This window comes from Mytilus edulis, chromosome 11 (genome assembly GCF_963676685.1).
Source record: "Mytilus edulis chromosome 11, xbMytEdul2.2, whole genome shotgun sequence".
Taxonomy (NCBI): domain Eukaryota; kingdom Metazoa; phylum Mollusca; class Bivalvia; order Mytilida; family Mytilidae; genus Mytilus; species Mytilus edulis.
The window spans coordinates 66,125,331-66,197,419 of NC_092354.1; the positions used below are offsets into that span (position 1 = coordinate 66,125,331).

General features: G+C 32.0%; 3 protein-coding genes across 5 annotated transcripts; 2 read left to right on the top strand and 1 right to left on the bottom strand.

The window, feature by feature from the left end:
• Positions 1 to 8,756: 8,756 nt before the first annotated feature.
• LOC139496091 (uncharacterized) lies at positions 8,757 to 14,966 on the top strand. Its single transcript, XM_071284549.1, has 3 exons — positions 8,757 to 9,868; positions 10,640 to 10,810; positions 12,433 to 14,966. The coding sequence occupies exons 1-3, from the start codon at positions 8,770 to 8,772 to the stop codon at positions 13,311 to 13,313; spliced, it is 2,151 nt and encodes a 716-aa protein (XP_071140650.1). The 5' UTR covers positions 8,757 to 8,769; the 3' UTR covers positions 13,314 to 14,966.
• Positions 14,967 to 27,949: 12,983 nt separating this feature from the next.
• LOC139494956 (perlwapin-like protein) lies at positions 27,950 to 30,731 on the top strand. Its single transcript, XM_071283080.1, has 4 exons — positions 27,950 to 28,181; positions 29,106 to 29,214; positions 29,811 to 29,879; positions 30,471 to 30,731. Exons 1-4 carry the CDS (start codon positions 28,131 to 28,133, stop codon positions 30,620 to 30,622), a joined length of 381 nt encoding a protein of 126 aa, XP_071139181.1. The 5' UTR covers positions 27,950 to 28,130; the 3' UTR covers positions 30,623 to 30,731.
• A 4,460-nt stretch (positions 30,732 to 35,191) lies between these two features.
• LOC139496093 (uncharacterized) lies at positions 35,192 to 55,744 on the bottom strand. 3 transcript variants are annotated; one of them, XM_071284552.1, is made up of 7 exons: positions 55,657 to 55,744; positions 46,790 to 47,167; positions 38,245 to 38,454; positions 37,734 to 37,808; positions 36,682 to 36,762; positions 35,959 to 36,075; positions 35,192 to 35,405 (listed from the first exon to the last, which is right to left on the bottom strand). In XM_071284552.1, exons 2-7 carry the CDS (start codon positions 47,086 to 47,088, stop codon positions 35,375 to 35,377), a joined length of 813 nt encoding a protein of 270 aa, XP_071140653.1. In that variant the 5' UTR covers positions 47,089 to 47,167; positions 55,657 to 55,744; the 3' UTR covers positions 35,192 to 35,374. The 3 variants fall into 3 exon arrangements, with proteins under 3 accessions (XP_071140653.1, XP_071140652.1, XP_071140654.1); XM_071284551.1 differs by lacking the exon at positions 55,657 to 55,744 and adding an exon at positions 54,491 to 54,637; XM_071284553.1 differs by lacking the exon at positions 55,657 to 55,744 and adding an exon at positions 49,134 to 49,181.
• Positions 55,745 to 72,089: the final 16,345 nt, after the last annotated feature.

The following is a 72,089-nucleotide window of genomic DNA, read 5'->3' on the forward strand; positions in this document are numbered from 1 at the left end:
AGATCAAGCTACGGGGTTAATGTAAAAGAGGGGTAAAAGAAACCAAATAGAGTCATTGCAACCCAAATGTCAAAGGTTAACCAATCAAATGTCACCCTTTTATCTGTTGAACAACTTTGAGGGGCCGTGTAACCTCAAGGTTTTAAAATATTATTAGAAACACCAATTTAGAAAGAAAAAGTAGATGGTTCTCCGAAGCACGGAATATATATTTTGAACAGAGCCTTTGAATTATATAAATCTAGCAATAACCAGTCAAATAACCTATTGTATTCTAATATAGAATCTGCAAATAACTTAGTAAAACAAATTATTAACTTGTATTATCTCCAAAAGAATTTTCTTAAGACATGGCTCGACATAAACAAAAATAGCTATTTTAAAGATACTGGAATATATAGCAAAAATCTTAGATTTAAATTTGCTTTCAACTACATGTTACTTGACTGTATATAAAAAATATCAACAGAAGAACATTAACAAAAACTAGACTGAGAAACCACAGTTTGGGAACGAAAACTAAATGTTATTTCAGGAAAACATGAAATTTTGTCAAGATTTGAAAGACTCTGTCAACACCGTTCACTTAATGTTATAGAAAATGAGCTTCACTTGGTTGTAGAGTGGCCTCTATGTAGATTAGAATTCTCTCAAAATGTATTTAATAAATTTCCAAATCTGAAAACCATAAATTAAGAAAATCTCTTTATCTGGATAATGACACATGAAGATTTCGATTTTAATACAGATTTTAGTTTTACCTAAATAAAAATTTCTAGATCAGACAAGAAAAAACAGACAAGATAAAGAAGTAGAGTTATTCCTCTTTGGACTGGTGTGTATATTGTATGAACTTTGTGATTTATCTAGATTTGTATGCTCTTAGTTGACCTTTTGATTAAAAATAAAGATATTTTAATTTTGGATGTGACGTACTATAATGTGGTTTTACTGCAATAAAATTAACGGTACCAATGTTCTTGCACAAGATGCGCATTTCGACAATACATGTCTCTTCAGTGATGCTCGTGGCCAAAATATTTGAAATCCAAAGCTTATATAAAAGATGAAGAGCTATAATCCAAAAGGTCCAAAAAGTATAGCCAAATCCGTGAAAGGAATCAGAGCTTTGCATGAGGGAGATACATTCCTTAATTTATAATAATTTCAAATATTTTGAAACAGCAAATTTTAATAACACAAAAAATCCGTATTTTCATGCCACTTAAGAAGACTTTTGTTGAATAATCTAAATGCATTTTTTTTTATACCGTACTGGTTATTTCAAGTATAACAATATTAAACAGAACTTTCAATACATTTGACTAATCAAATACAAGTGCCAAAGTATCTCCACTACTAACCGTGTATTGAAAAATCCCCACTTCCCTACTTACCTAATATGGAATATACACGGTCTCCACGAGGCCGCTTTTAACCAATCAAATTCCTATAAATGTATAGGAGGTAAGATAATTTTGATGATCAGTTTGATAGTATGAGAAATGTCTAGTATATTGTAAGACGACAGCTACACGTATAGTGATTCGAGTAAAATTTCTTCAAATATCGAAATCAAGCCGCATAATATAGAATATAGTGCTGATCATCAAATGAACAAATATATATTATCTGCCTACGTACAGTTGAATTTGATACAAAAGATCACTCTATAATGATAACCTATGATGAGTTTATTTGCAACCACTGGGTCGATGCCACTGCTGGTGGAGATTTCTTTTCCCGAGGGTATCACTAGCCCAGTAGTCAGCACTTCTGTGTTGACTGGAGTTATCATTGATATGTTCATAATTATAAATTAACTGTTTACAAAACTTTGAATTTTTTAAAACTAAGGCTTTTCTACCTCAGGAATAGATTACCTTAGCTGTATTTGGCAAAACTTTTAGGAATTTTTGGTCCTTAATGCTCTCCAACTTCGTACTTTATTTGGCCTTCTAAACATGTTTTGATTCGAGCGTCACTTAAGAGTCTTTTGTAGTCGAAACGCGCGTCTGGCGTAATTATAAAATTTTAATCCTGGTATCTATGATGAGTTCATTTCCACTAATGAATCTCTGTCTTCATTATAAGATTTCCTCTCGTTCATTTAAACCTCTTATTTCCTTACAGCCAAAAACTCCCTCCGTGTGAAACAGTATCTTTATAAATATTTTGTAGTTTCTTCCGACCGAATGAAATTACCTTTTCTAACCCATTAAAAATTTGTGAAATAACAGCCCTAACACCGACATTGGAAGCACCAGTTTCCAGTGTATTGTACTCGTATCGGGGTAGGGGAATGGGAGTAAGCCAGTTTTGGCGCAAGGCATGATACTGACCTCAGTGTATCGAAAGAAGTCTGATAATACGAGTCCTACTCAAATTATCACAAACTACATGTCCTTATCATAAAATCTCTCTTGTAAAAAGATCACATTTCGATGGTTTCGACTTAAACCTAGCTTTTGACAGTCTACCCAAAACTTCATCAAGTTTTTCAATATAGTGTACCAAATCTGACGAAAAGATAGTTATACCATAAATATAAATAAGAAGGCTTTTCCATTGGAGTCCTCTAATTGTCGTTTTTATGCATCGTTAAAATATACTAGGAGCGTTACACAACCAAAAGGCATTATATTCAAATAGTCCATATTTAGTTGTAAATGCAACATTTTCTCTATCAGCCTCTTCGATGTCCACTTGCCGATAACCACTTTGAAGTTCTATGACAGAAAATATTGACGCCAACGCCAGACAGTCAAAACACAAGGCAGGGCAAAGAGTAGCTTCTGTGATGCGTACGTCATTGACCTGTTTAAAATCTATGCACCCGGGTACTGGGTTTTTTCCAGACCAAAATCACTGGGTGCCCAATTAGATTTAAAAGGGGTAATTACGCAAACCTCGAGTTGGTACTCAAGGTATTTCTCTTCCTCTCCCACGTGCACGTGCCTAGTTTAGTCTTGTTATTTTACTGTTGATTTTTATTTGCCTTAGGACTTCAGCTAATATTTGTTTTAAGATCTCGTCTTTAATTTCTCAAAACTCCCTTTATAGACCATTAGGGTGATCTGGTAGCTTTGGAATTCTAACATTATTCTCCAGGCTAATGACAAAGTGCATTTGCTCTAAATAGAATTTCTTCCTCTGTTTTCCAAATCTGCCACCCTTACTAGGATTTTTTCATTAAAGGGACCAGAAAGACACCAGACAATCGAAATGTCATTTCATTGCATGGCTCCAAACCTGCGTATCTAGTGTCAACATTTCAGATTGGTGACATTAACCCGCAAATATTACATAATTGTTTGTAGGAATTATTATTGAATCGCTTACACAAATTACACAAATTATTCAGAAAATATCATACCTGCGTTAAACTCCACAATCGACTCATGTACCCCGATCTTTATAACCCGTCTCATATTGATGGCAATATCAAATTCGTCAATGATATCACATCCTAATAAATCATCATCTCTTATTTGGGCTATGTTAATATAAATTACGATATCTACGACAACAACCCCTTTGGTTTTCATTTTCTTTCCTTCTTCGGCAACAACTTCAACTCCTTTGTGATGGTTTTGACCCTTTCGGGAAACCATCCAGAAATGACTCATTGATAACAGTTACGTCTGCCCCTATATCTATACCAGCTAGAGGCTTAATTGTAACTGCACTTATCCTATCAATAACTACCTCAAACTCTGTGTCTTCGTCATAGCCATTGACAAGTTCTATACTAATTGTGTCTGATTCTTAAATATATTCATTATTATTAGACAAGGTGTGGGTTTCTACAATTTGAATTTCTTTACATTCTTTTCTTTCCCTTGATTGTTGTCCCCTTTTATCTATTAAATATTTAAAAAAAAAAACAAAAAAACAGACCCAGCCCACTGCAGTTTACCTTATTTGTTTGATTTTTTTAATAGCTAATTATGGCTGATACGTATTTTCCAATTTTGTATCCCTATCTCTTTTGAATGGACAGTATCTGCTTACATGTTTAAATGACATGTTCTTGGTGACAGGAAAAGCAAGTAACTGGGTTATTATTTGCTGGTGTTTTGCCAATTTTTTATTCTTGTACTCCACCCCGTTGTTACCTGCTGGCTAGAAAGGGCCCCTGTCGTGTACGCTTGATGTTAATATTTGACAGGTATTGATGGCAAGAATTTCATCACCGAAAAGAGTTTTTTTTCGAGGAAGTTTACCAGTAGATGTTATGCTGATACTTCCTAACCAACCAATTTAGCATCACTTCATTCCATTACCGTTGTTTCTGTTTCTTACTCAATAATTTTTGCATTGCTGTCTGCTGAATCATGACCATTCAATTCAATTCACTATCAGTTTCAGTGTTTGTTTCAGTAATTATGTCTCTGATATTAGGTCAGTTTCAGGGGAAAAAATCAAATGAGTTTATACAATAGTTTAACATACCTAATTATATTTGATTAACTAATACAATTGATTTTCGACTGATAAGCATCACTGTATAAAATCACTATCCTATATCTGGTTCACTGAACAAACATGTGTTGGTTTAAACTGGAAAAAACAATATATTTGATTGCGAAAAATCAGTTGTAATAGTTTGAATTGGAAATTATTGATGTGATTGAACAAAAATTGAAATTATTTTGTAATATACTTTTAGATTATAAAAAAGGATAAAGCACATGTGGTGAGTACTAATATATTACGAAGCATGATATATGTGTTAATTTACTAATGTACCTAATATGCACAGACATAGATTCAAATATTGATTACAATAAAAATATTGATTTTCTTTCTAATAGAATACATGTAACATATTTTTCACTACTTTATTCACAGGATACAGTAAGATAATTATATATGGAATCGAACACACCTTTCGTTTAGAACAGTAGAACTAAGTAAATCTTCCTATATTTTCCCGAACAAGAGTTTATTTATTACGTATTTTCCAAATAGTCCATTTAAAATAAAGTATTATTGCAAAGTTTGGAAAATATAATAATTTTATAATCGCAATTCGGCAGTGTATGAGGGTGCCAGTTTCGAATATTTTGTCGTTCCCCACCCTTAAATAATGTAACTCCTTGATATTGCGAATACGACAATAATTTTCATTAAATATTTCATGCAATAACGTACAAAATTCTTTTTGTATGGTCCAAAATATAACATAAAATCAGATATGATTCCGTCCTCCCCTGGGGATTTTTTTTGTTTTTATAAATTGTAGAACTTTCATTATTTCCTCCGTGGTAGTACAAAAAAATGTATCACGGTCAAGTAATTTTTTTTCGTCATCCTTTAGTTTGTTTTCGATGTGACTTGTTAAATCTTTAGCACTTTACAAATGCCATCCCTTGGAGCTAAATAAATTTGAGTAAAATTTAACTTGCTCATTTAGTATTTCGTCTATATTGTATTTATAATGCCCATTATCTGTTTGTATTCGACTCCATAATTTGTTTTTTCCGTTTTGCTTTTCGGGATACAAAAAGTAGTTTGACGATTTTTCCCCTTCTTCCGCCCATTTTACACGCGCTCTTATTTTAGACTCCTCTGATTTATGCTCAAAGAAATTTTTAATAAGTGATTCTATACAGTACTATTTAATTTGAGTTTTTCTATTTTCGTTTCAATATTAGTAATATAACTTTTTTAAGATCTTTTGTTTAAGGTTAATAATACAAAAATTCAAGAATTTTTGTTTCAGGTTTTACTTACTTCCATTTTTAACTTCTTGTTTTGGCCAATATTCAAGCAAACATGACCTGAATCATTATTTGATTCACATAGCTGTAGACTAAGAAACACAGTATGACCTGAACGACCGAATAACTTAATAAGATTTACCGGATAGTGGTTTTAAATCTTAAATAAAAGAATATGTTTGTAATAGATTGACAAAATGCATGTATTAAAGGGAACGACAATAAATGGCAATACAATAAACCAAATGTATGCAAACTGTAAACCAATCAGAGTGGTATATTTAGATATCATACATTGGTCATGGTATAATAAAAAAAAAACATTGTTAAATATGATACTCAAACCAGTTTTGTATCTTGCGATTGCAAGTTAACAATTTAAAATATTTGAGTGAACGTATTGACTTTCCGATATCCAGAAAAGAAAGATTATCGCAGTTAATATGTGTGATTTATTTGTCATGAATAGTCTTGATTTATATTGAATGCTTTGTCTTAGAAATTATTATACTACTTTAACTACAAAAATACGATAATCAAAGTAATGTTTTTACGTAAAACGTCACTATCAGACTGTGATAAACCGATTAAATAGCAATGCAAGTTATGTTTTACATGTAGGATTTGCTTTTTTGCTGTTTGACATATATATGGGACCTCAAATTATTACTTGGATATATAGGTTTCACCAGATTCAATATATAACCCCCAAAGGGTTACTAAGGAATACGAAATATGGTCACTTCGTCTTCATCCGATGGTAGTGAAACCCTTGCCAAAGTGGGGCGTCCGTTTGGCTGTGCGGGATAGAAAAGGTTTGCAGCCACGTCCGGAAAGAATTGGGACTAAATTCTGACGCCTGGTGTAAAGAGAGTGTACGCTCTTTGGATGTGTGATGAACCCTTGCAACAACTCTTTGAAGGGTCCATAGGTGGCCTGTTGCAAGGCAAAATTTCGGTCCCTGTCCAATCTACCTTCATTTTCGAGTGACAGTCTAAATTTCCCCAACCATCATCCAGGATGGCCTCTATCATTGGCCAAGTGGGCTTTTCTCATCACTTGGCGTCCGTCGTGAACTTTTACAAAAACCTTCTTATCTAAAACTAATGGGCAAAATTTAACCAGACTTAACCATAATCATCATTTTTGATATCTTGTTTAAAAAATGTGTCTGGTAACCCGGCCAACCAACCAAGATGATCGCCATGGTTAAAAATATAACATGAGGTAAAATGTAGATTTTGTCTTATATCTCTGAAACTTAATCAATTATAGCAAATCTGACAGGTGTAAAATGTTTATCAGGTCAATATCTATCTACAGTAAAATTTTCAGATGAATCAAACAACCCGTTGTTGGGTTGCTGCCCCTGAATTGATAATTTTTAGGAAATTTTGCAGTTTTTAGTTTTTATCTTGACTATTATTATAGAAAGAGATAAACATAAACAGCAATTATGTTCAGCAAAGTAAGATCTACAAATAAGTCGATATGACCAAAATGGTCAGTTAACCCCTTTAGGCATTATTGCCCTTAATAGTAAATTTTTAACAATTTTTCGTACATTTTTGTAATCTTTTAAAAAAATCTTCTCTGAAACTACTAAGACAAATGTAACCAAACTTGTCAAAATCATCATTAGAGTATATAGGTTTAGAAATGTGTCTGATGACCCTGCCCGCGAACCAAGATGGCAGTCATGGCAAAAAATTGGTCATAGGGTGAAAAGCAGTTTCTAGCTCATATCACTGGTACCAATACATAAAGAAAAAATCTGACATAGGTTAAAATTGTTCATTTGGGCCTTTATCTGTCCTGAAATATTTAGACCAATCAGGCTACCGGTTGTTGGATTTGCAGCTTTAGGTTATTATCTTGAATATTATTATAGATAGAGATAATCTGTAAACAACAATAATGTACAGCAAAGTAAGACCTACAAATAAGTCAACATGATCAAAATGGACAATTGACCCCTTATGGAGTTATTGCCTTTTATAGTCAATTTTTAACAATTTTCATAAATTTTGTAAATTTTTGTAATTTTTTATAAAATATGTTCCACTGTTACTACTGGGCCAAGTTCATTATAGATAGAGATATATTTAAGCAGCAATACTTTTTAGTAAAGTAAAATCTACAAACACACCACCAAAACACAATTTTGTCATAAATCCATCTGTGTCCTTTGTTTAATATGCACATAGACCAAGGTGAGCGACTGTATTATTTGTTTACTTTTTCTCGGCCTGGACATGCATGAAATATTTGCCACTGGACGTGAAGCAACCAACAATAAATCAATCAATTCAGATTATGTATTCATTTTAATCTGTTGCTAGTCTGTGTTGTTATTTGTTTTACTTGAATGCAAAATTAAGTTCTGCATTTTGTTGAACATTATATACATTTTCAGCCTTTCTTGTGAAATATATTGTTTAGTTATTGGCAGGACAAATCATCATGTCCATTATACTCCTGTCTTTGAATATCAAATGGTCTCTCGGAAATATAAAAAGAAATAAATACACATTGGTTAAGATTCACACTATATATAAGATGTTATAATATATCTTTGTACAAATAACAGGTATACAAATAAGTTTTTGCTTTTAAAAAGTCTCCTGTTATCCCGCTTCCATGTTGAGCAAGCGGTAACGTGGATATTTAATTTTCCGTACCAGTTCATTTTGGGGTCCTCTTCGCGGTTCGCATTTCAAATATTCCGATTTATTTGAGAATTTAGACAGTGATTCGGACTTAAATAACTGAAATTTCGAGTATGGAATAAATTTCAGGATATAAACAAAAATATATGTACATTGTCGGAAGATATAACATTTATTTGTACTCGCTTCAAAACATGAGAAAAGCCAGGCAAGCCTCGCTTTTCGTCCTGTTCCTAAAGCTCCTACAAATAAATATTATATTTTCCGACAATGTACATGCATATATTGTATATTTATCGAAAGTTGCTAATCATAAAAACCTGTACATGTATCTATATATGTTTATAAAATTGTCTTTTAAGTTAATCACAAAGATGTCGGAAAACAATGGCCATGCTTTAGTTATGGAGTTACGACAAAGGTATTTGGAATGTGGAATATGCACCGAGGTTTACGACGAGGGTGTTCATGTCCCAAAACTACTCCCATGTCTGCACACATTTTGCATAAAATGCATTCTCACTATGCACAAAGGAAATTCTTTGATGTGTCCATTATGTAATCAGATGCATAAACTTAAAAAAGGAGATCTATCAAGTTTACCAAAGGACAACACAAGACGTGATTTAACAGATTTTTTACAAAAACATAAGAAAAATGATTTAGAAAAATGTGCAATATGCAGGAAAAACAAACATTTATCTGTCACATGTGAAACATGTGTTATGCGAATTTGTTCGGATTGCTTTCAAAAGCACCAGCGCATCTACCCAATGCACGATTTCATGACAGAAATGGTTCCATTTTCTAATAAAATAAAAGAAAATGATTTGTGTGATCAAACTGGCCACGATAGAGGGCGTTTACGGTTTTTTTGTAAGGATTCAAAGTGTGAAAAACTTCTCTGTGCAACGTGTGTTATAATGGAACATAAAAATCACCCAGTAGAAGATATTGATTTAATGATTGCTGATCGAAAAAAATCTTTTCAACAGTTGCTCCAAAGTGTGAGAAATAAACATACAACTGTAAAAGATCTTGAAAATAGATCAAAAAAGAGTATTCGATTGCTGAATGATCAGGCAAAAGCTTACAGGAAACAAGTTAACGATTCGTATGCTAAAGGTGTTCAAAAGCTTCGTGAAAAAAGAGAAAAAGTTATTGACTGCTTAGAAAAGATACACGAAAGAAATGAAAAGCGTTTGACTACAACGAATGAAAAATTGACATCATTTCTTGTAAATGCAAACGAATGCTGCAAAATATCAGAAGAGCTTCTGGAAAATTCTTCTAAAAATCCATTTTTGACGCTTGAACGGACTGTGCGTGAACATCTGCGCAATTTTTTGGTTTCTGAGATAGACCAATTAGACGTTCAAGGAAACAGTCTTTCAAATGAAATAGATGAAATTTCAAATAAATTTGAAGATATCATAAATGAATTAGATAAAGTGGACGGAACAAAACAAGCAGGTAATATTGGTTAACTAAACAAATCATTGATTGGCAATTTAGTTGCTGTCTCATTGAGATGTACCAAAGAAGTCCATCTATTCATAATATATATGCATGTATATAGATGTATAAATTTTTATACAATATTTCTCTCCTTGATACAATTAAGTTGTCAGTTTACAAATGCTGGCATGACAAGGTATTTTTTTTTTACATCTACTTGTACCAAAAACTGTATTTGACGTCATAGACCCTTCCAATCACATGAAAAAATCGAAACTAATTTATGTAGGGAAAGGTGCGAAACAGGTTTCTGTAAAAAATAAACAAAAACCGGTAACGCAAATTCCTAAACATTTACATGCGTAGTACCAACATTTACATTCCCGTGTGTTTTCAAACGTACAATTTACTAATGTTATATATGCCTTGCACTTATCTCTGTGTACTGTTATGTCCACTTGGCTCATCAGTTTTCTCCACCGTGAAATGTTGTAGCGTTGTATCATTATTTTTTACTGTTTTATCGATTGTATTTTTCTTATCTTACTTTTTTACTTTCGTATTCGTAGTGTATTATTTCATTACTCAAGATATTAGAGGAGATAATTGCAAATATTTTGTTTTCTCTGTTTATACATAAGTACATGTATGCTAACATATCTACTAGAACAGGAAAATATTCTGGACTTATACCGAGCAAAATGAAAAAAATATTCTGGACCTCATTTGATAATTACTATTATGTTTGTATCTCTTTTCACTTTTTCAATTTAACATTTGTATTAGCTATAATGGAGGTGGCTAGATTTTTACTAAATGCCAGCATAGCCAATCTCCAGAAGATTGGACGATTCCTATACCAGTGTCTTAAAGTGATAACAGTTTCACTGATCATAATAGGAATAGTGGTTCCTTTCATGGCTTGGACACCAATGAATGAATTTTATCCAGGATATGGTATGTTGTATTTAATACATATAAAACATGGATAAAACACTCTTTTATACATTATAAGCGGGCTAGTGTTACAAAAATCTTTGTGAAACTTTTATCTTTAGTAGTCGTCATTAATAAACTTAGAAATAAGAATAGACTAACTAAAAATACTCAGGAATATACAAGGTCAAAAGTGCTATATATTTTGGATGGATAATATTAATGATCACTTGATATATATTTGATTATCCATACAGAGATTTATTTAAGGAGTATAATTCCAACTGCTGTATTTGACAAATATCATGCTAGCCAATGTGACAAATCACCCAATCATGAAACAAAGTCGACGATGTGAAAATTTAAGATCACAAAACGGCCCTCGGTATTCAGCAAAATCCATATCAAAGAGTAAGCCGTAGATGCTCCGAATTGAAGAATATCAAACAGACGGCTTATTGTTTACTACAAGATTGGAAAAATAACTATGACAGACGAAACTCAATGTCATTCGCTAGATGACGAGTTCCTGACTTTGAACAGGCACATAAGAATCGTTACGGTGACAACTTTATTTGAACGCTAATCGCTTCTCCTAAAATTGCGTATTAGCCATAACCTATGGACGCATGATTATCATTGGTCATAAAGATTCATAATATCTAATAATATTAGTAGATTTAGCTAACGAGTCTTTATATTTGAATAAAGTAACATACACTTTTAGTGGAAAATTCTTATAACGTAATTTATTCAGATACAATTAAAAAATGTTTGCTAGCCTCTCTCTGTGACTAATGTAAGATAACTCTGGTTAATTGTCCCAAAATTTTATCATTACGGAGAGATAATATGATGCGGTTTTTCATTTAGTCTTTTTTCAAAAAAGTTAGAATTGTTTCCAAAAGGATCCAATCAAAATGTTTCACTAAAGCATTTGGCATAAGTTTGAAGTTTCTGGAATAAACAGGTGGCTATGATGTTCCATTTTTTGTGCTTGTGATTATTTGTTCGTCGTTGTGTTTGTGTAACACTTAATTCATGCATTTGTCCTCAGGGGTCGAGTGAAATATATTTGTTTGAACTTTTTTTAAACTTACTCAGAAAATACACGAACTACTTGCTTTTCATAGATCATAATTAAAGTGTTTACTAATTGATGTTATATGGTTGTTATACAGTATATCAGTATATACCTCTAACAGTATTAGACACAATACATATCGTTTCCTCGCATCAACTTACCCAAATAAAGATTTATTTAAAGCCTGAACATTTTAACAATGTTTATTTTTATCCGTGTGTGAATTTTAATATTGTCACAATTTTCGGTTTAGATTTGACAATATACCAATATTTTTCAGGCTTTTTATAAATGTTAAGCGCCTCTGATCAATAAATAGCAAATTTAGAACAGTTTTGAATGCATGAACATTTTAGGCTTATGTGAAGTTTATCACGCGTTTTAGAAATCGAGATCTTTCTGAAATACAACTTGCATATGATTTCAATCCCTTCAATATTAATCATTGCTTTATAAAAATCTAGATGTATGCACTTACATGCTTTAACATAACTGTCGTCTATTTGTTCATGTTGATTTCATTTTTTTTTAAATTAAATTAATAAATGTACGTGGTTAGTTCCAGATTTACATTTTGATATAGAAAGGAACATTCCATATATGTTTCCATGTAACACGGCTGACAACAAAACAGTGTCGACAAGTATTAGTGAAAGCGGTATGATTTGCAGACAGTCTCAACACAGAAGTAGACGGATTTATGGAGAAAACGGCTTCAGTAGAAGAAAAGAATATCACTTGGATATTAAACTTATAATTGAAACTAGAAACAATAAAAAGAAAAAAGAAAAAAGCATTCAGTTTGAGAGAAGAGACGTAAATGATGTCATATTTGAATTTGGTATAACAACTAAAAAGGACGATAGTTCATTATACTTGTATGAGAGGAAACATGATTCATGGGGAATAACAGGATATGCATGCAAAAACGATGTGGGAATTTGTTTGCGAACTAATGAAAAACAACTATTTTCCGAAAATGCAATATTTAAGATCAGGAGAAATAAAAGCTTCATAGAAGCTTCTTTTACAGTTAAAATTGAACTACAGAAACGTAGATGTGAAATTTTGTCAAATGATGTCCCACTGCATATCTTCGAAAACGTATCCAATGAGTTTTTTGTATGGCCTGTATATGGAATATATGATGACAAGAAATATATTTCGTTTACACTTACATCTGCAGGTCAGCTGTTTGACAGGTCAACACTTTTTCCTAATGTTCCCTTATTTATATCCGGAGAAAACACAGTGTTTGCCAACCGAAATTTAACACTTGGTACAAAAACAGTACTGTTTAATGAGTTCCAAAGATTTGTTTCGATTAAACCCTTAGATAACTTTCGTCGTTATGAAAACATAATTCACATACTGGAAATAGTAATTCCCGAATTCATAAATTTACCAAATAATACGGTGCAACAAAATTGGTACCGTTGATTTTATTTTTACCAAATAATACTGTACTTCTAGAAATGGGATTCATGGTGGAGACTCCTTGCAAGGATACTGTGATCATTGATGGAAAATTTTTCCTCACAAACAGCTTCACGTATTACACAAGCTTCTCCGGTTTAAAGAAGTCAGTTGCTTACTGCATAGAAGATTCGTTATTGAAAGTATGCAGTCTTCAAGGATTGTTTTCGGGTATGCGTAAACTAAGACTAATATTTAATTTCAACACATTAAGTTCGTCTATAATATTCTCATTGTTCAATGAAATGTCTTTCAATTGCATGTTCTTATCTACAGAACCTTGGGTCACGATGCCCCGGCTTTTTATCAGAAGGAAGTGCGAAGTAAGTGAACCTGGTATTATTATTTCTATTCATGCTCCGAGCGTATTGGAACATTTCTTTTATAGTAGGATAAGTTGTAACTAATATTTATTTAGAACTTTCAATTTTTAGTCATTTTTATATAAGAAGTCAAATTAGTTCTGGAAGAAAATATTGCGACGCGCAATTATAATATTAACACTTAATTGAACACCAGGATTGAAGATGACAGGTACTAGATTAAAACAACGATCTTATTACCTTTTATGAATGTTTCATGAACACAATTATTAATAAGATTATCTTTTGATTTTCTGAATGTCACGCCGGTCAAGGCAGCTATAAATCATATAAAATGTATATAAATAGGAAAATAACCTTTCAAACAACAATATAATCAATATTGAACATGTTAACACAAAAAGCAAATATCTCGTAAGACCAAAGAAATCTTCACCAACTGATTTCATATTGATAAAATATTCTGTATTCAGACTTCAGACCTTGCATACAATATAGTTCAGTAGCCCTTATCACAAAAAATTTTAAGGTTTATGACCCCTTCTGTAAACATTTTTGTACGAACTTTTCAAACTTCAATTGTATCAAAACTACAGATATAATGAAAAATAGAGATAGGCTATTTTGTACATATACTATGGGGAAACTTGATGCAAAGCATTATTATTTACTGTTTCCATGAATTTAATAGAAAAAGAGTATTTTGTGGCGAATAAACCAAGATTTTTATAGAATATCAAGCCTTTAATACAGAGATGACTCAGTTGCTTTTCTATGATGTGCTAGTGTTTATTTTTACAAAAAGTTCTTACCAACCTGGCAATTCCAAAATACCTCGTGCTGAGTCACTAAAGTCGAGCGCACCCTAAAACATGTAAAAGGTGTATTTGATTTGGTCGATATTTTTATTTGTTTTAACCAAGAACTACATAAATAAACTTGTTTTAAGGAAATCAATGCTAGCACTGCATGCAATAATTCTTTATCTATCAGTCATCTAATTGCCAAATATAAGAATACATGGATAAAGGCTGTGGATTTTCTATAAAATTTCCATATGTTTAGCTTTGAATCAACATAAGGGTACACAATCCTTAAGTGTAAAATTAATATTAGGATAAACATATTTAGTTGAAATGTTAAGGAATATTTAAGACTTACGATAAATGTTATACTTAAGATTTTTTTGTGAAAAGGGCTACATGATATTATCTAAGTAATTATATATAAGTGGTGTGTTTACTGCAGTAATTTTAGAACATATACATGTATCAATAAATACAGCACAAATAAACTTTTGTCTTGTTCAATATTGCATCTAGCCCTTTGGATATATTTGTCAGACATTTGAAAAATATTGTTAGTTGATAAAGAATCACGCACTGCATGTAAATATTATATTTCTCCAATAATTTCAAATTAATATAAATGTTCCAATACAAAGATCAAATATATAAATAATTACCGTATCAATATTCAAATGTGGTTTAACTTAAAGGTTAATAATAAACAAAAAACATAATGAACAAAAAAAGGACTCCAAAGAAAAATCAAAACGGACACTCCGTTTACAAATAGCAATATCAAAATCTCAAACATATCAAACGTATTGAAACCAAATGTCATACTCCTGGTTTGGTACAGACAGTTCCTTGTGTAGAAAAGAGTGGATTTAATTGGGTTTTATAGCAAGCTTAATCTCTCAATTGTGTGCCAGTCTCTTAATAATGTGTGAACAAAACAAACAGACATTATTAATTTAGTCAAAATGTAAAAATTGGGATTCAGCAGTGAACATTTTATTAAATTCAAACAAACAGCTATGTCAACAAAGAAGATAAACCATTCAGACATTCTTTAGACAAAACACATACTCACAAATGATTGACAATACATTACAAAATAACCATGGCACAATTACACAATGTATAATTCCGAGCCACTCCAAAATGATATAACCAAAACAAACTGGACTTAAAAATAAAGGTTAAAAAATACCAAGACAAATAAAAAGAAAAGTTTGAGGGGCACTAGCTACGAGATATATAAGAATTCTAAAATATATTATGTTTGTGTAATCACTAATAAAAATGAAATGGTGTAATAATAATTCGCTTTAAGTAGCCAGTATGGTTCAATTTTTAAAAATACGTTAAGAAACATTGATGATGAATTATTCACTTGCAGGTGAATAATTCGACCTCATTTAACCCGTTTATAAGAACTTGAATGTAACTACTTTGCTAGAGATGGAGAACACATGCATCGTGCGTTATATGTTACTTAAAATAAAACATTGTCAACACTCAAAGTAAAACAAGGTATATCATTTGATCAACTGATTCGATCTACAAAAAATCATTCTTATACAGGTAAATACGGTGATTAACATATACATTTTAATCTATAATCTGTGATTAAATGGATATAGAAAACTCCAATTGCACGAGTTCTCTACACATGCTACATCTACTTATATTTATGTTTCGCTAATATAACCATCGCAGGTCCGCAGAGGTCAACTCGATAGTTAATCAGGTGGCGTCTTGACTTAAATACACACGAAACGAAGCTACAAATTATCGAGCCCATGCCTTTACATTGCTATAAATTAAATATGAGAATATGAGTTAAATTAGTGAACAAGAATTGGATAGCTAGTGCCCCTTTAACACACATTAAGATGATTGACAACGTTACTACGAACATCTATAATTCTATACCATGATCAAATAGAGAATGGAAATAGGGAATATGTCAAAGAAACAACAACCCTGCCACAAAGCCAATAGCAATGATGTACTGTTTGTGAGGCACCCTGTCAAAAACTTTCAGCATGGGTCCATATGTTGTCTGTTGCAAGGCAGAATGTTTCTCCCTCACCAGTAATTCCTCAATTTTCAGTGGCATTCCAAATTTCCAACCTTCATTACCTAACTAATGCGTCTAGGCAGTTGTTGATACTTTACTCTACGTGGTTTCTGCTCGTTTGAATTTTTGTCTCTCCGGACAAACTAAGACCCAGTGGCATCTTGGTTTTTCGATTTATTATCAGATATGTCTACTGACAAATGCACACCTCCTGTCTTATGTGTTATAATCCCAAGTTGTTTTTTAAATACGCTGAAGAGTTTGCCAGAAAAGCACAACAACTAACACAGTGGACCCCATTGGTGGCTGAGGTATACAAATTTAGTCATAATTTGTATTCTTTCAAATGGCAACTAAAGTGTGGCGAACGTTTGATCGTGTGCTATGATTTCAAATTAGGCAACTCTACACCACAGTACAGCTAACATGGAGGTTTACAACTATAGGTCACCGTAGAGCCCTTAACAATGATCAAATTCGATATCATGTAGTCAGTTATACAAGGCCCCGAAAGGACAAATGTAAAAAAATTCAAAACGATAAAACTGACGGTCTGATTGATAATTTCAGAATATACCTTGTTTCTATAAAGTGACATACATTATTAAGAAAGCTGTGACCATTAAAGAAATTGCAATATTGTACAAAAGAGAAATCTTTTAACTTCAAAAGAAGGGGAAGGGGTCTTAGTCCGAACATTTTTATTATGTTTTTCGACACGAACAATCAGATTATTTTTTAATGTTTAACATTATACAATTATAGTTTTGGTGGGACTTTGCATTCAAAATATGTTTTGTGTTCAACTCCTTAAGCGGCTTTTTTTTTTACATCAAGTTTATGAAATCAGGGATGAGAATATGTTTTAGACACAAAAAATCTGAGAGTTGTGATTTGGTCGTCTGAAACGTTATCCAAACGATACTTCTGAATAAGTAAAACAATATCTTCGTTGATTCATACGAGCGAGGGAAATTCCATATTTATGAAAATCATTTAGTTTCTACAGAAACCTGGAGACGTAGAGTATAAAATTCCCAGCTAACTAAATATATCGTTTTAATTTAATAAAATATTATAAATAATGTTACTAGTACATATTGTCCGGCATCTCCTCTAGCCAAGGGTTACGATCCACTTTCCTCCTATCCACCCTTGGCAGATTAAGCCAAAATTTGTGATAACAATGTTGTGCCATCTATCGGTAAATTAAAGTCACGCCCATTCCGAATACATTATTCTTGACCAATAGTAGCACTTGTCTTCTTCAACTTGGAGGTAAAAACACGGTAGCGTCTAGATTCTACACACTTGGTAAAGCAAGAAAAAGAAGTATACGTTGAAATTCATGCATTTGTGTAAGAAACATACACAGGAACTTCTATTAGTTGATTAAAAACATTCAAATTGTCACTACATATAGTCGTATGTTTAGGGACTTAAATAAACTTTCTACATTTACACGTGATTATGTTATAGGCGCTTTTTGATTGGATGCAGCGAGTTCCGACTGCAACCAATGAAAATCATTACCTTGTGTCTCCGAAATTCTGCAATCCGCCAAGGGTGGAGAGGAATGAAGTAGATCGTAACCGTTAGCTAGCGAAGATGATTGTTTAGCAGGTTGTAAGAGTGTATATATTAATCATGGATGCACATACACTTTGTAAACACATTAAGTATATTAAATCTTAATTTGGTGAATGAAAAGGTAGTTGCAAAGGTTCAATCTCATCCTGAGGTTACGAAACCTCAAGTTATCTTAATTTCAATTATCTACTAGGGTTTTTAAAAGAAAAGTCATAATTGTATTAATAGTACTTATTATAAAATAAAAATTAAATACGGTAATTGTTGTATACGGTTTTAAAATGGATTGATTGGTCTCTGCCTTAATTATGTGTGGAAATATAATTAATAAATCGGAGAAACTTAGGCTTGAATATTAGAAGGGTTTTATGCCGGGCGGAAAATACAAAAATTATCATAAATCTATTGCACATTCACCTTCGTTGAAGACAAGAAAGGTGTAAAATCTACATCTAATTATCAAACACTAGAAAGAATTGATTAGAACAATATAAGAAATTGATTGAAGAGATAAAAAATAAAATATTTTAATATGTAGGCTTAGAAAAAGTGAATAAAAATGATGTTAAGGTAGATAGGGTGTCATCCTCCATCTTGGATTTTGAAATACCAGAAAACAAGGTCTATATCTTTGATGAAATGTGCAAATTTTGATATTAGTAGGTAATTCATGTGTAAGAATTTTCATTATAATATAGAAAATGCCATGTTTTATCATATTTATGGTTGTATTTTACAAAAGAAAACGAATACTTTTGTTTGATTCAACTTTTTCCAACTTTGCCAAATAAGGGGAGGCAACTCAAATGCAAGGGCAGATAATTCAGATCGTGTTACTTTTACAATAAAATGTGTTAGGAATTTACCCATTTTGTTATGTAGCAAGAAAACGAGTCCGGGGACCCCCTTTTTTCTTTTTCTTATCTAAAAGCATAATATTGGAGCTATCTACTCATATTTTATCTCAAAATTCTATGGTGTAGTTTTCGTTTTATGGCTGAAAATGAGGTTTTCCATGCATAATCTATACAAAATCTGACAATTTTGCACGACTTTTAGTGTGAAAATAAGTCCGGTGACCCATTATTTTTATTAATGTTTTTAAACAATCAGGATATAAACTCCATTTTGGCAAATTATTAAAAAAATCTATGGATTATAATTTAGACACCTCATCTACCTTAAGTTTAGAGTAAATAACAAAAAAAAATAAAATAATAATAATAAGGTAGAATTGTTCAGAAAGTAAAAGTATAAAATAAATATATTCAGAACTGTAATCTAGGACAGGGTAGGGAAACTATTTAACGGACATACCTAATTCCTTTATCAACTCGGTTTCCCTATTCTCAGCTGCACGTATGTCTACTTCGACATTTTCCCACTGTTCAAATGTGAATTCGAATGGGGCAACACTAACAATCGCTTCACTGAACCCTGCTACTGCCAATAGTTATCAAAAGTACCAGGATTATAATTTAGTACGCCAGACGCGCGTTTCGTCTTCATAAGACTCATCAGTGACGCTCATATCAAAATATTTATAAAGCCAAACAAGTCCAACTGTCCCTTATCTTCTTGGACTGTCCACTCCATACTTATCATGGTGGTTGTTATTAGATCAAATGAAAATAAATAAAAGCATAATGAAATCCGTTTTAACTCCTCTCCTATATCCCCGTTTAGAAATTTGAATTTGCTTAGGCAAGAACAACTATATATCGATTTTTTTAATATGACTACTTATTGTATTAAATAAATAAAACAGAACATAAAATATGCACGCCTTGTTGTAATCTTTAATTTCATATTGAAACATTCATTGACCTCGCAATGTATTTATTCAAAGTAATCAAAAGTATGCATAAACAGTTTGCTCATTTATAACAAACAGAACTACCCCAGACCTACGACACTTGTTGTCAGAATCCTAGAACTGATACATATCACATGTTATTTTTTTTCATTATTTCAAAAACACTTCTTGACTCTACAGCTATCAATATTTAAGATCTAACCGGCCGATTTATACGCCAAAAACGTTCTGACCAGACCAAGATTAGTTTGAATTTGCCCTGCGTGCATTTTATTTGAGACTTCTGCAATTTAGTAATCTCAGATATATAAGAATCAAATGTACTTCGGCCAAAATACAAATATTGATATTATCCGTTTTAAAAGGCGAAGTAAATCTATCACAAAATCTATGGAAGTCTACAGGGTTATCCTCAAATTTAAGATACGCGAATTGTCTCAATAGGAAACCATAGAACTACTTCTCATAAAAACATCGAACTGAGTTTAGGACACTGAGGCACAAGATTTGTAGATGCTATATTTACAGTAAATGTGGTATACTTGCATTATTAGGTTTAAAATGAGTAACAAACAAAAAACCGAAAAAAAAAGCAAAATGTTTAAAAAATACTTAGTAATACATTTTTCTTACGATTCCTTTTTTCTTTCCAAAAAATCTGCACGGGGTCAATTCTTTAGACCTCCAAAAATTTATCCTTCTGCAGCAATCGACTATACTTCGACGATAACGTTGTCAGCAGAGATGTTTATGATATCGATGAATGTTGTATAGAGAGCAACCATGTTACTTCAAAAAGAGGGATATGGTTTTTTGTTTTAGTTTTTCAACGCTATCAATAAGATTATTTCTCTCAAAATTTATCACTATAAGGTAGGGGGAAAATCTGGTTTCTGAACCGAATTTTTTTTTTTTCATCAATTCGGGAATCAGAATATTGTTTTTGGAATAAACCAAAACACTCCACCCTCACCCTTGAAGTTTAATGGTTGCTAAAAAGCGTAGTTTTTTTTCAGATTTTCTCGGATTCCTATATTGTGGCAACTTCCAAGGAAGGACCGAAGCTCATTAATTCGGCAATCAAACGCAGGACTTCGGGAAAGTTCAGAGAGCCGACAACCTTGCTTCGGAAGTTGTTATTGTGGTATATAGCGATCAAGTTTCATTTTCATTTCTGAATTAATAGTACATTAATCATACCCGCCATTTATAGTGACGGAGGAGTCCGTCCGTATGTTGTTTCTTTTTGTATCTTCATCTGCTCATACACTGCTGGACGAAAATTTGTGAAACTTATACTAAATAGTATTGATATTATTTATGTTGTACCTATTATATCATTTTATCATTTAAATACATCCGGGGGGGGGGGGCATTTTTACACACTATAGTAAACATTTTTATCCGGTTCTCCTAACCCCCGTATCAAAACTAAATGAATTTCCAACCACATTATGTTGTTGTACACATCCTTAATGTGTTTTAGTAGTGAGGGGGAAGAAGCCTAAATTATTCTTGGAGTTTCCCTTCTTGTCATTGCTTAAATTTTGGTCTACCGATATTTTTTCATCCGTAACTCTTTTATCCTTATTACAATTTATTTAGCTTTCTCGCAATTTGTATCATATAATTCGGACCTCTTAATTTCTTATTTCATCAAAATAATTTTTAGGGTTTCTCTGTGGCCAACTGTCACTTTTGCATAGTTTGGGGTATACTTTTGTTAGCTCTGCTGATACAGTAATTTTAGTTTTTATCTAATTTGTACATAAGTCTAATACTTGTTTCTTTTCCTGAGTTCCTCCCCGTTTTTTTTTTTGTGAAGATTATTTTGTTATATCTTCGATATTCTGGTTAGTGTTTGGAATGTGGTACGTTTGTTTCCCTATCATCATTATGTCGTCAGTTTTTGGAATTTTGGATCCTGAATGCTCTTCAACTTTGTACTTGTTTGGCTTTATAAATATTTCGATATGAGCGTCACTGATGAGTCTTATGTAGACGACGAAACGCGCGTCTGACCTACTTAATTATAATCCTGGACCTTTGATAACTAAACCATATATTTCTGCTAGAGACAAAAGTACGTGGACAGAAACAACTGTAGGTCGTCATTCGGTCTTTAACAATGAGCAATTCCCTAACCGTATAGTAAGCTATTAAAGTTCCCGGTATGAAAAAAATAAATCCAATTCAAACGAAAAGATCAACGGCCTGATTTGTGCAAATAATCTCTCAATCGTACTACTTCCTGTCTTGTTTACCCTTCCTTCGATAGTTTTAAACTGGTTTTCTCGTCTAAGCTTCATAACCCCTGCAACATATTGAGCTTTCCGTCCAATAATTTCCATCTGCTCTCTTCTCTTTACTATGGCAAGCCGTTTTGCTATTTATTCTTACTTCAAGATATCTCATAAACTGTATAAGATATATATATATATATGTTCCGGACCATACGAGTATTTGGACCGTACGCGTATGGTCGGGGTAATTAACAAGTTTACAGGTACCACCTAACTTTTCACAAGGTATAACCCTTGTAGTTGTCACGTCATTAAAAAGACGATATCAAAGGTCATTTCATTATATTATATTAAAAAAATAAGCAGTTTCGAGCATTTAATTTTACTTACTATTCACTATAGTAAACACATTTTATACATATAGTCATTCCCGACTTGTTACGAGTGTACGGCATATGTCGACTGAGGAAGATATTTCCATAATTTTTTAATGACTGTTATGGAATTTCCCGAGACCTCGGTATCACTGCACGGAGCTGATAAGAAGGCTAGCTTTTCGCTCGAATGCAAATGGTGTAACTGCAAAGGATCGTGCACAATCAAGACGTGCAAATGCAGAAAAAGTTATGGTATCGTGTGGAAGTAAATGCCATCATAAGCGTAAATTTAAGATTACAATTCGCGATGAAAAATAACTGTGGCTTCAAATTTGATTTTTATATAGCCTTTGAATTATAAAAATTAAATCATTTTCATGTAAACATGATTGTTTTTTTTTTAAAGCTTTTTAATATTTGAAAAAATACCTATATGGTCCAAATACTCATATGGTCCGGCCCGTTAATAACCAAACCAGTATGTATACTCATATGGTCCTACCATACGCGTACGGTCGGACCATATGAGTATACGCATATGGTCATGACCATACGCGTATGGTCCAGAACATATATATAGTTTATAAGATATCTCATATACTTTTCTTTGTAAGATATCTTCTTAAGTTTATAAGATATCTTATAAACTATTTGAGATATCTTATTTATTATATGAGATATCTTATTAAGTATACAAGATATCTTATATAAAAAATATTTATAATATATCTTATAAACTTTAGAAGATATCTTATATAATATATGAGATATCTTATAAACATTAGAAGATATCTGCAATATTATATAAGATATCTTATAATAAACATAGTATATAAGATATCTCATTTATTATATCAGATATCATATATATTATATAAGATATCTTATATAGTTTAAAAGATATCTTATATAAGTTTATAAAATATCTTACATTGTTTATAAGATATCGCATTGACTTTATAAGATATCTCATAAATTATATAAGATATCTTTTAAACTATATGAGATATCTTTAAAACTTTTATCTTTTATACAGGAGTTATCATCGTCTTTGATAAGGTCCCTGGGGCTTTATGGCTATAGAAGATATCTTATATAAAAAATATTAAAAAAGATATTTCATATACTTTATAAGATATCTTATAAACATTAGAAGATATCTTATAAAGTTTAGAAGATATCTTAGAAACTTTATGAGATATCTTATATAATATATAAGATATCTCATATAAGATATTTTATAAAAATGAAACCATTTAAGATATCTTATATATTAAAGGAGATATATTATATATTATATGAGATATCTTGAAATTCGAATAAATAGTAAAACGGCTTGCCATACTTTACTTCCTTTTTTCCATTGTGACCTGACATGCTTTTTGTATCTTTTTTTTTATCTTGTCTATAGTTTTAAAATGCTTCTGTATATTCTTTGTAATTTGATTGGAAACTTTTTTGTGTGAACCCCCAGAGGGGTTAACGCTTATATAATGGCGAGTTTTGAATGTGACTATGGACCACTCAATATCTCTCGGCCGGACGTCAGAATAAAATTTTAGGAACGCCTCAAAATATTTCTATCATTTATACAGGAGTTATCATCGTCTTTGATAAGGTCCCAGGGGCTTTATGGCTAGGCTAAGTCATTGTAACAATCAAAGTAAACTGGAAAGTAAAATAAAAAAGACTATAAGTTGCAGTCAATAAATCGTTTAAATATAAGATATAAAACAGAAGATGTGGTATGATTGCCAATGAGACAACTGTCCACAAGAGCCAATTTGCTTTTCCACAAAACATATGTGTTTTTAATAATGTGAATGTTTATAAGCGCTTTGATTTCTACACAAGTATAATGACGACGCAATTATTTTTGATTTGAAACGACCACTGTACGCTGTGTGTACGTAGGTCAATCATAAGGAAGTATTATGCATTGTCTCGATAACATGTAAATTAATTATGTTTGAAGATTAAACCACTTGATATTTTGTATTTTCATCATAGACTTAGGAGAGAACATTCTGGCCTAAATATTTACTAGAACACACCCGCGAAATCGGGAGTATTTAGAGCTTGGTTGAAAGTATGTAAACTGTTGTAGGATGAATTCTTGTAAAAACTTTTATGTCTGGAGAATTTAAGAAAAGGTATCAAACGGAGTTATAGGCACTTGGAGACGGGGCAATTATTTTAAGCCCTTTCCCTTTTTCCAAATTCTGTTATTTTTTTGCTTTCGGTTCAAATTCCATGATTTTTGCGTTTCTGTATACTATGAACATTCATATATAATTTAAGGAGAGTATCAATTCCAAGTTTCTTCTCCACGGCGATCACTGCTACTCTCTATATATTATAGGATTATAATCATAGTATACATGCAGAATAACGCGAAAATAATTGTCCTGTCCCCGAGTAATTATGTTAAAAGAGGGGAGTGAAGGGGGTATCTGCACGGAAGAACGCGAAATAAAATTGCCATTTCATTATGAACGAACCATTCAAAAATTTCTTGCACATTGATCTTTTTATCGATTTCACGAAACACGGTCAATAGCGAACATTTTTCACGGCTGACCTTGAAATAAAAAATGGCAAAACACGTTGCACGAAAAAAAACCTTAACCCCCTCTTTTAAAGTTTAAAATCAGAAGTCTTTGTACGACTTAAAAGTCGGCCTGATGTCGGAAACAATATCCGGACACCTTTTTCTTCTTTTTTCCCAAAATAACTCAAACTGAATAATCATAAGAATGGATATAGGACACAGAGGCATGATGATTAACTTATTGGGAAAGGAAGAGAATCGACACACAAAATGAGGTCTTCTCGTTTAATAGTATAGATATGACTTGTATAGACTTTAAAGGGAGATAAGCTACAATTTTGACAAAAAGTTAAAATACGATTTCTTTCTTCCAAGTCCTAATGGATGACTCGGGAATAAAATCTATTACTGATCGGCAGTAACAGCTTGTTAAAGTGTGCCTTCTGATTGGTTGTGCGGGATTAACAAGTACGCAACCACGTACGGTCGGAATGGGGACATTGAATCCGTGTGCCTTCGCGTGTGTTAAGATTACATCAATATACTCGAAACACCATCAAACGTACAGTTTAAATATTTTTTGCATGCATATGAAGAGATTATTTGTTTAACTTTGGAGGTAAAAACTACGAAAATTAATTCTAAGTTTTATATTACGAACAACTTTTGAATGTGTCATTCAGGTTTAGGATGATTGTGGAATTATTTCCAATTATTAAAGCTACCGGATAAAGTACTATTATATAATAAGTCGAAAAGCCCGACGTCTAATTTTTTTGCGATATTTGCTAATTAACTAAATATTTCAACACTAACAAATAAAAGGATCATAATTGAAAGGGGCAAATCAAGATGAATCGATGGTTATTTATTTAAAATTGTAACAAAATAATGAATGAGGGGAACTATGCATAAAAGAGCTTGATGTTTTCTGTGATACATGTTAATCTATACTATTAAACGAGAAGACCTCATTTTGTGTGTCGCTTCTCTTCTTTCCACAATAAATTAATCAACACGCCTCTGTGTCCTATAGGTACAGTGCATAGTCGCATTTGTCATCCATTCATATGATTATTCAGATTGAGTTATTTTGGGAGAAAAACGAGAAAAAAGGCATCCGGATATTGTCCCGTCATTGGACGAAATTTTAAGTCAGATTAGACTTCCGGTTTGCGTTTTTCTTTGAACATACACATACTACCAATCTTCTATACTATTAAACGAGAAGACCTCATTTTGTGTGTCGCTTCTCTTCTTTCCACAATAAATTAATCAACACGCCTCTGTGTCCTATAGGTACAGTGCATAGTCGCATTTGTCATCCATTCATATAATTATTCAGATTGAGTTATTTTGGGAGAAAAACGAGAACCAAAAGGCATCCGGATATTGTCCCGTCATTGGACGAAATTTTAAGTCAGATTAGACTTCCGGTTTGCGTTTTTCTTTGAACATACATATACTACTAATAAAGTGTATTTTAATTCTATCTGCTATCATTTTCAAGTTTACTATCCACGGCGGTCACAGAGTTTATTAAATAGAAGGTCTGTATACTATATCAATGACCACCATGGATCGATTAGTAAACTTAGAATTGAAAGTAAATACACTTTATTTATACAGTAATGAATGTTCATAATATGCAGATAAGCGCTAAAATAATTCATGTGAACTTTTGATACCTTTTCTGAAATTCTACAGTCATTAAATCTTTTACAAAATTCATTGATTACAAAAAAAAGAAGATGTGGTATGATTGCCATGTTGAGACAACTCTCCACAAGAGACCAAAAATGACAAAGAAATTAACAACTATAGGACGGTCGTACGGCCTTCAACAACGAGCAAAGCCCATACCGCATACTCAGCTTTAAAAGGTCCCGACATGACGATGTAAAACAATTCAAACGAGAAAACTAGCGGCCTTATTCATGTACAAAGTGGGTCTCATTGGGGTCTAAGCGTGACACGGGATTGCCGATTTTTTTGTAAGCGTGACACGTGAAAGTCAAATTATTGTGCCGTGAAAACAGAAAATGAAGTCTAGCGGGACACGGGAAATTACAAAAAAATAAGAATTGCTTTCGTACGTAGTGTAAGCGGGATTCGGGAGTCTGACAAAACAGTAAACGGGATCCGGGATCAGAACCCCCCAATGAGACACCCTACAAAAAATGAACGAAAAACAAATATGTAACACATAAACAAACGACAACCACTGAATTACAGGCTCCTTACTTAAATGTTCATAACATACTAAAGGTATGTTCATAACATACTAAAGGTATGTTCATATTGAAATTGTTAGAAAACCAAAAATTGGGAATTTTTGGAAATAAAGGAGGAGGGATAAAAAAAAAAAATTCCTGTCCCCAATAACCTATGACTAATGATACTTTTGCTGAAATTCTCCAGTCATTCAATATTTTTACAAAATTCTTCCAACAACACTTTACATACTTTAAACTACGCTCTGAATGCCCGCGTGTTCTAGTATTGTTTAAAATGAGAAGATATTAAATGAATGATTAAGAAATAACCGACAAAATATAATGAATATGTTGATTCGGTACATTGGCTTTAACATTCCTGCGTGATAATTCACATTGCACAGCCCAAATACTATATTAGTGTAAACAATTTTGTTAATAAATACTTTTATTGACAATAATAACATAAACATAACAATATATATATGACAGTTTGTTAGGATTGGAAAACAAGTAAATTTTTACTTTTACTTCAACAACCAATTAAAACCATAATTTAGACCGGACCTTTATCCTGTAAGTGATTGTTTTGTTTTCTCCATCATTATTCTGACGTGTTAGTTGCAATGACGAACATTTATAAATGCAATATAAACGTGTCCCTCGTATGGTCAACGGTCGTTCGGTGAAGATTTCAATCGGTTTAGGTCACGAGGTGTGCTTATCTTGAATCAAACAAAGATAAGGTGGATACTACGAACATCATTTCAGACGAGATATAGTTAAGAATAGCAATGGAAGTTGTTCAAATCCTATGTGTATTGAGTGTGATTGCCTTCTCAAGCGTAAGTATACAATATAACTGATCATTTATATTGAAGGGGTCAGCTGAAGCAAGACTTCTCCTTGCCATTTTGAAGACCATTTAGTAATTTAATTATATCATTTATTGGTAAATAAACGGTTGACATGTATTTTGCAAAAACAAGCACTGTACACTGTACATAAACAGCATTTTAAAGCAATACTGAACGGATCGTCAAAATTTGGAAATCTCTTTTTACTAGAGCAACCCCTCAATAAAATGAATTTATTTGCAGCATGTACAGTTTATACCTATGACTGGTCGCTCCGAGTCAGAATGTGACCGGGTAGGTTGACATGACGACTATATATTGTACCGCGACCTATTTGAAAAAAAAGAAGATGCAGTATATACGATTTATAATTGATATGAGACATGATAACGCAACGTTATCGACAAGAACGGTCAAGTTAAAAAATTGGGATCGACATATCACAATATTATCGCACCGCGGGTAAAATATCACGTTGTGATTGGTTTAACGCCGTCACGTGGTGACCCGAGACCGTAGGGGGTTAGTAATTTCATAGGGGGTTCATGACGCGTTAATGGTGACGTCATCTATTAATGTTGCTGTGATTCATTGTTTATTTTTATCATAACTCAGCAGAAAAAGTCCAGCGTTCGATAAATTCGTTATACGGTTAACTACTGACCCCCTACGGACCATAGAGGGTGAATAAAATCCATAGGGGATTCGGTCTCCGGCCTCACCCCCTATGAATTTTACTAACCCTCTATGGATCCGTAGGTGGTCAGTAGCGAACCATATAAATTATAATATTTTCGCATCAAGATATGCATGTTCTATTTGCCACTGGAAGTTAAATACAGATTAGTTATCTATTATGATCGTGCGATATTCAGAGAACTAATTAACTAATTGCAAACATATCTATCTTAGGCTTTTAAACTAGCAAGTACTGATAGCTGCCCAAATACCGACGAGATCGTTGGAATATGTGTATTTGACCCATCTAGGAACTGTGTTAATCAAGACCAGTGTCCATCTGGTAAGTTTTGTAAAAAAAATTTATTACGTATTGAAATACATTGTTTATGAAATACTTGTCCTACTGCATGTATATTAGAATAAAGAATAGAAACGGGGAATTATTAGGCCAAATGAAAAAAGATGTGCTTCCTTTTACCCTACCCTCCCTATTTCTTAAGCTAAAAGATAACATAGCCTAACGTTTTTTTGGTAGTCATTTTTCATTGAGCACGGTTGAAGTCAGAATGTCCCTTCCTTAGACTCAATGAAAAATAAAGATAAATATTAGACTTAACTATTACGTAAAAAGTGAGCATGATAATTGATGATTATGTTGACATTGAAGCAATGTAATGAGATCGGAAAAGTCTGGTTCCAAAACATTTGACGATCTGATCCATTTATCTTATAATCTAACCAGATATTCACCAAAAAAACCTTCACAAAGTTTTTTGCTGAAAATGCCGAGGTCTAACACCTTTCAGCAAGATTTAATTAACCCTTAGGATAGAATTGTGTTCATTTACTCGGAAAGCAATTATGAATTTTATTTTATCCCGTTTGCACTTTTTTCGAATTATTTGAATTAACATGACATTTGTATTACATTTTCAGGATATAAATGTTGTCCGTATGGATGTGGTTCTCAGTGCTTAGCTGTTACTGTTAACTTCCAGCATCTTGGTACGTTTAATTTTTACTAGCAAACAATTCTATGTTTGTTGAGTATTTTCTATTTATTTACTTGTAAATTGTATTGCCTGTATTGCATATCAGCTGTGGAATTTTGATCAGACAGTATGAGTTTTGAAAATGAACATAACAACGGTAGTACTGCTGATTTTACATTTATTATGAAAATGTTGATCATGCTCTCTAAATTATGCACCAATTTCAATTTTACTTTCGAAAAAAAATATTCCATGTATGAATATTCTCGATTGGGTTGTTTACCTTTGAACGCATCTAATCTCGCAATCTCTCATTAGCTCATTTTAAAATATATTCAACCATTGATGGTTAAAGGATTATTAGGTTATCCATTTTTCAATTTACATATTGTGGCCAATAGTATTACACACGTTCGTCTGTCTGTCCGGTAATATGAAACAATCTGAAGATGTAGCCAATGAATGATATATCCACCAAAGTTCAAAGGAAGTGAAATGTCTATCCGGAAAAAAATACGACAATAAAGTAATCATGCATAATTTTTTTATAGCTTGAAGTAAAAGTCGGCAGGTTATAATATTCAGTATCTATTGTGTTTTATAGGGTCTTGCAATGCCCAAATGACAGGAACATTGGGTGCTAAATCATGTGGACACGATCAAGCATGTCAGACCAACGAGAAATGTTGCAGTGGTCATTGTGTTGCTGTTCGGAAGTTCTCTGTAAACGTTCTGAACCCAATTACAAATCAGTAATAAAAGACCATCAGCTTTGTCATGTGACTGTTATATAAAATTCCTATACAATTAATTGTGCAAACATTTATACTATAAAGATATTATCATGAATAAATGTAGTTAACAATAGTTTTTTACGACAAATATTTATCTATAAAATTGAGAATGGCAACGGGGAATGTGTCAAAGAGACAACAACAAAAGCTGCGCGCAAACGTAAAACATTTTAATCCCCAAATGCGCGCCAACGTAGTGCGCCCGACCATAGAGCAGACAACAGCCGAAGGCCGCCAATGGCTTTTCAATGCACCCGGAGGCGTCTTTCAGGTGGCTCCTGAACAAATATGTATTATTGTATACTAGTTCACTCACAGTGATAATGGACGTTATATTAAACTCCGAATTATACACAAGAAACTAAAATTAAAAATCATACAAGACTAACAAAGGCAAGAGGCTCCTTACTTTGGGACAGGCGCAATAATGCGACGGGGTTAATAGATATAGGAAGATGTGGTGTGAGTGCCAATGAGACAACTCTCCATCCTAATAACAATTTTAAAAAAAGTAAACCCTTATAGGTCAATGTACGGCCTTCAACACGGAGCCTTGGCTCACACCGAACAAGCTATAAAGGGCCCCAAAATTACTAGTGTAAAACCATTCAAACGGGAAAAATAACGGTCTAATCTATATAAAATAAAAAAACGAGAAACGAGAAACACGTATTAATTATAATTACATAAACAAACGACAACTACTGTACATCAGATTCCTGACTTAGGACAGGTGCAAACATTTGCAGCGGGATTAAACGTTTTAATGGATCCAAACCTTCTCCCTTTTTCTGAAACAGTAGCATAACATCACAACATAGAAAAACACACGATAAAATATTAAGCATATTTTTGAGATCTCAACCCTCCCTTTAGCCAATGTAGAAAAAACAATACGCACAGTAAAACTCAGTTTAAGAGAAGTCCGATGTCAGAATAGATAACAAAAGAATATAAAACTATACCTGTCTAAATTATTTATTTTCAAATAATGCACCTTTAAAAATGAAACTGAAAGGGTTATGTGGAGAATATGTTGCTAATAATTGTTTACTCTGGTTCTAGATTCACAATAGGAGACTGAACATAAATTGTCAACCTTTAAAAATGTTACGATATTCCTGTTGAAAAACAATATAAAGATAAGAAGATTTGATATGATTCCGAATGAGACAACTCTCCGCAAGAGACCAAATGACACAGAAATTAACAACTTTAGAATATCGTCCGTCCTTCAACAATGACCAAGGCCCATATCGCATAGATTGCTATAAAATTCCCCGAAATGGCAAACAAGTCAAATGTGAAAACTAACGGCCCGATTTATATACAAAACAATGAACGAAAAACGAATATGTTACAAAGAAGCAAATGGCAACCACTGAATCGCAGGCTTTAACTGTGAAAGGCATATACAGGAAAAGGCGGGTTTAACTAGTTTGTAGGCACCAAAGCCTCCCACTAACCTTGGACAGTGGAGTAAAGACAAAAAAAAATAACAACAAACTATGAAAAACGAATATGAGACAACCTCTGTATTACAGGCTCATGACTTAGCACATGCACATATATAATGTGGCGGGGTTAATTTCGTTTGAAGGCACCCAACACCATTTCCTTAACATCTTACAATACAACATAAGAACAGACTAGAAAATTAGTTGAAAAAGTCTCAACTCATCACTTGAAAACACACATATATTACACCTTACAAAAAAACAGAATGGACGTGGCCGGGTACTTATACATCCCAGCAATAAAACGACACTTGTAACAGATCCGAGGGTACTTATCAAAGTGTGACGTCCGTTTGGCTGTGTAGGATGTTCTAATACAGAGTCACATCCGATCTAAATGGGGAAGAAAAATCCAATGACTCGTGTAGAAAGATTGCTCAGCTCATTGCACTTTATAAACCCTTGCAAAATTTATTGAGGGATCTGTATGAGACATGTTGCAAGGCAAAACGTTCTGTACACTCCAATATATCTTCATGTTCAAGTGGGAGTCCAAATTTGTTCCCGTCCTGACCATACATGAAGTATTTCCCACTGGGCGATAAGCAACAAACAATCAGTTATTCAATCAATCCTTTACTTTTTGAGGCGTCGACCTTAGTTGCATTTTCATTAACCTGTGTTCATCAACCGTATAATTTTATTTTTATGAAAACAGCATACAGATTTTCGTATTTTAGAGAAACTCCGGTATTGAGCAATCATGTATATTTTTATAGATAAAAATTGCTCAGCTCTTATGTATTTCTTAAGTCCAATAAAAAAGACTAAAGGAAATACAAACACATTCAAAACACTACACAGAAAAAAATAACGTTGTTCGTCAAAAGCCAACCCAGAGTGAACTTAGATGTTCCGGTAAGTCATGTTATTGGTACTTAAATGAATGAAATCATTCATGTTGTTTATTAATTATTATACATTATTATTTAAAAAGTATGTTTATAGGTTTAATGTCAGATATATACTTTTTATGTGGGGATGTATGAATACCCTTCCACGTCCGGTTAGTTGTTAGCTGTCGTTCTGCTTTGTATCTATCTGATGAGCTAAGTCCTATGCAACTGATTTTTATAGTTTGTTCGTATGTTGTAATGTAAAACCACTCTCCTTGGTTTACTAGTTTAACCTCGCACATTCTATATGTGCCTGTCCGAAGTCAGGAGCGTGCATGTAAGGGTTGTCGTTTTTTGCTGTATATCATATTTGTTTTTCGTTCATTATTTTGTTAATAAATCAGGTCGTTACTTTTCGCGGGCCCTTTATAGCTTGCTATTTGGTGTGAGCCAATGTTTCGTGTTGAAGACCGTACTTTGACCTATAATAGTTTACTTTTACAAATTGCAACTTGAATGGAGAGTTATCCCATTGACACTCATACCACTTTATCCCATTGACACTCATACCACTTTATCCCATTGACACTCATACCACTTCTTCCTATATCTATTTAGTACACGGATTTCAAAGCTTGACAACAAGTCCCTAATATGAGGGGGGACAGGGGTAAGGGAGACAGGGAGAAAGGGGTAGGAGAAAGGGGGTAGGAGAAAGGAGAGGAAGGCTGGGAGAAAGGAGAAAAAATAAAATATCTCTCCTTTTTAAAAAAATTCTAATATTTCAAGAAAAAATATCACAAAAGGAGATGTTTTATTCTAATGAGAGAAAGGAGAACGGGGGTAGGAGAAAGGAGAAGAGGGTGGGAGAAGGGAGAAGGGTACCCCCTGTCCTCCCCCTCTAATATGTGTACGCCATTTATCTCACTATCTTATATCAGTCACGTCTGCAGATTAGTATTCCATAGAAAAACTTAAAAATAGACATGCAAACAGAAATCACCGATGAACTGTCAGAATAATCTGTCATAAATCTGTTCTAAACTGTCCTAGAAACTGTCAGGATCAGTTCCAGGGTAGAATTGTCCGAATCAGTTCGTGTAAATTCTGGTCGTATAACTGTCGGCAGAATTGTAACGTGAATGGAGAGTTGTCTCATTGGCACTTATATCACTTCTTCTTATATCTATTTAGTACACGAAGTTCAAGGATTTACAACAAGTCCCTAATATATGTACGCCATTTATCCCCCTATTTTTATCATATCTAGAAAACCAGTCACGTCCACAGATCGGTATTCCATAGAAAAACTAAAAAAAATAGAAATAATATGCCAACAGAAATCACTGATGACATTCATTACTTTAGATTGAGACAAGCTTATTACATAAAACCTAATTATATTTGCAAATAATATCAAGTTTTTGTGATTTCTGACAGTTGTGTATGAATCAATAAAATATAGATTGATAGATATACTAGTTGTACTTTTTAAATGAAAAGTTGTATAACAAATTTTGTAGATGTTCTATTATATATATAAATCATATCGAAGATTAAAAAGAAAAGTGGATAAATTTAAAGAGCAGAGAAGTGAGGGAAATATAAAGCGTTATATATCAGTTTTAACCTCACAGAATATCACAAATGAGTTTATAATTTAAAGAGCAGAGCAGTGAGGGAAATATAAAGCGTTATATATCAGTTTTAACCTCACAGAATATCACAAATAAGGTTATAATTTAAAGAGCAGAGAAGTGAGGGAATGTTAAGCGTTATATATCAGTTTTAACCTCACAGAATATCACAAATGAGGTTATAATTTAAAGAGCAGAGAAGTGAGAGAATGATAAGCGTTATATATCAGTTTTAACCTCACAGAATATCACAATTGAGGTTATGTTCGGTAGGGACAGTTTTTTCTTCTCAGAAAAATGCCAGTAACGAACCCCCTTACAGTTTTTTTTTACAACGGTGCTTAACATACAGAGCATGCAACTCTCTACAAGAAGCATCGGATTTAACATACCCGTTGTAAACTGACGAGGCTACGTTTTTGCACATCCAGCACAGTCAAACAAACACCCCACTTTTGCAAGGGTTTAAATGCCTGACATTACAAGACAGAAGTGACCATATATCTATTCATTAGTCATCGTTATGTAAAAAAGTACAATCTATGTGTAAAATTATTTTATTATAAAACTATAATTCAAGTAAATAGAAATGGTTTCTCTGATGATATGTACAATGTGAACTATATTCAAATAAAAGTTTAATACATTAACACTATTGGTCTGTTTGTAGTTTCTGAACACAAGTAATTTCATAGATCCTATATCTCAGCACTAACATATCTTTTCACATCCGATATGACTGTACTTTCTTTGACCTTCAAAAAAGGGAATGAAATATATAAGATGTCTTTGTCAAAGTGTTAAAAGTAAAATACACGTATTAGACCCCTATTATATTCACTGTTTTTTTTATAACTTTTTCTTATGTAATTCTTTTATGTTTTATTTTTTCTTGAACACTGTCACCCCTGATTTATACTTCAGTTTCTATTCTTGTTTTTGTTTGCTTGTTTACAAAATAGTGTTGACGGCTGATATGGTCTATCCAATGTTTTGGGGAATCTTGTCTTTAGTTTTTTATTCAAAATCATGCTTCGACTATGTGTCATTTAGTTAAGATAATTAAGAAATAACTAAAATATGACAAAGACATGAAAATTAAAGGTGTCTTGAAGTCCCTTGTTATGGACAAGTCCAACAGAAAAAGGCATGACTAACCAGCATTGCTGCAAATTTGGGTCGTTATATTCTTATGCTTTATGAGGCAAACAATAATTGCTAGTTAGACCGAGAGTCAAATACGGAGAGGAACTGAATTATTCGTGTTTAACAAGTACTAACACTACACTAACGATGAAAATAACTTACCCTGAATGAACTCTTGCAAGAGATGGATTATGTGGAATTTGTTTATAAGCTGAGAAATCAGGAACATTGCTTGGAACATTTCTGTCTTCAGATGGATGTGACAACGAGGCTAATGACCTATCAAAAATATAATATAGCATTATTTTATATCCTGAGTCTTTGTAAATTCAATCATAAAATCTTGTCTTGATAATAAGGCGAAATATAATGTTCTTATCTTGAAAACAGATGCAAATGTAACTTAGTTGACCGAATGAGTTAGGACAATTGAAACAGTTCATGCCACTATGTCAAAGTAGAGCATGGGTCCTAACTATTCACACAATGTCCGGTAATGCACAGCAAACACAAAAAGCAAGGGAACAGCCTTTATATTGATGCTTACCCCGTGGGGGAAAGACAAACCTTTTGGTGACGCAAATTTAATACTGCTTTTAAGCCTGCATAAATATTTTCAATAAATTGTGATATGCCTATTCTAACTAATCGATTTGGTGTCAAGATGATTGACAAAGTAATTTAACATGATTACTTTTTGAATGAACAATTGACATTGTCTAGACATTGCAACCACTAAAATTGTATTTTTCTGACCGCCAATATCGACCACAGGAAGAAGGTATCACTCTTCATTTCTTGCGTTCTAATATATTATAGAATATGTAAATGACCTAGATATAAACGTGCAAAAATCTTAATTATTTGAACTTTAAGACTACATACCCTGAGGGTGTAACCTGTAAAGGGTCAAATTCCTCGTCCCACCGGCCTCGATATGCATCGTCTAATTTTAAAGGTTCCAGTCTAAAAAAAGGAAAAAGTAATTAATATAGCATGACAGAATCCATAACTTATGAAATTATTGAAATTAGTCATCAATATGCATGTGAAGATATATTTGCTTGAGTGATTGATTACTGTAAGTTTTTACTCATCAAATGGCAAATTCGGCACGTTTATTCGGATTTTGAAAAAATATAAAATTAATCAAGACTTAAAATATGTCAAGGTTTGAACCAAATGTTTAACATCAACCAAATCCAATAAAAATTAAGGTAACACTATTAGCTCCAAAAACGTGCTGTAACAATACGTATTACATCTAGCACATAGACAGGGTTTTTAATTGACTGGGTTCACTTAATGTCCAATGGCAAACAGTACATGTATATCCATGTAAAGAACATGGGGATTCTGTTGTACGTTCATGGTGAAGACTTCTGTTGCTCTCAAGATTTTGTTATTTGTGTTGTTGGTTTGCTGTTGCATTGACGGTTGCCTCAAACCTCCTCTCCATTGTACTAGACTTGCACTTGGTTGTAATGCAAAAACCAATTACCCCAACCAGGTAATGATCATCTAGACCTCGGATCTACCATTCATAAATTCATTTACTTTAACAATGAAGCAGCAGTACTTCTGTACAAGTTGTCATATTACTAAGTGGTAAACTATGTCAGTTTGGTTTATTTCGTTACGGTTTAGGTTATGACGAGGGCTCAAAAAGAAAGTTAACTTTTAATGTATTTGGCGTTAAATGTTTTATCTGGCTTCGTTAAGTTCATGTAAGTAACGTGTCTTCGTATGTTTACAATGGCTTAAAAATAATACCCCAGTTAACGCTAAATAAAGGTTTGTCATACACAACACAATGTAATCATTCAAATTGTATGTGTTTTCTTTGAACTTCGGTATATATGTTGCATGCACAGTGAACTTATGGTACTAAAATGTACAATTTAAATAATCACAAATATACAAAAAGAAATACTTACGATTTATTGTTTAAAATATACGTGGGATCTTCATTAATATACTTTAGATATGATGATGCATTGCTTTGCAATGACCTAAAATACAAAAATATGTATATTAACACAAGGTACTCTTTTTAATTAGTTGCTCATGAAAGATACTCGCATATCCCTACACATAAATAGTGTAAAATATATAACATTAGAAAAAATATTTTAAAAATCTACTTTTCAAGGAATACTAAAAAAAAAATCAAAATGAGCAAGTAACCCATATGTGCCGACAAGGTTTATAGTGTCTTACTATGTATGTGGCATCACGGCAATGTGAATCAAACTCAATGAAATATTAAGAGCAAATAATATAACATTGACCACAACTATTATAGTATAAACGGTACCAATTTTGCTGCACCATATGGATTGCATTTGGACAAGCAATGTCTCGAAACCAAAATATTGAAAAGATAAGGTAACAATCAGGAACTCAAGGCTATTACCCCTAGACGATAATTTAACTTATAAATCTTACCTATTATCGGCAATATATAACGGAAGTGACGACGTCGATCCTCGGAAGTTGTAGTTTGATAATGGACGGGACATATTTTTACTTTCTGATGTGTAGTATGTACTTCTAGTGTTGTTACTTGAAGAATCTGACCAATCAAGCTGGCTATTAGATGACCAGGATGAAGACTGTGATGAGCTGGATGATGATAAACCTTTGTATGGTAATTGTCTGAAATAAAATGATAAACATTAAAGTATAAAGTCGATTAAAATAACCTTTAAAACGTGTAAAGGTGTGATGGAATAAGTGAAAAATATTATAAAGCTGTGTATAGAATTTGTCTGAAACAAAATGGGTCGAACATTATAGTATAAAGTACATAAAAATAACCTTTAAAATGTATGTGATGGCAGTGGCGGATTCAGGAAGTGTCCACGGTTTGAATCCCCATTTTTAACGATAAATAATTTTGAATAAGGACATACGTTTAGACACCCATTTTAAAAATGGAATAGCTATCAGAACTAATCAAAGATACTGGACTTATTAATTTGTAAACCAGACTCTTCATAAGACTCGTGAGTAACGCTCGATTCAAAACAGTTGAAAAACATAGTTGTTTTCGTACGTGTATTTATACTACTGTAACAGTTACTATACCTTACAATTATGAATAGGATGCAAGCTTTGGCCCTCTCTTAAAGTTGTTTGTATTATTTCCTTACCTGTGTCTACTTATTTCCTACCAATGAGATGCATTAATAGTTTTGTTTCATTTTCATGTTTTTCAAATTATAAACTTTCTAATGGTGAATCTATTCCACTGTTTTTTTGTTTTTTCTTCAAGGTTAAAAGTCAAAGATATATTTTACGACAACCCTTTGGCTACTACACATTCAATTACATTATTGAATTATCAAAAACAGCCAGTAGCATTTTAATCGATAAGATCTTTCATTCATGTAAACAATTTTAATAAACAATTACAAAATCATTAAAAATATGTTTGACATTAAGAAAACAAAACATTTACCACAAGTAATTCAAACTATTTGACCGCATAGCATAATATTTGTTTAAATATACCGAATCTGGGATTTGATTCCCCCCCCTTTTTTTTTTATAAAAAAAAAAACACCAAATGGTGCCATTATTGAAAATAGCATTTTGTGAATTGTTGAATTAAACAGCTTTAATAGACTATCACACATTGGCACTCACATCACATCTTCCTATATCTATCTCTCAATTATTTATCAGCTAAATAGTTGTTATTTTTAATAAAGACAGGTTGAGTTATTGCCACTCGGAATTTTAATAGACCGAAGTTGAAAAACTATCCTTTAACGTTAATAAAATCATGCTAATTTTGTTGTTTTTACACTCGTTAATACCCACAGGACGTACCATTTTGCACATTTTAGCCGAGTAATTAATTTTTAGGGATCACACAAATCCCCTCTCTTATGAACTGAACACGATCGTATCAAATCTAGGCCGCTGGTTGGTTTTTTTTCTACAAATCATATGACATGCACTTTATGCATATTCAGAACGAGAACAATTTGACAAATTTGAAAAAATGTAAAGGAAAGAATATGTTGTAGCAATTAATGACACAAAATCGCTACACGTACATTAAAACCCCAACATTTGATTGTTGTTATTCATATATAATTTATTGTGAAGACTTTAACACAGGACAAAAACTCTCACCTCCCTGCAAGTTCAAAAAGGTCTCTAACCTCTTTTTGTCGATCATGGTATAGCTTGACGTTAAGCACAGAGCAATGAATCATTTATAGAAATCACGAGACGGTAAAAATTAAAACAGAATGAATTTGAAAATTTGAAAAATGTATTTTTGTCTCATTTATCTTTTATTTTATGAATGCGAGATGTCACCTCGTTCCCATTGATTAATTATATTATTAAGGAATTTAGGATTTCGTTTTTAATTAGAATAATTTTGAATTAAAATTCCAAATCATTTGTTTAATAAATTATTGGTATGCGTTTTCAAATGTCATCATATTTCAAAGATGACACCGACCTAATGGGACTGTCATATACTATTATATAAATTATCAATCAATCAATCAACACCAGATGCTTCTAGATTATGAATTAAAAAACAAACTTCGTACTTTATTTTGCTTCTTCTTTTTTTTTTTTTTTTTTTTTTTGGATTCGAGCGTCACTGACGAGTCTTTTGTAGACGAAACGCGCGTCTGGCGTATATATAAAATTTAGTCCTGGTATCTATGATGAGTTTATTTACTGTACATAGAGGCACCCATATAGTCACGCACTGTCTTCGTCATAAGGCAGGTGTCGGTTTAATATGTCCGATCATAAATCGTTCCCAATCTTTATAAAATCGTGAAAAAAGGCGGAAAATACCAAAGGGAAAAATAACAATAATTTGTTTGAAAAGAGACTGATAGAACCATCATGACACAAAAATCCGCAAAACACTACAAGGAAAACACAGGACTGAGCAACACGGTTGATATAGCAAGTACTCCAAAGGGACAGCAGATTGTGCTCCACATGTGGCACTCGTCATATTGCTCCTTGTAAGAATAAATTAAACAGAATCGACCACCAATTTGTCCAAATGACAGTAACATTACGACATAATATAATATAACCACTGAAAAGATTTCAACCTATGGATAGTCTAAAAACACACGATATATCCCGATTTAGTCAGACTGTCAAAATAATATCTGATAACAAGTAAATGCGAATCGAGAATTCATCGCAAATAATGCACACTAAAAAAGCAACAACAACACAAACAAAACCTTTCTCTCATATTATTTGGATATGATTTTAACAAGCATTATACATAGTGGGGAAACTAGTATGTATCTTTTATCTAAAGACAAAAAACATTTCAAAAAATGTTCAGCGTATATTGCACTACATGTTCCTACATTTTTTTTACAATTTTCTAAACCACAATTAACAAGGTGCCACATTGGAATCAGTGCCTGCACATTTAATTCCGACATTATATAAATATTCTTGAAAATGTTACCGAGATTTCAGGGCGTTGTTACATAACCGTCATGATTGACAATACACTACGTTTTCCTATTATTTATTGAGATAATGACAACTTATTGACTATTTACGTACAATATTAATCATTCAAAGTTATGGAATGTTTCACAAAAAGTGATTTTGAACATGTTTAATGGCATTTTCTCAAGAATTAATACTTTGACTTTTAAGCACCGCATTTTGGGCTATTTCGTGGGGGTCAGTTTTTATTGGTGGAGGAAGCCGGAGTGCCCGGAGAAAACCACCGATCTTCGGTAGTAAAACTAACAATCCTAGTCAATTAAGATTAGAGTCGAGTGCACCCGCACGAGCGGGGTTCGAACTCACAACCTCAGTGTTGACTGACTAGTGATTACAGTAGTAAATACTTAGACCACTTGCCCACCGAGGCCCCCAGAATTAATAGAAATCATAGTAAAAGCCAGAAAACGATGATTTTCATTTTTGTTTTTGCCATTATTCCTTAATGTTTTGGAAAATACATTTGATTATTCTCTTCTTAAATCTATCAACTTTCTCTATTCTCAATTAGTTTGTCTTCTATTCTTCTGAGCTTTTTGTCGACTGATAGCAGAATAAGTCTTTTATACATGTAGATGAAAAAAGATTTATATGTGGTGAATAATAATTATTACCTGTTTACAATGTTCTTATCTAAATTTTTTTGTTAAACAATTTTGGATTCTAAATTTCACTTGGTTCTGATATGTGAATTGCTACTTAATTTTAATATCTGGTGTATACAGAATTAACAAAACACGAATCAAATTCATGGTAAAAGCCTTATGTTACTCAATATACCCATTTAAAACAATAGAAAACATGTTATAGTTTAATGTTTGATAGTTCTGAATTAAGGTTCAAATGAATTAAGAGCCAATCCGCCAGAAAACCATGCAATATTCAGAAAATCGTCCAAATCGACAATCACAACTTGACAAATTTTTATATATCATCTCAATCCTTCACATAAAATAAAAAAAAATGGCTACTTAATTTTCGCCAGAATCATATCTATTTTTAGTAACAGCCTCATTTGCATAATTATGTAAATTCATTCGAAAACCAAGGAAAAATCCAACTTTTAATGCCTTTTAAGAACTACCCAGAAGCATATTAAATGGGGAAGTTGAGTTTTTAGAGTAATGTCAGCTGGAACCCATTCATTTTACTATGTTCTGGTCAATACAAATGAAAATTTAAACTATTTGGCACATTGCCAGGAGCACGGACGCAAAGGCTAGATTTTTCATACATGAATTTACATGACTTTTACTTGCTTCTAACTTGCAAGACCCATTCCATATATGTTTGCAACTTATATTAGTTTTAATTATGGTGTATTTTTTATAATAGATTAAAATATTAAGCTTGGCAAATGACTATTACATGTTAATTTTTGCCTTGGAAGAATGGTGATTTTAGTCGTCATCTTTATTTCCTGTCAGTGGTAAACATGTAAATGAAAAATATGAAAAAAAGTGGTATGATTGCCAATTAGAATAGATGACATACAACTTATATGTAAGCTATAAGTCTTCATATGCCATATGGCCTTCAACAATGCACAAGACCAATACTGCATATCTATTCAGCCATAAAAGGCCAAAAAATTGGAAAATGAAAAAATATGAAAGCTAACAGCCTGATCTATACATGTACATGTATGTTTTGTGATTTTCAGATCTAGACTCACAACTAACTGAACTTTACAGCAGTCAACATCGGATTGGAAGACTGATAATGCTTCTGACAGAAACAATTTCAACCAACCAAACAAGTAACAGAAACTTTGCATCTTTAAAACACTACTTACATCTTCCATGGGATGATGTTCCAAAAAATAACATTAATGAAGATTTTTATGTTATGGATTTTCTTTTACAAGAAAGTTAATGTACACTTGTTTTTATAATAAAACCTTGCTGTTCAAGTATCAAAAAAACATTTAACTTTATTGAAATTTGAAGATTCATATGACTTGTTTTAATTTTGTTATTTCTCAGGATGTCATGTAGAGGTACAGTCATGACAGTAATCTAAACAGCTATTCAATTTCATTCAAAATTCTTTGAAAATTTGGCACTAGTAAATATAAACTGAAGTAATTTGTTTTTCGTCTAGTTATGGATTTTTTATGGCCAGTAACAAAGTAGTCGGTGCCTTAAGTTTTACCCTTGTACTAAAATACCGATTTTCCGTAATTCCATAATTCAGTCATTCCGAAACAAACCATTATACAGTGTTTTTTTATGCCCCACCTACGATAGTAGAGGGGCATTATGTTTTCTGGTCTGTGCGTCCGTTCGTCCGTCCGTCTGTTCGTTCGTTCGTTCGTTCGTCCGTCTGTCCCGCTTCAGGTTAAAGTTTTTGGTCAAGGTAGTTTTTGATGAAGTTGAAGTCCAATCAACTTGAAACTTAGTACACATGTTCCTTATGATATGATCTTTCTTATTTTAAAGCCAAATTAAACTTTTGACCCCAATTTCACGGTCCACTGAACATAGAAAATGAAAGTGCATGTTTCAGGTTAAAGTTTTTGGTCAAGGTAGTTTTTGATGAAGTTGAAGTCCAATCAACTTGAAACTTAGTACACATGTTTGTTCCCTATGATATTATCTTTCTAATTTTAATGCCTAATTATCTTTTTTATCCAATTTCAAGGTCCATTGAACATGGAAAATGATAGTTCGAGTGGGGCATCCGTGTACTTTGGACACATTCTTGTTCTAAACGCCATAGATATTGGCCTGATTTTTGGTATGTAAGTTGACTATGATGAGTTACAGATCAAGTATAAGTTTTGTTCCACTCCCCTAATTTCTGTTGAAATTACCCGCTATGGACTTTGATAAATTGTTGAAAATCACAGTTATATGCACTTTTTTCCTAAAAGCTTTCAGATATTGGGCTGATTTTTGGTATGTGAGTTACAGATCAAGTTAAAGTTTCGTCATGCTACCCTAATATTTGCTGTAATTTCGGGCTTTGGACTTTGAAAAATTTTGGAAAATCAAAGTTATATGGACCTTTCTTCTATTAAAATGCTTTCAGATATTGGGCTGATTTTTGGTATGTGAGCTAACCATGATGAGTTACATATCAAGTTTAAGTTTCGTTCCGCTGTGTAATTTTTTCCAGAATTAAGGGTTTTAAACTTTGAAAATTGTTCAAAATTCACATTTATATGGACATTTTTGTATATGCCTCCAGATTTAGAGCTGATTTTTTTATATGTGAGACAACCATCATGTTTGTATCCACATGTGTTATTGAAATTGCAGATTTTCAAATTTTTGAGACGTAGCCTTTCGTGTTGCTTTCACACATCTTGTTTAAGATACATTTATGATTATCATTTTTGTATTGACTACATTACAGTAGATGCATTTATGATTTTCATGTTTTTATTGACCACATTGCAGCAACGTAGATATATAGGTACCTGGCAAATATTACCTTGTTAGCATACTAGGCTCAAAGGGCCATAAAAAGTCCATCTCTTAGTGTCTGTTAAAATCATCTCTATATTGCAACTGTTTACAGTTTTCTCTTTTAAACCATTATTTTAAAAACTTTAGAAGAAGTATCATACACATATGTGTATATATATATATATATATACAACTCGTCTAAACATCAACCCAACAATGTTAGATCTGTAAATTTGCTTTCGCAAATTTTTGGTTCTTCCCTCGCCGGGATTCGAACCAATGCTACTGTGATATCGTGACACCCAGTCGCCTGCACTGCAGCATATATATATATTGTAAAACTATCAAAATGTCAAGATCTTTTACTACCCAAAATTTTTCTGTAAAATTGGGACGTAACATCTATGAGCTATTGTCCCTGAAGTGTGTAAAGGAGTAGGTCCGGTAAGACCACTTTTTGGCCCCAAAATATAACAGTTTTACAAAATTGTTAAAATGTAAACTTTAAGTTATTTATTGGACAGTTGAATGCTTCTGCTACATAAAAATGGGCTGTTTTTGACAATACAATGCACATTTATCGGGTTGTAGCACCATTAAGTCATGCTAAATTACTGAAATCTTCAATATATTCTATCATTTTAGTTAAATTTTAGATGGTTTCCGTGTTAAACGAAAGTGGCCACATTCGTGTTCATTCTTAATATTGAAATGTAAGTTGTATTTTATGATAATACATAACATATATAAAGGTTGTGGATGAACACAGATGCGACCACTTTCATTTTTGACAAAAACCATCTAAAAAGTGACGTTTTTTGGCATATATTTGAGAGATTTTGCATATTCAAGCAAGAATCTGATTGTCTTAAATGACTAAATCAGTTAAAATCTTTCACATTTACTAATTGAATCAAGTGAAATAGACACTTAAGTGTTTAAAAAGTGGTCAAAATCTTTCGTCAGATGAAACTGAAATTTGAGGCCAAAATGAGTCCTTACCGGACCTTCTCCTTTACAAATTTTCAGAGTTTTCTGCTAATATCAGACAGCTATTTCAATATGATATAAGAAAATATTGCAAAAGTGGTCAGAAAAACTTATTTTTACAGTCTGAACTTATTCTGAATTGTTTTAAATTTATTGCTAATGAATTATGTGTTTTTTATCGTTTTGAGGTGCACAATTTGTTAATTCAAGCTATTTCGGCTCCTGGGAGCCTCTAGATTTGTAATGAATAATTTGTATTTGTATATGATTTTTTTCTTAATGTATTAAATGAAACATTAATTAATCTTTTCCTTTTGTTGTTATACTTATTTATAAATCCAGATCTTATAATATGTCAGATTTTAAAAATTAGACGGCAAAATTGAGAAAATTTGAATATGCAGGCTACCCCATTTTGTTGTGGCATATACTAGACACCAACATTATTTGCCGAGCTTAATATTTTTTTTGATTGAGTATATATAGTTATACTTTGCAAGTAGATATGTTGTTTTACAATAATAAACGGGTCTTGGAGTATTTTGGCTCTTAAAGATGACCAAAATCAGCCATTTTGGACTTGAAGCTAAATAGAACATATTGAAATGGTTAGATTATACATACACTTTATAGACAGCATTGTTATTTCTATGCATTCTTACACTTAAAGTAATGTATTACTAGGAACAACTATCAAAAAATTATAAATATTGCCATGTTTTTTTATTTAAACCATCAAAATATGCCAAAAAAGGCTTATTTTTTACGTTTTCGAGCAATTTCAGCTGTTTAAAGATGGCGCCTAAAAAAAATCAAGATCGGTTCAAAATTTCCAAAAAAAAATTTGTGTGGTTAATAACATCAATAAGGTGCACCAATGTGCCAAGTATGAACTCATTTGGCAAAATTGGCATTCGGACGGTTTTGCATGGTTTTCTGGCAGATTGGCTCTTAAAAACAAAGATGTGTTACGGATTTTTGTCAGCGCAAAGCCCGAGGATCCCATTAAGCTTCACCATGTAAATGTTAATACAAAGGTGTTCGATAAAAGTGAATAATGTACTTACCCATATCGTTTTTCTTTGCTAACTACTTGTTCTGTATATTTACACTCCGTTTGAATCACTTTATTTTGTTTTCGAATCATTGGCATACAGATTCTAAGAATAACAGCAATAATTGATAAGAATGCTACAGTCGCACATGCCCCTATAATAACTAGTTCTTGGATTGACAACTCAGTTTTTGTCATAAAATCATCTTGACCGGTCACTGTTCCGTTTAAAATCCCATTATGGATGTTCGATTCATTCAAGCGTGTCTCTGATGGTGATTCTGTTAGCAAAACAATGTTGTTCGTTCCCATTTTGAACTTTATGTTGTAAATGTATGTTTGTATCAGTGTAGTTGGTGTTTATTCATGCAATAACATTCCAGACAGGCACCTGTAAAAGCAGAAACATATAACAATTAACAAACATTGTAAAAAACAGAGAATTGATGAATAGATTAGCTATCAATATTTACTTGTTTATGAAGTCAATGAAGTGGATGATTTGTTTATGGCTTGCAAATAATAAAAAAATAAGTAAATGAACCGATATGATTGTATATGCTAACGGTCAACATAGTTAGCAAATATGTAGTGTAAACGGGTAAAAAACCGATTCAAAATCGCAGATCTAGGAATACAAATTATACAGTGGCAAATATTTCAGGCATTTTTAAGTCATGATCACTCATGAAAGCAATGAAAGGAAACTAAAGTTGCCACAATTTTTTTTAATCAGATATATATGTTAATGACAAAACATCAACTAAAATTAAATATCAGAATGGTTCTACATGTATAAGATACAATGTAGTACATGAAAAACTGATATTCTGAAATAAAACAGATCTAGAACAAGAACAAGTTTCATTCTGAATTGCATATCTTGGTTTAAAGGAGGATTTATTAGTAATCCAATTATTAATAAATAACCAAGGTAACGATATATTTTCTATTTATGCCATTTTAAAGTACAAGGGTTAGTTTGGACAAAAAATTGACAAGATCAAATATGAGGTTTAAGTTAGACAACAAATGGCGATGATTTTGAAATGCAGCCACTATCAAGAATCATTGTACTTGTTACAAATCAAATTGACTATTTTAAATTATTTCCTACTTCACACTGAGTATAGAATGTTAACTGATTAAGCAGAGTGTTAGAATAAAAAAACTGAATATATTAATCTGACTTATAAGGTGAAATTTAGCCGTCCAGAAAATGCTGTGACATATTTGCCACTGAACGCAAAGCAAATATCAATTTAATCCAATTTGATGGTTTCTAGACTAGGGAATGTTATATGTCATAGGTGCCCCATTTTGTTGAAAACAGCAAGATGAAATATAGAAGTTTTTGTTGGGTTGCTGACTCGTAGACGTATAACAAAGAACTCCTTTAATTCATGTTTTAGTACCTTGTTATCTTGGTAGGAAATATGTTCGGGGAGACCAAATCCACATTATATACAATTACAATATAGATATATCATTTTAATATTTTTATCTATAAAAGGCGTTTAAAAGAACAATTTGTGACTTGTAAGAAATAACATTTTTATGTAAAACGTTGTGTTAGACTGACATGTTTTTAACATAATAAAGTCGTTTACCTGTACATTCAGGTACAATTTATTGGATCAAAATAAACTGACGTATTTTATGATGCATGAGATGTTTTTGAATGTATATAAACTTCATATCTATTATCAAAAAAAGTTGAAATAATTATTTTGTTAAATGACGTTATTGCAATTTTAAAAAATCAGGAATGAAAATTATAAAATTTTGTAATTTTGATTTATTTCCCTGCATGTTTAAGTACAATTTATTGCACCAAAATAATTTGACGTATTACATGATACATGGGATGTTGTTTTAGAGTGTAAACTGTATAACTATTATGAGAAAAATTGAAAAAGTTATTAAGTCACCTGACGTAACTCTATAATTTGTAAAAGTTTGGAACACAAATTTTAATAATTATTCATTTACCTGACGAAGTCATTCAATTTGTTTTAAAAAATGAGAAATTTGAGAAATGAATAAACAACAAAATATCAGAAATCGACATTTCAAATGGAACTGATGCGCATGCATTAATTATGCATACAGGATGAAAAAATGTGAGTTCAAATAAACAAGGAAATACATCTTGTTCAAGGACATACATTAAACAAGACGAAGTTAAAGATAGTAAAAAATCAATAAAACTAAACTTTAAGCATAACGTATTTACAAGAAGCACATTTCTCTAGCTGTAGTTATTTGACAATGACATGGCAAAATAGTTAAAACGATCAAAAGATTAATAACAGTTTACATAGAAAACATAAAAATGAATAAATATATAGTCTTACTGCGTGTACGAAATATCGTTGATCACAAATTTCCGTAGTTCAATAAAGAGGGCCCTCATGGGGTTTTTGATTATGTGATTACTTGGCCGTTTTTTTAATGATTATTTGATTATTAAGCCAAATATTTCATGATTATTTGATTACCTAGGACTGTATTTTTAGTTTATGATTATTTGATTACTAAAGATAAGCAAATATTTAATGATAATGTGATTATATTGGCAAAAAAATAGTGATTATGTGATTACTAGGACCCACCATGAGGGGCCTCAATAAAGTATAGTTTGGAGTCAATTGAAATTAAATTGTTGATTCCGCCAAAGTTTTCACTATCAATCACCGATCTAATTCATCTTTGTAACAAGCAAGTACGGCATGCACACTTAGCGGTTTAATTGATTTAGTTAAGTTGAAAGATTAAAAAAAGTAATGTACGATTTTTGTTTTCTTCAACTTTTTGACAAATGATAACGTATTACAAAGGGTTCATCAACTTTTTGAAAATTACGACTTATAAAACATAACAGGTGTACATGTAATAATTCGTCAATATAAATAAGAAAGGGCGGTGATTGATTAATGAAAAGGGGACGTTAAAGGTTTGAACAAGAAGGCACTGTAACACAATATCGTTTTTACGTTTTGAGTTCAATTCAATTCATTATTACTATAAACAATATCGTTTCCCAGTAAAGTATGTATGTATATACAATTTACAAGTTGAGGCTTAATAATGTTGTGCTAAAAAAAAACCTGTTACAATGTTACTATTATTTATTATTTGGCTTTTTAACAATTTTTGATTCGAGCGTCACTGATGAGTCTTTTGTAGACGAAACGCCCGTCTGGCGTAAATATAAAATTTTAATCCTAATATCTATGATGAGTTTATTTACTCCGAACCCTAATAGCGAACACATAATAGTAGCCAATTGCCATTCGATAAACCCTTTTATTTAATTAAAGCACACATTTACACGTAGGCAACTTCATAAAACATTTTGCTTTTAAAGACAAGCATATGCATGTACACAGATAGGATACTACAAATTATTTATTTTAATTTCCTGTATGTCCAATGGCAAATATGTCATGTTCTTTCCAAACGAAAGACAGTGTCAAGTATGAAACCCTAACAAATGCAACAGTAGTATACCACTGTTCGAAATTGATAAGTCGATTGAGAAAAAAACAAAACTGGGTAACGATTTAAAACTGAGGTAAACACATCAAATACAAGAGAAGAACAGAAACACAACATTAAAATGTAACACACACACAAAAACGAACTATAATATAACAATGGCTAATACATTGATAACCAATCCCAATGTTACAAGATTGGCAGATCCTTTCTTACAAATAGTCTTTTAAAGTTTTCAGACCTGTTGAAATGTGCAAGATAATTTGATGTTAACGTATGTTTCAAAACATTAAGTACAATGTAGTTCAGGATAACTGGATGTGTTACCAAAGATGCTTTGACTGTTAGTATGAGTTTGAACAGCGGTATACTACTGTTGCCTTAATTTATATAACGGGTAAATTACAAAAAAAAGTTTCTTGACAAACTGAAAAAAAAATCCTACCTTTGCTCTCCAACCTAGTAAATAAGACACTAAATTGAATTCCCACAGTACAGTTATTTTATAAGTTAACAGAAGTGAATTAATTTCCGGGAAATTAAAAAAAAGTTGTAGGTGTTAATCTAAAGTACAATATGTTGCTTTACCTCAATTAATTAAAAATAACAACAATTCATTGTTTGACATGAAGACGTAACGAATGCTGATAATTCGTTTTGACAGTATCAATTCATACAGGTTTTTTGTAATTAAATGCGGTTACAACCAAATCATTTTTTTTGATAATTTACATAAAGGGATCGGTTATCGTGTGTATTCCATTCTAGTATTGTTTTATACTACAACTGGAATTTTTATATCACTTTAACGATTAGTTAATGAAAAAAAGACAGACCACAATAATAACATCCTTTAGGCACTCCGTTTATGTTGATGATCAACTTATTTAACAATTCGTCAACATGTAAAAGTTTTTTCCCCAATCATTTTTATACATGTACCTGCACATTTTACAAGAAACTGAAATGTAAAGTAGTACTGATTCATATGACTGATGTGAACCATGATGTAAATGTTGTTTTTCTTTTTATAATTTCGGTATTCTGTCATTTTTATTTTTTATCTCTTTTTTTTACTTTTGTTTAGCTCATTATTCTCTATTGTTTAATTTGGACCATGTATATTTTTCTCTATTCTTTATATTTTTGGTCCACTTTACTGTTTCTTCATTTGTGTTTCCATATTTGTAAAATACTGTCCAGAAACTCGTCTACTTGACCAAACCCAAACTTATTTTGGTCTCCTGTAGAGAGTTGTCTCATTGGCAATCATACAACATCTTCTTTTTTATATAGACTCATTGTAAACTAGCTAACAAACTAAACCGTCTTTCCTACGTTTTGAATAGTTTCTCCGTGACACAGTACATGTGTACTGATATTGTGTTTGAAAGTCAATCAACCATTCAATCCTTTTACAAGAACAACCCAAAAATATTTTAATTGAAATATACATTATACATGAACAGCAAATATTTTTTTTGACGATTCCACTGGTCATGGTTACGATTTGTCAAGTCAAACAAACGTGAAAACTAACACATTTATGATAAACCCTACTTGATTTAGCTCGAATATTACAAGGGCTATTGCATTAGAAGGGATAACCTAAATTATACTGCACATTAAAACAGACCCTACATCAAGCTCCTGCAAAAATGTACAAAAAACAGACATACACGAAAAGAGAGTATGAATGGTTGTCATTCATTTCTGTTTTCTTAATATTTATGTATTTTTTCTCTATTCTTTTTACCTTATTAAACCATTACTCTCAATTCATTAATTTATTTGCATAAATTCTGTAGATGTGATTATGTATTTTTTAATCTGCAAATCCTGTTCAAAGATTACCAACAAGGAATAACATCCATATATCCCGACTAGTTTCAGAGACCAATTGCAGTCGGCATAGACGAGTTTCGAGATCTATATCCGCGATGTTCTCCATTTCGTATTACAACATACATTGTAGATACAATGTAACAAATTAGTCAAATATAAATAGGACCTACTTAAAATTTTGATATATTTTCTTAAAGTAGTTTCTTCTTATTTCCGTTGGTATACGATAGACATAGGAAAAATGAAACGCATACTTCAACAATTACATTGATCGTCAGTAAAAGTGGCATGTATTAAACACATCCAAATAAACAAATATATTTCTAATATTCCATAATGAGCTCTCGTTATTTATTAATGATAGACTTGTTTACATAATTGTATGGACAGAATATACATTTTATGACCATGTTAGTTGACATTAATAAAAACAACACGTAACAGTAATATAATCATAGTAATAATTTTGTCTGAAACAGTGACATAAAAATTTATTGGTTATATATCCTGAATAAAGTTACGGTTTTGCTATGCAACGGAAAGCAAATGAATAAAGTTAAGAGACTATAATCCCACAGAAAACAAAGGATAAAGTTAAAGTACTGTAACGTATTATAATCATAGTAATAATTTATGTCGGAAACGGTGACACACAAATCTATAGCCTATATTCAATGAATAAAGTTACGGTAGTAATATGCTACGAAAATTAAATGAATAAAGTTAAGGTACTATTTCTAGTCAGGAAGCACGTTAGGTCGCACTTGTTTGAATTCACCTCAAAACGTTTCACTTAAAGCCACTTTACTAGTCACGAAGCCAGTGGTGTTTCACTTAATCCAATTCACTACTGGTATTTTTTTTTATTTTTTTTTAATCCCTTAGGCCTTTTTTGTCTTACTAGCTAGTAAGCCAATAATGTTTCGCTAGTCCCCTGTAGGGTATTACTGTCCCTGAATTCAATTCTAATGCACTTGAATACATTGTCATAATACTAGAAGCATATTTCAGTGCCACAATGTTAAATTCTAAGACAATTAAGACAACGCATGCTCGTAGACAAGTTGTATCGTCCGTTTTAGGAATAATGCATAGCTTATGTTATTAGATTTCCAATACAAGTTCCATTATCGGAGACAACATGCAATGTTTCATAACACGATCGCTTCTCTATAATAATAACTTGTAATTTTTAAACTTCATCTTGCTATCCAAGTATTTTTCAAGTATCTGGTTTGTAGTGCTTTTGCATGATAGTTCGGCATTAGTTCGTATGCGATTTATAATAAAAAGTAATAAAAAAAGTAAAATGACAACACTATTGCACTCCGAGGAAAATTCAAAACGGAAAGTCTCTAAGCAAATGGCAAAATTAAAAGCTCAAACTAATGGATAACAACTATCATATTCCTGACATGGTACAGAACGATAGAAATTAGGAATAAGAACGTAATTTCTCTCCTGAATTACCCTCCTTATAAACACCAAATTAACAAACTTAAGATCAATTCAAACAAAACCCTGCTTATCCATATTGACGAAACATCAAATTCTCGAATTTTTAATCAAGTTTTGAAATTTATTGTTCTTTAAGTATCCTTCTTTATGCTGTACATTGTTTATGATGTTACCAAAAAAAGCCAACGCCTTGCTTAATTTCTTTAAGATACATTATGTGAATATGTAAAGTTTTAATTTAGTATTAATTATATAAACAGCACGTATGCAACATGTCCATAAAGATAGCTGTTAATTCAGATAACGTTTCCCCTGTTAGGAATTTAAACACCATAATATTTCCTAGTGGATTTTAAGCCTAAACTATAATCGAACATTAAATATATTATAAGCAATGAGTTTAAAATATTGTTGATGACATTACCTTGACCGATAGTTGATAACATTTACATGATTTTGTCTCTGGTTTTGTCTCATCGACAATCATTATTATAGACACTTTTTTTTATTGAATTCGTAAGCTGTTGAAGTGTATACAAACAATATTAAGTTCTCAAACTGAAATCTGAATATATTTCAATAAGACAGACACCCCACGAAAACTAAATGAAAAACAAAACTAAATTTCATGTTCAAGTATGAACGAAAAATAATTCAAAATAACGGTTAGGTTGTCTCGTATAAAGTTTCCAAAACATACATCTCAGGAAAAACAAATCGTCAAGAAATTAAAGAAAACATTTGTCGCTGATTTATTCGCCCTATTCTCGTATGCATAATATAAACAAAACTATTTACATACAAACATTATCTGGTAATTATCATTACATGCAAACATTAACGTCTAGTTATCTTTACATACTAGTATTAACTTCTAATTATCTAACTAGATGCTCAGTAATTTGATTACCTGTTATTTGAAAGTGTATATTCCGTTATGTAATCTCTCGAATAACTTATTGACAATTTAGACACTGTAATTTAAATTAAATATTGATGACATCACGAGCGGTTCCAGTCCGTCACAGACCACAATACGACATATTCCCGCCCTACAAAGCTTTGGAATTTCGTGGGAGGCATTTCAGACTGAGGTTGTCACTATTACACGGAAACATTTGTGATTGTCTGATTGAGAGGCGATTAATGTCATCAATAATTTATGAATAATAAATATATAATAGAAAACAATGCTTTCGAGGGTTATTTCAGGTAAAAATAAAGAATTATTACGGCCAAAATGATTAAAAATAGAAATAGTTTTTGGCTGGAATGTTTTATGAGTTCAAGGCATGTAAACTGGTCAATAGGTGATAACAGTAAAGTCTGGATTAGCATTTAATAATTTAATATTTGTTTTATCCATAAACGATTAAAAAAGTAAAATTATGAAATGTCTAAGTGAGAAAAAAACAAACAATTTTGAATATTTTCTACGATTTATGAAAGATTCTCTGTGACAGCAATTGGCAGTTGATATAGACTGGTTCTTTGCCATTTATCTGTTTGGCTCTGACAGACAATAAGGTTTGCTCAGATACCCGTGTGTTGCAATGGAGAAACCCAAGCTACAATTGGCCGTTTCAGAATCTAAAGCATGATGGGTAATTTCATTGTTCGTACCCCAAAATGAAAATAACGTCACGTCAGTGGTTAAATTTCCATTGTTTATGGCATTTTTAACCAATCAGGACGTTTTGGTGTACACTTTTGAAAATATAACCCAGGATGCATTAGATTCTGAAACGGCGAATTGGTCACAGTTAAGCTCATCAGAGGCACTGATTTAATATCTTTATAAATATGGTTTCTTTTGCTTTTGTTTGGAAGTCAGAAGATCCCTGAACTTTGAACTATAATAATTCTTCATATATTCACGGCCAATTCAAGCTCTCCCTTTAGCATAGAATTTCTATATTTAATTGGCCTATTTTTTGGTCAAACAATCAACAAGTCACAATCAATGTAGATGTTAAATCATGTCATATAAATTTCCAAAAAAGAAGGTACATGTACATACGTTTAGTATAAATGCAAAAATGAGGAAATGTCTTATTTATGAAACTTTAAACATACCTTTGGAATAGTATTACAATGTCACTTCACCAAATAACACATATAGAAATACAGAGACCTTATGATAATCATTCATCTTGGAGTCACGTGACTTGCTTGTATGAATATAAATCTAAGTTTTGTACTTCAATTAGCAGTCTTATTACTTCATGTGTGTTTTAATTTTTGCGTAAATAAAGTCAGCTTGCAAAGGAAATTCCGAGAGGATAGACTTAATGGGTGGACGCAACATTTACCTCAATTTATGCACGTATATTGTTGGCGTAAGTAAACTGCCAGCACTAAGTCTGACTCCAGGATTGTGACCAGCAATCGCACAGTTGTCCGAATGATGATAATTTGAATGGCTTCAAGAAGAATTAAACAAATGGCATACTATGGGGAAAGACAGTGTGCTAGAGAAAGTCATTTATCTCTGCGATATAAATGTGCTTGTTCAAAGTCAGAAGCGTCGTCAATGATTTTCTTTGGTTATATATGAATGTTAGTTTAAAATTCATTAGGTAATTTATTGTTGCATTCCTCTGTTTGCAATGATTTATTCACATAAATAAAATGTTTATACTCTTGAATATGTAGGGTTGTTATCCTATATAGATGTGTGTTGAAGACTGCATGTTGACTTCACTTTTATGTGTAGTTGGGTTGATTCCTTAGTTCAGTTTAGATTAAACATGTTTTATTTGCAAAAGTAGCAAAAAAGATTGCACATAATAATGATAATGTTGAAAATAAAAATGATTGTTAGTAAAACAAAGAAATAAAAAAAACATATTACAATGAAATATCAAAAGAGACTGAACTGGATTGAAGTGTATATGCTTTGAATCTTTGTGTAACTATGAAATAGGATATTATTTTCTTAAAATATCTATATTTTGCTGAAATGTAAGACAATCAACATAAGCTAATAAAACTTGTATTGATATAGCATATATCTCTCTTTTTGAAGGATAATTTTGAATTACATAGCATTTCAATATTGTATCAGCAATGACCGTGATGTTATGTTTCGTACGAATAATATTTGGACAGGGTTTTTGTAAAAGTTATCAGTATTTTGACACCTAACATTTTTTCACCAGGTGATACAAATTTATCTTCAATAATTATCTAGTTTGATGTTTTACTCAGGAAGTCATTATGTCGAAGAAATAATAGGCATAGATTACCTTAACTGGATTTGGCAAAGCTTTTAGGAATTTTGGTCTTCATTGCTCTTCAACTTCGTACTTTATTTGACCTTTTTAACTTTTTTTGGATTCGAGAAACGTGCGTCTGTCGTATATACAAAATTTAGTCCTGGTATCTATGATGAGTTTATATAGAAATAGAAATGAATATAATTATGATTGCCAACAAAGATCCCAATGACAGAATTTAACAAATACAGATCATCGTACGGCATTCATAAATGAGCAAAACTCATACTACATAGTGAGCAATAGAAGGCCCCGTAATGACAAATGTAAAACAATTCAAACGAGAAATTAACGACCTGATTTTACAACAAAACAATAAAAACAATGAAATACAGCAACTGAAGGCAAACAATGAGTTACATGCTCTTGATTTGGGACATACATATACATATTGTGTCAGGGCTAGACTTTTTTGAATGCACCAACCATCTCGCTTACTTAAATAAACTCATCATAGATACCAGGACTAAATTTAGTATATACGCCAGACGCCCAATTCGTCTACAAAAGACTCATCAGTGACGCTCGAATAAAAAAAAAAAGTTTAAAAGGCCAAATAAAGTACGAAGTTGAAGAGCATTGAGGACCAAAATTCCGAAAAGTTTTGCCAAATACAGCTAAGGTAAACTATGCCCGAGGTAGAAAAACAGTGAAGTAACAGTACAACATTAGAGTAAACAATAAAAATCAGTCAGTTTAAAAAGGCTTAACTCACCAGATTGATACTAAGTGAAAAGACATCTAACAAGGCTATTCAAATTCCGTTAAATACTAGCAGTAGAAACAAATGAAAGTTACTTTGCATTTAGCAATAAAGGCAACAGGAGTATACTGCTGTTCGAAAGTTATAAATTGCTTGACAGAAAACAAATCCGTGTTTCAAACTAAAATCGAGGGAAACACATCAACTATAAGAGGAAAACAACGAAAAAACAAACACCAATGTAACACTCAAAGAAACGAACTATAATATAACAACTGCCATTTTCCTTACTTTGTACAGGACTTTTTTTGGGGACAAAATGATAGTTGGATTCTCTGATAGTGAACTTATTTGCAACTTTCAATTTCTTCTAGATGTTTGCAAGTCATCAAATAATGTTACTTGCAAAATATACATGCAAGTGTTGATATATTGACATTCAAGTATAAACTTTGAATAAATAAATAATTCTTCCAATAAAGGTCAAAAGATACGTTTTGCGTGTCATCTGCAACACAAAATCATCTTCAGGATTCGCAATTGGAAATTCTAATGTAACAATATCACCAGAAATACTAATTTTGTTGTAACTTCAATTGTAAAGTTAATTTTGATGAAGCCAAAAAACAAGTGCATCGATTTCATAATTGATATTGAACGTCATTAATTGTGCCCACAAACGCGAACGTCAGTACATTTAAATTATGTAAATTTAAAATGAGTATACGTTTTTATTTAAATTGAATTCGGAAAGTATTTGACGAATAAAAGCGTTATGTTTTTATATGAAAGACGTAAAAAGACGCAAAAATAAAAATGCGTATAATGGCACCAATCATACGTCAGTATTGCATTTAGTCGCAAGTCAACAAAAACAATAATGTTATTTACAAAATATACATGTACGTGTTGATATATTGACATTTAAGAACATGTACATACGTTGAAAAATGTAAATAAATCTTCCGTTAAAGTTCGGAAATCGTACTGTGACTTTGTATGTCTATATGACTTTTAGAATTGCTGTAACACAAGAGACTGTACTTGGGTAGCCCCACAAGGTATCATTCAACAATTGCCTCCGATTACCAGACCTCTTTTGAGTATCGGAAAAGCTAAACATGTCAAATTGTTCTAAAGTCATAAAGGTCACAGAACCTTTTAAATGAGACGTCAGTTCGCAACATTACCCTAAAAATCCCATAAGGATAGCATGTAGGATTTGATGACGCTTGAGCGACACATTAAACTTTACCTCTTGCTTTATTAGAACTACATTGCATTGTTCATGTTTTTAATATTAAGGGATCTACCATAACATTTATGGGGGCTAGGAAGAAAAATGTTGTCCTGCTTTTTTTTTGTTATTTTCTTGTAATCTCTGTCCTGCCTTTTAATTTTCCACTCTTTTCGGTACTGTTTTTTATTCGTTTTTTCTGACTTTTTTACATAAATTGTGATCCTGTCTTTTTATTCACCTTGCGAAGACATATTAATATCGAATTATAAACGTTAACTCCTTCATCTAAACTAAAAACCTGATATTTTAATAACTATTTGATCAATGACATTTTTCCTTAAACATTTTTACTTTAAAAATCCTGATCACGTTAGTTTGACATCTAATGACTGAATTTGTCTAGATGAGGATCATTTGAAAGGCTTTCAGAAGAAACTGATATCATATTAAGAAAAATCAGACTCCTATGGAAACCTATATCAACCCTGCAATACAAGTGTGCCTGCCCGAAGTCAGAAACATTATCAGTGATTGTCTTAAGTAATATATAAATGTTATTTTTTATTTTATTTGGGGAATTGGTGTCGAATGCAGCTCATAGGATGGCTCGGTTTGTCATTATCTAAACAAATCATAAATTTTCAAGACTCAAGGAAAACTAACGGCCAGATATATGAAAAAAAATTAAAACAAATACAGCAACTAAAAGCAACTACTGAATTACAGACTACTTACTTTGGACAGGCACATACATGTGGAGGGGGTTCTTGTTTGAAGAAGTTAACCATCACACGTACCTGGGACAGTGGTATAACCGTACAACATAAGAGCGGACCACACAAATCAGTTTAAAAGGTTTAACTCATAAGATTGATACTTAGCAGAAAGACATTTAACAAGGTGTTTCCGTTCAATAGTAGAAACATCTGAAAGTTACCTTAGTGTTAACAAGATATACGTTTCGCATGACATCGGCAACAAGAAAACATCAACAAGATTCTCACTGCATTTGGACTGTCTGAAAGTAATTATATAATCATAAATATTTATTTTGTTGTAACTCCGTTCGTAAAGTTCAGTTTTGATTTGATAAAGCCACAAACAGTGCATCAATTTTATAATTAATGTTGAACGTCATAAATTGTGCACACAAACACACACTCGTCATAAAATGATATAAATTATACAAATTACATATGTTTATACGGTTATATTTCAATTCAAGTAAGATTGTTTTTGACGAATTCTAAGCGCTATATTTGCATTTGAAAGACGCATTATAACATCCGTAAAATGGCACCAATTATAAGTTGGTATTAAACTTAATTTGCAACTATTTATAACTTATTAAAGTCCTCAAATAATTTTATTCACAAAATGATATATTGATATTTAAATAAAAAGACTTTGAGAAGCTTAACAATACTTCCGATAATGGTTGAAAATCGCAGTTACTTCAGTATGTCTACATAATTTTTAAGATTGCTGAAATATTCGGGCCTATATGTGCTGCAGTTGGGAGTCCCCTTACATCTAAAAGGTCTCATTTAACAAGTGCCTCAGATCACAAAGCCTCTTTTTAACAAATCAAACATTAATAAACTAAAGTGAAATAAAAATATCATAAGTTCTTTTGAAAAAACGCCAGTTCGAAAAGATTCATCGGAGCCCAATCCCCATACAGGTAGCATGTAAGATTTGACTACTTTGGAGCGACACATTTGCTCAGTAACTTATGTTTTATAAGTCTTGCTTCATTTGAACTATATTGCATTTTTAATGTTGCATTTATGAATTAAAAAGGCATTTCAATATTCATACCGAATTATAAACGTCAACTCCTCCATCTAAATTTAAGCCTGATATTTTTATAATTATTAAATCATAAACATTTTTTCTTTGAACATTCTGACTTTTAAAACTCTGATCACGTTGGTTTGACATCTTGTTAAACGCAGGGCACCACGCCTTATAGTGTAGATTTCATACAAAATACATTATTAATCATAACAAATAAAGGTTAAGAAAATAGATTTGATTATGATTCATAAAACTAATTGATATATATTGTGTTGTCAAAAATAACACGCCCGTGTAAAAATAGAAATACAGATATCTTGATTTACGTTAATATACGTTTTGTAGGAAATCACTAATTATATTTGTATAAGCGCACCACGTTTCTCTGTGTATCTTTATGAACTCTTGCTATCCTTGCAAATTACTCTCTCTCTCTCTCTCTCTCTCTCTCTCTCTCTCTCTCTCTCTCTCTCTCTCTCTCTCTCTCTCTCTTCATGCATAACGATTCTTTCGTATGGTGTTGCTTTTATTTAAAGATTGTTTACTGCTCTCTCTCATGGACAAAACTAAATAAAACAGGTCGAATTTCTTCAAGTCGAAATGTGATCCGGGGAATTAACCTTCACCATAACAATCAGGATGTAACGTAGAAAATGTTTAGAGAAGTCAAAACACAGTAAGTGCATGACGGAACAATGAATACAGCATTCACTTTTTCCAGCTGCAGCCAATTTTTATAATACTTATACTACTGAACAATTCAAGAATCTCAATATCTTAGATAATTCCTATATTATTTTTTTTTTTCATACTGAAGGAAAGATTTTTCGTATTGAAATCTATATTTGGATTTTCTACCGATAACAAATTAAACCTTCCTGTTGATAGTACTAGAAATTGGTGTCTCTACCGATTGATTTTGAAAGAAAACTAACATATTAAATTTGTCAGCCAAATTATCAACATATTGTAAGATTAATAAAATTGATAGAAAGTATTTGTGTACAGATATTCATCTGTGTTTGACTTAAATTGTACTTTTCAAAAAGTTTATATTAAACAAAATTACTATCATATCTTATTTGTGTTAAGTCAAATATTAAACGAAACAAGATATCTAAATTTTTTTTTAATCTGCAGTAAAGCATATGGTAATAACATGTCCACATACTATTTGTTTATCACTATTCGTATTGTATTGCGTTTGATTTTCGCTATTTATTTGTTTCAAAAAAAATATATATAAATGATTATTTGATTTTTATGATCATACTTAAAAGTGTGGTTAATTTACCAATGAGTGGGCCACCTTAAAACAAGTAAAGGAAATAATTGAAAAAATAAAAGTATGTTTTACTAGTAATTAAAAGTTTTCTTAAAAACAAATCAAGCTTTTATTGAAGTGACAGGTTTTACGTCTTTTAAGGGATAGTAGTATCTTTTATAAAGTTTTGTTTAATACCAAAGAAAAACATATTCTCCTTTTTAAAATCTATAAAGGCAACAATAGTATACCGCTGTTCAAAAGTCATAAATCGATAGAGAGAAAACAAATCCTTGTTACAAACTGAAAACGAGGGAAACACATCAACTGCAAGAGGAAAACAACGACACAACAGAAACACTCAAGGGGGCTGGCGGGTCTAAATCATTTTTTTTTATATCTAATATGGGATTTCTCTATATTTTTCTATAAATGAACTTTATCTTATACTTAATAGAAAAATGAAATAAAAAATGGGGTCACCGTTCATTTACGCTCACAATCTGCCTTCGAAAGAATCATAGATTTTTGTTAATGTCCTTTTTTTCTGTTGAACAAATAGGAGAAATAGCGGTAACATCGAAATAAAAAAAAGAACTCAATTACAGAAATCGCTTAACTTTTACAATTATTTAATTTGTGTACAGCTTATTCGAAAACAACAATAAACAATAAAGGTCACCGATGAGTTAAAAAAGAAACTTCAATTCTAATGCCAAAAATGGCATTTATGCATCAAAGGGGTATAATTTGGAGCTTTTTCAATGATATCTACATTTTAAAAGTCACCTGGGGCCAAAACGAATTGATTTTTTGGAATGATTTTTGTATCATATGATAAACTAACAACTACTAAAGGTAATAAATAAAATGTGTAATGAAAAATGAATGTTTTATTCTTTTCTGAAAATCTTATACCCGCTAGCCTCCTTAAGTGTTTATCTTTGGATATTGTGTTTGAAAGAATAACTCAAATGAACTTTTCAGCCATATTTTCAGCATCTTGTACTTTCAACAAAATGAATTTACTTACTTAGAATGTAGATATAGAACATGTGATTGACTGTTGTACTTTTATCCTTCTGTGTGTAGTCAAATATTAAATAAATCTTGCATACATTTTTGTAATTCTGCAGTTAAGCAGTAAAGGGTTTGTTTATCCTTTTTTTATGTTTTATTGAAAGAAGTTTTGTTTTCCTAGTAATTGAAAGTCTTAAAATCAAACCAAGCCTTTATTGTAGTGACAGATTCTCCGTAGTTTAAACAATAGTAGTTTTTTTTTAAATTTCTAAGTAAAATGTTTCACACTGAAAGAAAGATTTTTTTTTTGAAATCTATATGTTTTGACATTTCTCATATGACCGATAGTACCTTCCAGTTGATATACAGAACTTAGAGCTTTTATCGGTTCGTTCTTAGAGAACACCAACAAATGTCAGTTTAATTTTCAGCATTGTGTATGTTTAATAAATCTACTTAGAATTTAGTTTTGTTGTATCTATTACTGTGTTTGATCTAAGTGGTACTTTTAGAAAATTAATATAAACAAAATAATTGATATATTATCCTTTGTTTGTATTAAAATATTAAATAAACTAAATATACATTTTTGGGCATCAGTAGTCAAGTATAATTGAATACCATTGCCAAGTAACGGTTTAAAGACCCCTGTTCGTATTATCTGAAACAAGTTTTGATTACATTTATTTGTGCTATTAATTTGGTTTTAAAACTCAAATTAAATGTTTATATGATTTTTAAAGACACTTAAAATGTGGTTAACGTAAAAATTATTCAGCCACCTTAGGAAAAATAAAATGAAATTCTTTAAAAGTTTGGTATATCTTTCTTTTAAAAAACTAGCCTTTATTGTAGTGGCAAGTTCTCTGTCGTATAATCGATATACTATCATTAATTAATATAAGATATTGCGTACTTCAGAACAGTTGTCATATTCAGAGAACATTGAATGTTATTGAAGAAAACACCTCCAAATTCTGTATGTGCCTGTCTCAATTTAGGAGCGTTTAATTTTGTAATTTATTGCCATATAACAAATCTGTTTTTCGTTTATTTTTTGTGTGCATAAACTTTCTTGGTTGAATTGTTATATATTTGTTATGTCTGGGCGTTTTGTAGCTTGCTACGAGTTTTTTCTTCGACAAAATGAGTATTACACTTACTTGATACAGTGGTACTGAGTGAAGTAATGTGATCCAAAGGACTGATCCCTGGTTACAGTGACAGATTTAGGGGTGGGCAGAGGGGCCCGCCTCCCCTTTTTCTGGGAAAAATGGTTGATTACATAGGGAATCACTAAAGCATGACTGGAACGGACCTACTATTTGGCAGTCTGTGTGCCTCTAAATTTCAGGATACGCCACTAGGTTGAACCCTTACAAAACAGGGTGGAATAAATTATTTTTGTTTAGAGAAGAATATCTTTAAAATGTATATTCAGACAATTCACATATGACCACCAGTATCTGACAATTGTCATAGTCAGAAATGGTCACGCTTTGCTAGTTCATTAACAGGAACTTTACAGCTCAATTTTTACCATTTTGTATGATTAACAAATCTACAAAATATTGAATTTGTGTACAAATATAAACTTGTCAGTAGATATAGGAAGATGTGGTGTGAGTGCCAATGAGACAACTCTCCATACAAATAACAATTTAAAAAGTAAACCATTATAGGTTAAGGTACGGCCTTCAACACGGAGCCTTGACTCACACCGAACAACAAGCTATAAAGGGCCCCAAAATTACTAGTGTAAAACCATTCAAACGGGAAAACCAACGGTCTAATCTATATAAACAAAACGAGAAACACGTATATATTACATAAACAAACGACAACTACTGTACATCAGATTCCTGACTTAGGACAGGTGCAAACATTTGCAGCGGGATTAAACGTTTTAATGGATCCAAACCTTCTCCCTTTTTCTGAAACAATAGCATAACATCACAACAAAGAAAAACATACGATAAAATATCAATTGGCAGACTTAACTCAATCAAAAAACGTGTCAGGTCTATATATTTTTTATATTTAAAAAAAAATCCGTTTTCTTTTGAATGTTGTCAAATATTAAATGAAACTGAATAGTTATGTATTTTTGGAATCTGAAGTTAAGCCTCATAATTACGTTTCCAAGTAAATGTGTGTACAATCCGGTTCATGTTTTCAGAAAAAAAGTTTAACTTACAATTAACATGTTTAATGTGTACTATTAATTTGTTTTCAACGCAAATATATAGATACTTACTTGCGTTTAATGACACTTCAACTGTGGTTAGCTTGTATATAAACTTGTCAGTAGATATAGGAAGATGTGGTGTGAGTGCCAATGAGACAACTCTCCATACAAATAACAATTTAAAAAGTAAACCATTATAGGTTAAGGTACGGCCTTCAACACGGAGCCTTGACTCACACCGAACAACAAGCTATAAAGGGCCCCAAAATTACTAGTGTAAAACCATTCAAACGGGAAAACCAACGGTCTAATCTATATAAACAAAACGAGAAACACGTATATATTACATAAACAAACGACAACTACTGTACATCAGATTCCTGACTTAGGACAGGTGCAAACATTTGCAGCGGGATTAAACGTTTTAATGGATCCAAACCTTCTCCCTTTTTCTGAAACAATAGCATAACATCACAACAAAGAAAAACATACGATAAAATATCAATTGGCAGACTTAACTCAATCAAAAAACGTGTCAGGTCTATATATTTTTTATATTTAAAAAAAAATCCGTTTTCTTTTGAATGTTGTCAAATATTAAATGAAACTGAATAGTTATGTATTTTTGGAATCTGAAGTTAAGCCTCATAATTACGTTTCCAAGTAAATGTGTGTACAATCCGGTTCATGTTTTCAGAAAAAAAGTTTAACTTACAATTAACATGTTTAATGTGTACTATTAATTTGTTTTCAACGCAAATATATAGATACTTACTTGCGTTTAATGACACTTCAACTGTGGTTAGCTTATAATTCATTCGGCCACCTAAAAACAATAAACGGAAATTCTCAAATACTTTTGGTATATTTTTCTCATAATTAACAAAAAATACTCTGAAACGTACGAGCCTTCCGTAAAGTTATAAGTTATCTGTCGTTAAAACGATTTTCTGTCATACATGATGACAAACCATTTCATACTTCGTAACATATCGGTCATATATATAAAACCTTGAATAATATATTTACCAAAAACCCACACGTATATTTCCACAAACAAAAAAAAAACAACATCTAAAATGTGAAAAAAGTCGTAAGTCATGAACCATTGAGTATAACTTACGATTAATTTAACCCATCAAAATTTTAAATGAAGTTTCATCGACACACTGAGCTACATTTTAATCGTGCTAGTTAAGACAAACTCGTGATTATTCGCATTCTAGGTAAGTAACGGCAGCTTTTACTACTATAAATACTGTATGATTGGAGGCGAATCAGAATATACAAAATTTTCGTGTTTTTTGGCTAAATTTGACCGAAAATCAATGCCACATCATCAAGAAATTGAAACGAGCACATCGAGGTAGGTTAAATTGAATTCTATTTGGTTAAAATTGTTGCATGTTTAAGAATTTAAATTAGAGGCTATCAAGAGCCTGTGTCGCTCACCTGACTTTGGTTTTCGAAATCATATAAAAATAGATAAAAAAAACATAACAGTTATCCAAAAATTGATTTAGGCTAGCTTTGGTTAAATATTCGCCCTGTAACTTAATAAAAATCATTGATGCCATGTTTGGATTCATTACATTCAGTAGTTTTCAAAAAGAAGACATTTGTATGTCTTTCCCCTATGGTCCTATCTTAAACCAAGTCTCCTTCTAGCTGTCATCTTGGATGATGGTTCGGCTTTAAAGTAACAACACTTGGTTGGTATCTCATGAGAAACATTCATGCTAAAATATGTTTGGTTTCATTCCCTCTAGTTTTTCCCTAGGAGAAGACATTTGTTTGTATTTCCCATAGGTTCCCATGTTAAGCTTAGTTCCCCGCTGGCGGTCATTTTGGATCATGAATCGGCTTCAAAGTAACATCAATTGGTCAACACTTCATAAAGATCATTTATGCCGTGTTTAGTTTCATTCCATCAAATGGTTCTCTAAGAGAAGATTTTTGTATGTAGTATCCGTAGGATCCTATGTTAAACTAAGTCCCCCAATAGCGGCTATCTTGAAGGATGGACTGGCTTCAAAGAGGTAACAACACTTCGTCAGTATCCCATAAGAAACATTTGGTTTCATTCCATTCAGTTGTTCTCTAGAAGAAAGAAGTTCAAATTGTGAGACGACGACGATGACGGACGACCGACGCCAAGTGATGAGAAGAGCGCTAAAACACTAAAGATTCAACCGTTTGCATCAGTACTAACTGGCTGTAGTATTCATAACAATTATCGTAGAGTTTGACGAGGTTGGAGTTTTATAAACACCTGCCGCTATAACGCTATTTTGCTGGGCTTGCAAATTTTAATCCTGCTATTGTGTTTCATGTCGTTTTATTCAGACATTTTGGAATGCAGCTACAAGTTCCATAATTGTTGTTAGAAAATTGTTGTCTAGATTTTAAAACGACTTACTAAATAGTAATTTGGTTTATCGATGAATTTGGATTGTGTATCTTTGATTACTCTTTAAAATTGTAATTGATGGACATCGAGGAAATCTCGAAAGAGAATGGGACGATGCAAAATCGGTATGGCTGTGTTCTTTGGTATGTTTGGATCGATAACCGTTTTTAATACAATAAACTCATCATAGATATCAGGACCAAATTTAGTATATACGCCAGACGCGCGTTTCGTCTACAAAAGACTCATCAGTGACGCTCGAATCCAAAAAAGTTAAAAAGGCCAAATAAATTACAAAGTTGAAGAGCATTGAGGACCAAATTTCCTAAAAGTTTTGCCAAATACAGCTAAGGTAATCTATGCCTGAGGTGCATTTGTTTGACGTACTCTTTAATGACAGAAATGTTCTATATTTTATATTGCACTGGAATATAGACTTTTTTGATGGAAAAAAGGTCAGTTTATTTCCTTACAAATACAAGTATTACAACTTTAGCCATGTCGTTGTCAGTTTATTTTCGATTTTATTTGTTTGACTGTCCCTCTGGTATCTTTCGTCCTTCATTTAGCAACTTGTTGAACGTGTGCATTTATCAGATGGCATTTGTCAAAAATGTCAACTTTTTATATTCTAAACCTACATATTTTTTATTTCATTTCTGATAAATTTACGTTCGAATAAGGATTATTTCCTCTTAAACTGTATTATTTATATTTTCTTTTATTGTTATATGTAAACCATAACCGCATGCGAATGATTAATTTACATGTTTAAAGGTTATAATTATTGATGTAATGGTATTTTAATTACTAATGTGCATTTTCTGCGATATTCCTGGTTTACCATTACCATTTGTATTCATATTGAGGTTTATAAATGGTTCAAAATTAGACTGACACGATGTTTTAAGTCATTGATCAATATTATGTAATCAATCCAGTTATGATTGACATGAATATCTGGATGGGAGTTCCTTCATTTCTGTATTCTTCTTTTTTTAAAGGCTTTTTCCTCTTTTTTTTTCTCTTTTTATGCCTATAAATCTACTTATTGACCTTTGTGCATTCTTAATTATTCAATCCTATTTTTCTCTCTCCTTTATAATTTTGACCATCTTTCTGCACATTTTGTCAATCATTATGTTTTTAATAAACCCCATCAGGACCCTCTGACATGTCAGAATAAGATTTGGTTCTATGGCAGAACACATGTACGCTTAAAGAATACTTTAAAAAGTAAAAATGTGCCTATTTATATACATAAACTACTGCACACAAGATAGTCGATAAATTAGCAAATAGATTTTGACGCCAAGTAACAAATCGACAGTACGCTCAGTAACAACTGTTTCCGTGAGAGAGAGAGACATGGAGTGAGAGAAAGAGACAGATTGAAAAAAAACTGTTACTGCAAGTAACAACTGCCTCTTTGAGAGAGAGAGATTGGAAACACAACTGCCATATTCCTGGCAGGTACTTGGTACGGGCATCTTTCGATGAACAATAACGTCAAATGCAGCAGTTGTCCTTTTTATCGGACATTGTTACAATGGTGTCGATGAAAGTGAATAGTTTGCCTGGTTTTACGTTAATTTGGCACAATTTCAACGAACAAACCAGACTTGACAATATGTAATATTTTTAGACTTTCGTCATTTCGTGTCTATCTGACGAACGGTCACACAGTTTTACACTAAATGTCAACAATGATTTTAATTGGCATTGCAATTGTCATTAATCACGGAAGACAAACTAATTGTATACACATATGCATTGAATCTATTAGATCAGCTAACAGTAATAGCAATATCGTACTGAAAATACCTAAGTTTGTTTCTTTTATAGATGTCAAAAGAAAGAAATTTGCATCAATGAATAAATAACCATATCATCCAAGGAAATCTTGCAATATCGAATTATGGATACCGTGGTCATCTATAGACTGGCAAAATGTTTTTCACTATACCTGAAAGAATTTCCAGGACAAATAATAAATTTAGATACCTGGTATTATTAATTTTGTGTTAACGCTTTTATTAAAATTTTGTATATGTTTCATTTTTTTTATAGTTAGTTGTGGTGTATGTTTCATAGTAAAATAGAGGATATTGGGTATCTATCCATGACACAATGTCCGTACATGCACATAAAAAAACACCACAAACATAATAAGCCAGGGAACAGATTGTATTGCCGATATGTATCACAGTGAGGCCTTCAACACGATAAAAAAAATACACAGTTTTAGCTGCTGGATCCCACGTATTGTCCAATAAACTTATAACGCGTGTTCAGATTGCAAATCTTTGCCAATAAAACAAAATTATTCAACTGGGAGGTTTAGCAAGCTGTTGAACCAAGTTTAACCCACCAGTTTCTTCGAAAAATGTCTGTACTAATACAGGAATAATCAAATTGTCTTTCACTCGTTATGTTGATTGATAACTTTAAATCGTTTAATCATTTTACGGAACTCCCTTTCTTTAACTTACTTTCGCTTTGTATTTTTGTAATACTTTAACTTACTTTCGCTTTGTATTTTTGCAATTCTTTAACTTACTTTCGCTTTATATTTTTGTAATACTGTTTTTTTTTCAGGCACTGTTAACTCAGTTCACTATGAACTTTTCAGAATTTAAATTACCATTTACAGCAACACGACGGGTACCACATGTGGAGCAGGATCTGCTTACCCTTCCAGAGATCACCCCTAGTTTTTGGTGGGGTACGTGTTGTTTATTCTTTAGTTTTCTATGTTGTGTCATATGTACTATTGTTTGTCTGTTTGTCTTTTTCATTTTTAGCCATGGCGCTGTCAGTTTATTTTAGATTTCTGAGTTTGACTGTCCCTTTGGTATCTTTCGTCACTCTTTTACACTGATTAACGGTATTCATTTTTACTACACTAAATGCGCAATTCGAAATAACTGTTTCTTCCGTGATGCTCGAGGCCGAAATTTACACACATCAAAAACGTTTCCAAAGAACGTATCAACCAAAAAGGACAACTAGTGCAAAAGAATAAATATAAAATTACCGGAACAATATCTTAACATAATTAGATTGATATGTCATGTCTCTTAGTATTCGATAAGCCAATTCGAAAATAAAGCTAAACCACAATTAACTTGAATGTCAACTGCGACATTTATTCTGACATTTCAAATATTTTAGGGATAAAAACAACCAATTGCAGACACAATCCTTTGGCTATTGAAAAAATCCTAAATTTGATGAAGTTGGTAAATAACAATCAATTTGAGTGCACCTTACGCACATTTTTTTACAATACATGGACGTTAAGTGAAGCTTGTGATCAACCTATTTGACGGAGACAAAAAACAATACCTAGACAAATGTTTAAACAAGTGTATTAAATCGAAAAGGACCTAAATTACAGCTTAATTCGACTGGTGTTATTATTAAGATTTGTCTCTCTTTAATCAAGTAATATGCTGTTTTAGTACTAGTATTAAAATCCGAGTCGCGCATCAATTTCAAATAACAAATTCATTTCATGTTGAGACACATTTCTAAATCATATTTTTACGATAACATTTGGAATTCGTTTGACTATTCTTCCTCCTATTTGGTTTCTTTATTGCATATAAATATTTTCTCCGGATAAGTGTTGATACCTTGCTTATCGATAAATTTCAATTGGTCTTATAAATAAATTATTTATAAAGTATTTACAACTTAGGACGAAGTCCCTTGTGTCTTTGTCTGATAGTAGAGGAATAAGGCATGGAAGACGACATTAAGGAAATAAATTCTGAAACATGAGAACTTCTATTTGGCACTTGTTTGTGTGATATTTGATGTAAAAGACTCTCATCTGTTACGTTTGTTTGTTCAGCGTTGTTGCTACCTTCTTCAAAATACCCATCAAGGACAGCATAATCATTATCATCAGTGATGAGTTTTGAAAAGTTTATATTATAATCTGTCAGTGGAATGTTTTTCTGTCGGCAGTATGAATTAAACCAATATTGATTAAACTTAGTCGTATCTGTTGACCCATGTGGCGGACTTTGATGTATTTTCATCCATATTCTGTTCAAGTCCTTTTCTGAGAACTTAGTTGTTTTGTGTGTCTGATTACTAAATGCAGATATATTGTGTCTCATTTTTAATGATGAATGCGGTCCATTTATGATTGTCGATTTTTCAATTTGAGACAATGACATCTTTGTATTTGCAAATTGTCCGACATATTTGCTGAACCTGTTTGATTTATGTTTATCAATAGAGGACGACAAAGTTGCGTTCGTCTCAACATATTGCATTTGATCTTCCTGCACGCTAGTATGTACCAGAAGAGGTTGCTGTGTTGTGATATGCTGTTCCATAGTTTCATTTACTCCGTTCTCGTCATTTTTAACATTTATTTCCGCTTTTTGATTTTGTTTCACGATAGGTATCGAATGAATGTATGGGTTATAACAATATGAGTATTCTGCGCCTTGTGGGAAAATGTATGGCTTTATATTTACCTGATATCGTGCCATATATGGATCTTCTTTTTTAAACCGGGAATAGTAATCCATCCGTTCATATTCCCTTTTTTGTTTGTAATATCTCGAGCTAAACTCTGATGAACCTG

Bases quoted from the DNA above. Each gene is read 5' to 3' on its own strand.
- LOC139496093 (XM_071284552.1), bottom strand. From the start codon at position 47,088: ATGGGAACGAACAACATTGTTTTGCTAACAGAATCACCATCAGAGACA. The intron at 36,076-36,681 runs GTATGTAGTCTT...TATTTTTGATAG, and splicing joins TTACAGGTTACACCCTCAGG to GTCATTAGCCTCGTTGTCAC. The intron at 35,406-35,958 runs GTAAGTTATTTT...CCTTTTTTGAAG, and splicing joins CTTGCAAGAGTTCATTCAGG to GTCAAAGAAAGTACAGTCAT.
- LOC139494956 (XM_071283080.1), top strand. From the start codon at position 28,131: ATGGAAGTTGTTCAAATCCTATGTGTATTGAGTGTGATTGCCTTCTCA. The intron at 28,182-29,105 runs GTAAGTATACAA...TATCTATCTTAG, and splicing joins GTGTGATTGCCTTCTCAAGC to GCTTTTAAACTAGCAAGTAC. The intron at 29,880-30,470 runs GTACGTTTAATT...TGTGTTTTATAG, and splicing joins TGTTAACTTCCAGCATCTTG to GGTCTTGCAATGCCCAAATG.
- LOC139496091 (XM_071284549.1), top strand. From the start codon at position 8,770: ATGTCGGAAAACAATGGCCATGCTTTAGTTATGGAGTTACGACAAAGG. The intron at 9,869-10,639 runs GTAATATTGGTT...CATTTGTATTAG, and splicing joins GGACGGAACAAAACAAGCAG to CTATAATGGAGGTGGCTAGA. The intron at 10,811-12,432 runs GTATGTTGTATT...GTACGTGGTTAG, and splicing joins TGAATTTTATCCAGGATATG to TTCCAGATTTACATTTTGAT.